Here is a 71,661-nt window from a genome sequence, read left to right as displayed (position 1 = left end):
CTTCATGCTGTATGGTCAGCAAGGAGAAGTAAAATTATACAATCACATTATTGGCTTTTTTTTGTCAAGTTAACACCCTGTGGTCCCAGTCAATGTCCTTTCCTTTTTTTTTTCTGTTGCAGCTGTATTAAGTGTGGTATCTGCTTTACGTGTGCACTCGTTGCACTCTAGGCACCAGCACTAAGCACTTACTGGCTGGGCACGGAGGTGAGACCTGGGTGAACAGCACTGGACCCGTGAGAGAAGGAGAGAACAAAGAGGGGAAAATCCCTGCTGATTCATGAGCCATCATCTGTGCTGCCTGAGCCTCCTGCTTGGGAAGGGCAACTCACGGCTCTCAGGTCTCCATACGCCGATGGATGCTCTGTCCTGCTGCAGAGGCTGGGCAACAGATGGCAAACAAAGTCAAGGAGGTGGTGATGGAAAAGGACGATATTCAAATCACTTTACCTCTTCCAGGTGCATTTAACCAGGACAATCTATAATATTCCCAATTTAGAAAATGGAAGATATATTTGCTGCAAGTTTTGTCCACTGACTTGTTCCCTATAGGTATGCCATAAAGTGGAAGTGACAAAGCAATGCTGCAGAAGGAGCAGACTTCTTGAAGGAGAATTTGAAAGAGCATTCGCAGGGTAAACATTTCTTATTGTCCTCATTCAGAGAGCTCTGGCTCAGTTAGGGATGTACAGTAACAATTTTTCTTTTGCTTCTAAGTCCTTCACAACTTGCTATAGTCTGGTGCTTTGCAAATGCCAGTGAAAAACTCCCCACAGAATCAAATCCCAGCCTTGCTAAATCAGAGATGTAAAATGAAAGTTGCACTATAAATCACAGCTTGCTTTCATAGCTCCATTCAGATGTGAAGAATATGTTGGAGCCCCTATATTAAGCAATAGAGCTATGCTGAACAGCTTCAATTCTGCATCAGCTGCCAAAAAAAAAAATTATCCTAAGTCTTTGCATATAGAAAAACTGATACTGATTCCCAGCTGGCTTTTCCCCTCACATCTATTACTTAGAGCAGAAAGGAATATTTTGAGCTGACAAGCCAGTTATCCGTCAATTAGCTGATGGATGTGCTCAATGCCATACATCATGCAGCCAAAGAAATGGTCACAGTCCTGGAAACGTGAGTTTACACTGTCCTGCCGTCATTATTCTAAGTGGGTGTGAGGAGTCACCCAGGGGTAGGAACAAATTTTGGTAAATAATGTCCGCCCAGGCTTCTCTCAGTTATTATTGTGTTGGTTTTGAGGTGTTGGTAGAAGATGTGCAACCCTGAAAGACAAGAGTATGACAGGAGAGGGAGAAGTCTTGGGTTTCATCCCAAATCTCCAGCAAGGCCAGGCGCATACCCCTGGGTCTGTGCCTCTCTTTTCTTTCCCTTTCTGCAGCAGTGGCAGTGCATCCTGACAGGGCACACAGGAGCTCAGGGGAATCTCCTGAGTTTCTCCCTCTGGTGGGTGCTTGAAAGCACTCCTTGAATCTAACCACAAGGTAGCAGAGAAACAGCTGCCTGGTGGCTTAATGGGGAGTGTTAATGAGGGCACTGCAGACAAGTGGAGGAGTCTTTGACAAAGTTCAAGTGGGATGTTGTTTTCTGCTGGAGTGGAGAGTAATTTTTATCTGAAGAGCAATGCAGGTAGGAGAGGATTTGAAGTATGAGCGTGCCTGATTTCCTGGGCTGAGCACAGTCCACTGTGGGCATTCGCTGTCCTGCAAGCATTTGTGCTCAGACCTCATTGCCACCTCAGTGTGACAGCTCTGAAATGCTTTTGGTCAGGAGGGTAGAGGACCCCCAGATCTGCTAAGACTGGCTTCATAGGGCTTCATGAAAGCAAAGCAGGTAGGAAATGTGCAACACCTGGAGGATGAAAGCAGGGACAAGAGGAGCTCCTGTACCTGCAGGATCTGCTCCTCCTCTTTCCACTGTGGTGTGATGTAAAGAAAATGTAACATAGGGTGCTGAGGATGAATAATTTAGGGGGAAACAAGGAGCATAAAACCAGTGAGCTGTGAATATGTAGCCAAGACAGTGACTTGAAGCTGTGTCTGTGCATCATTTTCAAGGCAATATTGCCTTGTAAACTCTTATCTCCAGATGTTAATGCTTAATGGGAGCAAAGCTGGAGCTTGGCTTCCTCAACAGTTTGTACAATAGCAGCCTCATGTTCCCATCACCCCTCCATTGTTTTTAGCACATAAAATGCAAAATTGCAATTTCCCCGCTTTATTCTTCTCCTGTGCCCTCTTCTCATTTAAAAGAGTTATCGCCCCCAAAAAACATTAGGCAATGCTTTTTTTGTTGTTCTTATTATGGGAATCTGCAGTTTTACTGCAATGGGCAACAGTTCTCAGAGACCTGAGCTAGCCTCTGACTCTATGCCAGTTCTTTATGGTTCCAAATTATCGATCCACTTTGACAACCAGAGGCCAGATCCATACATGGCAGAAGCTCTGCAACTGCTCAGCACACGCCGAGGCTGCTGTGGTGCTTGCTGGCTATCCTCAGGTCCATGCCTGCTGCCCTGCTGCTGCAGGAGCAACAGAGAACTGTCCTGCAAGAAGATTGCTGTTGTTACAGCTAATCTTGCATACAACCAGCTGCACAAAAGGAAAACCCCCTTTTTATTTCCGTGTTTCTATTTTCAATGAGGATTTTCAGGTTTCAATGAGAGATGAGCACTGGTGTGTAGAAATGCCTCCAATCTAGCCCTACCAGGAGGAGTGCCTGAAGTTCCCTCCCTCATTACTTTGTGTGCACCTGGGAGAAAATTACCTCTCCCTGCTGGTGGCAGCTGCTGAATTGGAGAGGAGGAGGATTAATAAAAAGAAGTACACGAGAAATTAGGAGGGGATGGACAGAGCTGTGTAGCATTCAGTGGAAATGATTCAGAATCGATCCACATCCCTCAGCTTTGGGAAGAGCAGAAGCAGGTAAGCAGTTAATGCACCTTTCCTCTGCGGGGCTGGAGGTGGCGGTGGCAGGAGAGCGGTGGCACGACGGGAGCTGGGTGGCTGGTGGCAGCATGTTGTGTTGCTCATTGCCTGCCAGGAGGGACATCTGCTGTGCCCTGAGCAGGGCAGGGAGCTCCAGCTCCCCTCCTTTGCATTCGGGTTTCCCTTAAGTGAGATCTGCCTTCCCCTGGCTCCTCTGGTGATGAGGACGCTGCTGGAGGCACAGAGCGAGGCACATCTGGAGCAGTGCTACAGGGGATGGTGGTGTCATGCCACGTGGCTCTGACCTTTTCAATATTCCCTATTTTCATGGACTGGCCATTTCTCCTCTTTTCCAGGCTGCAGACAAGGAAGCGGTGAAATAGGTGGCCAAAATACACACTGAGTTATGTAGGTGAAGGCAAATTTATATTGAATTTATGAGAGATAGAAGTTTGCTACCTCGTTCCACCCATAAAAATTATAAAGAGAACAGAAAGTGACATAAAATCAATCCATTTCCATGACAAAGCTCATTACGAGCAGAGAAAATATAGTCCTATATTAACTTGTTCTCATTACTGTTCTAAGATTTATCATGTCAGGTGTAATGTGCAAGGGAGGAAAGGAAAACATTCCCTGCCCTTACCTTAAAAAAGCAAACAGACGAATAAGCCAAATTACCCTCATGATGTTCAGCAAGCATGTATTTCCCGAGCCTCAGAAGGGGCAGGATTAGCTCAGAAGGTGTGACTTGGAGGAGATCATCCAGGCTGGATGCTCTGGGGCCAGAGCAGGTCGCTGTGCCCGTGCTGCTGCCACCAGCCCGGCTCTGCCCCAGGTGCCCAGGAGAAGCAGCACGCCGGGGGGCGACGCTACTCGAAGACTTGACAAGGTGTAGGAAACCACTCTGAGTCTATAACATCATATCTTGTCTAAAGGAAGTGTGTCACGGCTATTAAGATGCATGTTTTTTTTTAATACTTGTGAACAGGTAACATTAAAGCAGATCATGTGTTTCGGTTTATGCTCTATGGCATTTATCCTAAAAAGCTCATTGAACATGGCCGTTACCTGTTTCCTGGCAATTCATTGTAAATGTAGAAGTTAAGAAGCACAACTTGGAGTAGGGAACTTGGATGATGAAAAAACAAGAGCAGACCTGAGGGGTTCGGAGCCAGGCAAGGGAATTGCCGTGCTCAGGCCAGCCCAGTTCAGCTGTTTTGGCTGACCGTGGTATTTTAACTGCAGGTCTCGTTCTCAACTCAGCTTCACCAGAGCAACAAGTCCTAGGAGAGAGGATTTTGCAGACAGACTCATGGCTGCATTTTCAGGGCAAGCCCACAGCTCCGGCTGTGCAGGGCCACTCGGGACTCTGCTCTCATCCTCGCATGCATTGCTCCCCCCGCACTGCCGATCAGATGTGCTTCATTTTGGAGCTGACATCTGGTGCTGTCAGAGTACATAACTGGTGCTGATTTGCAATGCAAGCTGAGTACTCTGACCTTTTTGGTGCATTCATAAGAGATGATAGTCTGTGTGTGTTATATAGATAAACTAGTCAGCGTGTGGTGTGTGCATTTGTTTGCAAGGGTGACAAGGAAAGAGTAAATACACGGAGAGAAGCCTGTCAGATTTGGCCAATGCAAAACCTCTCCGGCCAGCTGAACAAGGGATGAGATGATGAATAGAAGGAGGGCATAATGCCCTGATCAACACAGGCATTTCCTCAAGTGAGGATTAAAAATGCTACTTCTCACTTCACTCAGCCCCTCCTGCCCATGCCAGCATTGTTCCCAGCCCTCTCCACCAGCCAGCACAGGAGAACCGTGATGCTTTGATAGGGTGGCTGCCTTCATCCTTCCAAAATCTGGGAGGGCATGGTGAAGTATCGCTGTGGCTGGGAGAGTGGGAACCATGCCTGGGATGTCTGTATTTCACAGCACAATTCAATGCCATGAATCCTAACCTAGCACCAACTTGAATATGAACTTGTGTATGGGGCACTGCAACACCCTACCGAAAGGGTAAATCCAGCCTGAAAGGAGTCTCCCAGGACAGGCTAGGCTTTCCCATACGTGGCTCTGGGATTTATACTGTCATACAGCTGGAATCGCCTGGGGACTTTGCTCAAGAATCCAGCTCAAAATCTTCCAGAGGCCTTTAGGAGAGAGGACAACAAGCTTGCACTTTTTCTGAAGGTGCCATGGGGACAGGCACGAGGTGACATCCTGGGTTCCCAAGCTAATTGTACCACTGGGTCTGCAGCTGCCCAATGGGTAAAACACCTCCTGTGCCTCAGGAACTAAAGCAAAGTTTTCCCCACCACTACCTCCCCAACTGTGTCCTCTGAAGATCTGGCTTTCAGTGAAGAGCAGCCTAACAAATCAGTACAATGGCCTTAAGATCAATGACAAACAGAAGCAGATTTCTTACAGGTCTGCACCCTGCAGTTTGATTTCCTGGTAGCCAGGAAGGAGCAGACTCCAGGGGACATGGGGCTGGGGTGCTGGTAACATCTCTGCCCACGTGGATTTTTCCATGGCTGATGGTGGGGTGAGGTCCGGATGCATCCCACCCACAGGGATGGCAGTGCCTTTTTTGTGACAGTCCCAGGAGCTCAGTCCCCTCCAAAGCTGCTCTTCCCTTTTGAAATCAGTGGAGAGAGCCGAATGGATTCAAAAATCACTGGGGGAGAACACGGAGACACACAGCGGTACACGGAGTATGAGTGTGTGAACCTCGCTTGCTTGAGAAATGGGCTAAAAATAATAAAATGCAGAAGCCTTGTTATTATCACAGCTGAACAGTCCCCTCTGACATATTCTATTAAGCCGACTCTGTTTCACTCAGTTTTTGCATTACCGGCTCTCCTTTCTGGGAATGACCTTTTCCACGCCAGGCTTTGTAAAGCTATTGCCATTCTTCATTTAGAAATTTGCTAAAGTGTGTTTGCAGAAACCATAGGGTTTTTTTTTTTTTTCTGATGAATCTTCCCTTTTTTGGGAGAAAGGAACAAAGAATTATGCTGCTGACCTTTCTTTGTATTTAACAGGATCTTTTTCCAAGTTGAAAATCACACTGTTGACTCTAAGTAGGAGTAGTTCTCCCTATTCTGTGTCAGTGTGTTTATTCAAGGGTTTCTTACGTACATCTGTAATGGTATTTATAGTAAAACATAGTTTGTGGGAGACTTCACTTTCTCATTCCACTTAAAAAATAATTGAGAAACTGAAAGAATATTATTAAAAAATAAATAAAGAGAAAGGGATAGGTTAATAGAGGGAGGTGCTGGGGGATTTGGCGTCCTATATTTTGATGAGACAAAACATCTCATTTGTTAAGCTGGATTTCAGTTATTTTGCAGCTTTTGGGGTATAACTCAGGCTGCCCATCTCTCATGCAGCTCTGCTGTCTCCCCAGGGAGCAGGCAGGGAGCAGGGCTCTGGTGTCCCGCGGCGGTGGCTTAATTCAGCGTCTTGCTGCTGTGCTGCACTTGTGCTCCGATGGGTGCTCACACCAGCACAGCTCTGCAAGAGACCAGGCGGTAAATAAGATTTAGTGTGACCTCCCCGCTGTATGAAAGGTTTGTTTGATGGCTGCATGTACACAAAATACTCGTTTCATGCAGTCTTACTGCCTGCTCTGGTGGTGTTACTTATTACTTAGGTCATAGGGGCTTTGTTGGCGTAAGATTTTATTTGCTGCATAAAAAAACTACCAAACTGTAACCTTTACCACTAAACAAGTTATTCCAGACACTCTGTCACTTGTCCAAGATGTTTTACCCTTGCAATGTAGTACCTAAGCCTTGGTAATAGATAATGTAGTACCTAAGCCTTGGTAATAAATAACCTGCACCTGGTGTGCTGAGCAGTGCCATTCATTAGTGCTTTGCAATCTCATCCAGCAGCCCCTGTCCACCCCAAGCATGTCCCTTTCCCGCACCTGCCAAGGCTCTACGAGAGCAAAGCTGTGGGCTGGTGACTTTGGTCCCCTCCGAGATGTCATGTTGTGGGTCTAGCAAGGAGCTTGTGCCCAATTGCAATTTGCTTTCTCCTTTACAACCCGGCTCCTGGGAGTCTCTCCAGTTACATCCTGCACCGTGACTGTGTCAGCCGTCGCAGGGATTCACTGCTCCTGATGGCTGCACGCAGGGTGGGGAAAGATCGCCGTAAATCACCGCTTCCCATCCCGCCTGGCTACGTCTGTGATGGGTTTTTGTTCGCTCAGCATCTGGCTCACATCTCGCAGCACCGAGCAGACCGAGGCATTGGGTTCAGCTCTTCAGTCCAGTATTCTGCATTACTTTGTGCTGCAGCCCTTTGCCATGTAATGATGCCTGCTGATTGCCGTGGCTCACCTGCAGAGCAGCTGTTGTGGTGCCAGAACTAACCGAGGGCTGTTTCATAGCCAAGAAGTGGCACTGATAAGTCCCCAAAACTTCAGCAGCATGCAGGTGCACAGGAGTACCAGCTCAGCCTGAGCAATCCCGGCTGGCTGGAGACAAATCTCTTTTGTTTGCCCCCCCTTTGTTTCATCCAGCAAATAAAAATGAATCCCCCAAGGACCGGAGCATTTAGACTTAGCATATTTTTGTTTGTTCAGAGCACATCAGTCTGTTGTTCTTCCTGGCTAATCAGATATAGCGGAAGCTAAAACAATCTCAGTTTGTTGTTCCATTTTATTCTATACATAATCACTGCTTCTCGTTTGCCTCTAAATAGCTGCATAAATACACATTAAATGCGGTGACATCCCCTTTGGGACTCACTCCAGGGTTTCTTGGTTATTTTCTCTCTTTGAAAGAGACTACGTTCTCAGATACTGCCATGTTTCCTGCAAAATCCTCCATGGATGTGTGCATGCAGCATTGGATATTATAATGCTGCGGCCATCCTTGTCCCCTGCAGCCACAAGGGTTTGGGGGACACTAAGTGAATGCATAATAATACCATGTGCCCACATGCCATGTGTGAAGGCAGAAAACAGCTCTCAGTCTGGGCAGCGATGAAAGGTATTTTGGACCAGTGCTTCTTGCACTGTTCCCTATTCTCTCAGCTTTCTTTCCTCCCAGAGATGAGCAGGAGGAGGAAAATTTTTAGCACCCGAAGAGAGAGGCTTTCAGATTCACCTGTTAGGATGCTTGCAGAGCATCATTTCCAGAGCAGTGCCATGCCAGAGTGACCACCACCACTTTGGGGGCTGCCACATCTGGTAGCTCAGAGCAGGAGAATGATGGGCCCACATCTGTCCTCAGAGTCCCACAGAGTCACACCTATTTGTTGATTTGCACTGGAGAACCCGGCTAGCAGCCTCATCACTCTAAGCCAACACATAGACAGGTCTTTGCAGGGTGGCAAAGAGAGAACTGCTATATATTTTTTTCCAGGAGAGATGGTAGTTAACTATAAATATTTATTGCAGATTAACTGTTTCACTTAATAGTGAGGCATGCACCCAAAACAGGCATATCGTGTGAGATACACTTGCTTATGTAAATATATGGACACTAAAGCATGCAAATTAAAGCTGGAGCTCTTCATTTCGGAAGACAATCCCAGTCATAAATAAAGCACTGGGACAAATCCTGGCGGTGAACATGGTTCTGCCTGGGACAGATTTATATCTGAGGTCCTGCGACACAGATGAAGTTGGAGCTCAGTTCCTGGCGCATCGCTCCCTTTTGTATTCCGCATGCTTCCCACAGCTCCGCAATAATTTGTCATGGCTGGTTATGTCAGCTCATCATGTCCAATATACTTCCGAGGTGCAAAATGAGAGGCGATTAGTGAAGTTCTGAAATATCCGAAACATGGAAACTATGAGCTAAACTGCAGCATTAAAACCTCAGCAAGAAACTAAGCAGGAGCTGAAACTGCTCTGCTCCAGGGGAAGCAGCTGCTGTGCTGCTCCTTTTGGAGGCCACCATGTGCCACTTTGGCAATGCAGCAGCACGGCATCACTGTCCCCTGGTGCCTCCAGTTAGCACACCAGTAACTGTGGTGGTGTGGGCACGAATGGAGGATGGATGCCCACCAGCCCTACCCCAAGAGTATGGGACAGCACTGGGCATAGCATTGCTGCCTCCCATCTCTGAGGGCAGGCTGGGGTTTGGGATGGGATTGCCCTTGCAGAAAAGCAGAATGTCCTTTTTCTTTGTCTGTTTCTTTCCCCTCGTCCCAGATTTGCACATAGCTAAGGAAAATTTGCTACTTAAGGTCATAGGGTGAGCACAGTGCTAGTGGGCATATTGAGGTCATAGCTGTGATATAACAGCAGGTAGGAGTATGGGGGGGAAAAATAAAGTCTAAAAGATTGTAATAGAGTATTAAAAATTAGCTAAACCAAAGCAAACAGTCTGGGGAAATGGCAGGAGTTTTGCACTTCTGCTGCAGCAAAACTCCCCGAATTTCTCTACAAGGAAATATATCCCCCGCGCTGCCGGCTAATTAATGGCAAAGAAGTAGAAAACGATGGGAGAAAGCGCAAGGGAACGTGAAAATGCACTGCAACGAGCACGCACGTTCAAAAGAAAAATAACTTGACAGAAAAACCAGCTGTGAAATGCCGGGGGTCGGGCGGCGAGGGAGCCAAGCACGGCGACGGCGCCGGGCGCTCCGCTGAAGAGCGGGGCAAGGCTGATCCCTAGCGGCTGCCGCCAGCGCTGCTCCTCCGGCCGGCTCAGAGCAGCACATCCCCGGTCCCTGGGAGAAAAAAAAAAAAAAAAAGAGTTTAAATGCTCCTGCTTCTGCTCTGGGAGGCGAGGGGTGTCCTGCAGGGGTGCCGCTCCCAGCACCGCAGCTCACAGCAAGGGGGAAATTTGCCCTGATTTTTTTTTTTTTTTCCTTTTACCTCTGCGTAACACACTGAAATGTATTTTATCTTCCTAAGAAGCCATTTGTGAGTTAACACTGCCACTAACGTGGGTTTCACTGAGCAGACCTCTTTCCTGAGTACTGGGCTTTTCAACAAAAATTGTATTAAAAAAATAAAAGCACTGATTTTAGATTTTTCTAGATTTTTTAAGATTTCATCGCAAGGGAAAAAAAAAAAAAAACACTAGTTCAACTCAACTGTTTCTGGTTTACTCTCTTCAATACTTGGTTTCTCTTTATTTTCACTGAGGTGTCAAATCTTCTTCCTCTTATAACTGTTGAAAGGAGAACACGTCGAGGAGAGGTCGAGCCAGATGTGAAGCATTTTCCATTTGTTCAAAGTAGGTCTCTTTCTAGTTCTAACAAAAGAAAGAAAAAGAGGTGGCCTTTCATGAATAATGTTTACCGGGCTGTTAAGACACAGAGATAAACACACCATTATTTCTTTGGCAGATAAAGAGTGGTTCTTCTCCAATAGGACAATTAAACTCATTGCTAAGCAAAGCAAGAGCTCCTGCCACCTCCAGAGAGCAAAGCCCTTCTTGCTCGGACGTGCACCAGTCTACAAGCACCTGCCTTACATTTTCTGGGCTCTGAGCTGGGGTTGTTTAAGGGGCAGTAGAGAAAATCAGCCTTCTTTTAGACACCGCTGCTAGGAAAGAAAGAGTCCAAAACACATTTCAAAAAGTAGATTATTTTGCCCTTTTACTTGAGTTTAGAGAGTTGTATATACAGACATGCATTTTATATGTATATTCGAAGATGCATGAATGGTTGAGTGGCATCCAGAAAATTGTACATAAATATTATTTATTTACATACAGAAATATACAAAATATTCCATATATCAAAATATAATAATCACTCTAATTTCTCAGTCATCATCTATTTTTGTCTACACTACCTTCACATTATGAAATTACATTCATCCTTATTATTTGAGTTGTGACTCTATTCTTCTGAGATTTTTATGACAATTTCTTAAATTGCAATAAATAATGTTTACTAAAACGCCTACATGAAAAAAAAAATAGTGCTGTATTTAAGTAGTCTTTAAAACTTACACAAATGTTTCAAGAGGACATTCAAGACACATTGAAACCAATGGAATAAAATAGTTACCTCACCAGGCTGGCATAATTCAGGAGATGTTAGGAAATCTTACAACCAATATAGATTAAAAATGGCCAATACTATGTACTTTGAAGGAATGTGTAATGGTGGAATTTACAGAAGTCCTTTTGCTCGGGGTTGTGATATACCACCTAAAGCCACTAATTTGTTCTCAAGCTGCCAGAGGAATTGTGAATATACGACTATGTTTTTCAGTCACTGTACACATTTGTGTTTTGCTCAATGCTGAGAAGTGACTGAACCAGAAACCACACTTTCGGAGAATCACTTGTGATTATGTATGCTCACATATACTTAATCTAAGGGCTTCCTTTTATTAGCTGATAAAACACGCAGTACTGCTGTATATTTCGTGTGTTCCATTAGCAATTGCTGCTTAACAACATCTGCTGATGAACATTGCATGCGTCTAGAGACAAAAGCCTACAAACTTCAGAAAATTATTTCATCCATCGCTGTCCTTTGGAACAGACAATGTTTTTTATTTTTATTTTTTCCAGATAAGATATTACCTTTCCTTAATTAAAGAAGATATGATTAAGACTACTTCAGACTGATCTAGCACAATTCATTCAGGAGAGCTTTGCGTATCACATCCTTCCCTACCTGGGTGTTTTTCATTCTGCCATACAGCAGCTAACATCCCATGATCTATTGCCCTGCTGGGTGTCTCAAAACAACAATTAAGAATATTATCACCAAATCCACAACCACTTAAGGAAAGGTAGAAACACCTCATCAGCACATAGCCATGATGTAATGTGAAGAAGCCAAGCTGAGGGGAATGAGAATCTGGGGAAAGTGTGGGCTTGTTCTTTTCCTTGTTGAGTCCAGCAGTGGTCTAATTGACTGGCTCCTGCTAAATGAGCCCCAACACATTTCTCCAAACAGTGCTTAGCTGCTTACATGGACACTGCGTTTGGATGTCTTTAACATATTTCCATCCCTACTTTTATGTGTTATGATCAATTTCATGAACTTTGCTAGGTAAGATGATTACCATCAGCGGGAAGAATGTAGTAAATTAATTATAGATGTATGTTAAATTACTTTCATTACCACCCTCAGTTCTAGGAGGGAATCATGAGAGCAGGATGACTGATGAAATAGTGTTTTTACATATTCCCCTGGTAATGGGTATTTTTACTTGAATGCCAGTGTTGTTTCTCTGTTCAGAGAAGCTGGAAATACACATATAAGAAAATAGAGGTTCAGCTTAAAATTAACCTCTAAATATTGCCAGACAACTGTGGCTAAGGCAGACTCCCTGGAAAACAAGCTGTCTATTCAGGGTCTTCTACGGACATCCCTCAGTGATGTACAGAGGAGAGCTGAGAGCTGAGGGAGGATTCATCTTCTCTACTGTAAGGCAGATCCAAATACAAGGCAGAAACAGCCACTTGCATTTGGGATGTTCTTCCTACACACCCAAGACATAACAGCCAAAACAAAAGTCAGTATGTGTGGAGAGTTATTTTCCATATTCACCTTATAACAACCTTGGTGCAGGGTATTTTCCAGGGATTAATGACCAGACCAGTTTAATGGCTCTCTGCTGAACTTCAGGCTATCAACTTTTCACAGCCTATCATTAATCCCTGGAAAATATCTAGGTTCATGATAGATACGGGTGAAAAATAATACACTGTGTGAAGGTAAGTATATTGCTAGTGTTTCATCATGTGTTGGCCCTAACTACTAACTTTAGATACACTTCAGAATATAAGTAAATTAACTACAACTTAGTTACACTGTAATTACAAAGCTGCTGCTCTGTAATTCTATTTATATAATGTGTAATTACTATCTCCTCCAGCTGAAAGCTGAAATGATATAATTATCCTTGGTGTTTTATACTGTAGTGTACACAATACTGTATTTTAAAGTATATCTTTAACAGGTAAGTCAGAGGACAAACATCTACTGTGTAAATTTGTTCAATATATTTCTAGGCATTGCACACAATCTTTTCTGTTTAAAAAAAAAAAAAAAAAAAAAAAAGCCCAAACGGTTGATCTGTTTTCCAAAATGCTGAGGTCAGTGAGAGAAGGACACCAGCCTTCTGGATGTCCGGGGTTTTCTAAGCTGTTCTACTGGCAGAAGTCTCCAAATGGAGGCTTTTCTCCTGAGAAGTGGTGTTTCCTCCTCATGGACCTCTGTGTAAGTACCATAACGCAGATGATGTTTGCACTCCGTGTAGGAGAAGCCCCATATGGCTGTAGCCCACCCTCCGAGCAGCAGGGAGGTTTTGCATCTGGTCTTAGTTAATCAGCACTGTCTTCTTTATTAACTTACTGGATGAGATATGAGGACTCATTCATCTTTCCCCCATCAACCCACTAGCACTTTTGTCAGACAGACTCCTGACAGACTTTCTGGAGAACAACACCTCATGCAGGAACATTTGTGCTCAGAATTCTTTCCACATAAGTACCTATATTGCATTCATAACTGAATTTTAGGAGGAATGTTAATAGAGCTTAAGAAAAAAAAAAAGTCCAAAGGGAAATATGAAACATGGCTTGGACCCACCCAGCACCACCACAGGGGCTTTGTGGATCCCTCTTGCCCCCAGATTTAAGTGATTTTCCTAGCATCACTGGGGAATGTAGCCCCCACGTGCAAGGCCTCATCTCGTGGATTTTTCCTCCGGACTGTTTGAGTGAGGCTGGGACGTGGGTGCACGCATCTACATGCAAGGTAGGGACTCTCTTGGAAGTCTGAAGCACATCAGAGATTCCCTTTCTCATGCTGCCTCTGCAGGAGCAGGCCAGGCCTGCTGTGGTTTCCATTAGACTTGTACAAATGCCAAAAAAATAAAAGAAAAAAAGAAAAAAACAGAACAAAACAAAAACAACTGTAGTCAGCTGGGAAGATAATTAGGCTTGGCAAGTTTGCTCAACAAGCACTTACTATATGTAGTAGTAATGGGTGATACAGTCTGTGGTTGTTTCACTTAATAATGCATGGATCCTCCTGGATATCCTCAGGATCTCTGTCTGGAGTTGTGTTTGTGATCAGATGGCATAACTAATGGCTGGGGCTGATTACGTGGTGATTAAAAATTACTTAAGGATCTCATCTGTCCATGAAGGGAATGTCAAGGTCTGCAGTACGAGCGAAGTGCTTGTTCCTATTTATTTAATTGCAGTTGTATTAGTGCCTCTGCTGCTAGCAGCAGGCACTGATTGACTCTGCTTTGCACATCAAAGGGAATTCAGGATGCATAAGGAAGCCGATGTGTCTGAGTTCAGTCAGAATTAGACCTGGAAGCTGACAGCTTTGGTGAATGAATATCTTCCCCTCCTCAGAAACGGATGGGTTTGACCAGGAAACATAGAAACACATTCTCTGTTGGTGTCTATCCAAAACAGCAGTGTTCCCACAGAAAGTGCGAATTTCTTCATGCAACGCATTTTGGTGGGACACCTTTGCAGTGAGCAGGCAGAAGTCTAAAACATTCTGGAGACCCTATGGACAGCCTGTGTTTCTCTGCATTTCTCTTCCCATGGACTTAGTCTGGTGTGAAAAATGACAAATTCATGGGCTGGAGAAGTTGCTGGTAAAAAATGGCCCATCCAGTGATGACCATGGTGTGAAGATGGGCAATACCAGCCAAGGTGTTCATATCAATAGGTCCAGCAGCTGGTTAGTTTTAAAGAGATACAGACTTTGGCCTCTGCACCATCTATGGCCAATTTGCACAACTGTCCTGCGTTGAGGGACACTCTCATCCTTTCTAGAGATGCTTCTTAGTTGCCTTTTGTAGCAGTAGCCTTATTTCTACCCCTCCTTAAATCTACCTGGCATGTGTTCCTTATTAAGTAAGAAGTAAAACAGAGCCACATTCACCAAAAGGCTTTAAATTATATCCCGGCCTGCTGGGGCCTCCCCTAACCTTTCCCACAGCATTGGCTGGGACACACTAATTCAGCTAAATGCGAGCTTCTGGTGTGATTTTAATAAGCCTTAAAGGACCCTTTGCTTCCAAAATACAGCAGAGCTGAGGCAGCTGGGACAGCCAGCTGCTACAGCCACTTATGGCCAAATATCTGTCACTTGTTTTAAGACAAGTCAAAGTGTAATGCATCTTTTGAACATGGGGAGGGATGGTTATATTTAGAGGGCACAGCCACAAGTGCCTCTGCTGGAGTCTCCATGAGTTGCCCCCTCCCTGAAGCAGGAGGTACAGTGCTGCCCCTCCAAAGCCTTCCCTGGCTGGCTTGTGCTGTAACAAGTGTCTCAGGCCATCCAGCAAAATTTTATCTTGATTTCTGACTAAACGATGATCTACAACTTTCAATTGACTTTGTAGAGTTTCAGAAATGTTGAAATAGGGGAAAACAAGCTTCTAAACAGTGCACCGTGACAGCCAAATTCAGCGTGAAGTTAGTGTGCCTGAACAAGGTAGTTTGTAACAGATAAAGGAGAGCACTTAGAGGAAGCATTTTCAGTCCAAATTCATTAGTAATGCTGAAGTTGAAGAGATGGAGAGTACGTTTCAGAAAGCAGTAACATATAAATAAGTAAATAAAATTTTTAAAGTTGATTTTTCATGTGTTTGTTTTGACTTCATTTTTGGAAAGAGGGGGTACATAATTTTCCTTTGCATAAATGTCCTCTCTAACAGCTTGATGGGCAGGCTAAAATCCATGTGTATGGCTGTAGCATTAAAGATATGTGGGTATCTGAAGCCATGCAGGATTGTGCTTGTCTAAACATCTAGACGTATACACTGTCAAACATGTGGAGATTCACCCTCTGAAGACAAACCAAGGTTGTGGACACAGATCTCATAGCAGGGTCAAACTTTGGTGGGTGCCTGGTGCTGCAGGACAATGGATTGTACATTTTTTTCAAAAGAAATTACATCATGCCATTACCTGTGAGAGCAGGTCCTTGACCTTGTTGATAAAGAAGATCCCACTTTCCTATAGGCGTTCATTTTTTGATGTCAGAATTTAAATGATCCTTTCCCCAAACACAAACAAAAGCACAGCGATACTTCAGTAAGTGCCAAAGCAGACAGCAGATTGACTCTTTGTTTCTGAGCTGTATTGCCGCTATGGGAAGCTCGGCTGACAGTTATGAATGTCAGTCATCAAAACACTCACACGGTTCTGATAAGTCTAAATAATACTGTTTTATAGTGAATGTCACTGTCACCGTGGAGGGCATGAAAGTTGTCTTTTAAATTCATTCCTCAGTGTAATCTGAATGCACCTGTATTTTCTACCAGGCATTTTCTGAACATAGCCAAATAAATTTGGTGTCAGCTGCCACGGGAACTGTCCTGAATAATCTCATGCTGTCTAACATGATTACACATTTCAAACACATATATATGGTAGCTGGTCTAGAGATCTGGGGGAGGGAAGGGGGGTGCTGAACTGACACTTCATTTTTTATCTTTCTTTGCTTGTTTGCTTGCTTGTTATTAACATCGTTACTATCAAGCTACCTCAACTCCACTGTGTTTCCAGATCTCTCTGGCCTCCTCATGTTTTTTGTACTTTCTGAGCATGGTTCACTCTTTTCATTCAATGGAGGCCACTTATATTTTGCTTTATCATTGCACATGTTGACAATGAACATTCTTCCCCTTCATGCCTGTGAGCTCTGCTGTGTGACGAACGTGAAGAACTGCCCAGAGTGGCACAAACACACACTGCTCGTGGTTACAAGACTGAAAACTGTGCCTTCCTGAGCTCACTTAACAAGAAAGCCTGGTTTTGTGCTCTGTTCCTTAAGCACTGGATATGCGTATCCTCTTGGATATCACTTAAATATGTATATATAATTATCCTCTTGGATATCACCCCACTGAAGAAGGTTTTCATTACTGATATAAAATAAAACTCTCAGGCGGTCTGCATTGCTCCTTTCCAAGAACACAGTGATGCTGTGTGTGGCAAAAAGGTCTGGCACAGCATGTAATGAAATGTCACCTCCTAGTAGCGTGGCACTCCCTCCACCATGACAGACAGTCACTGCTTTATTGTCCTGTTAAAAAGGGAGGTAGGAAGGAGAACATCTTCTGCCTCTGTAAATGTTGACATACTGATTTCCTCCTCCATGGCTTTAGGTTTGGAATGCCAAATATGGGGCGGGAAAAAGTGAAGGGAGCTATAAATTAGAAATGAGTATGTCACGTAAGTCTACACCCAAACTACGGCACTTGTCACACACCCCCATTAACACCACTCATGCTTCACCAGCAAGATGAGGCTGTGGTGGGCACTGTGTTTCTGCTTGGTCTGTTGGCTTCTTTTGTGGTTGTTGGGAGTGATGCTTCAGCATTAACACCAGGCTCTTGTAGAGTTCAAGCAACCCTGGGAACAATTTATAATCACTTCTAATAAGGTCACAAGTTAATGAAATGTAAAAGATGTCTAATAATTGCACTCCAATGAAACTGTTAGCAACTAGCCTTGCACAGATGATATCCCCACTTTGCCCCAGGTGCCAAGTACATATGTTCATGGTACAACACTCGCACCTCTTGACTTGCCTACACAGGTGCTTTCCAGTCTTAGCCATGCATGTAAGTATACAGCGTTGTGTCCAATTTACTACTCAAATCACTACATTGAATGCACAGACAGTGTCTACTCCTTCACAAGATCTTTCTCTAATGGATACTTTATATTGCAACAGTCATTTTTAATAACTGAAAATGTTCTTAGGAAAGTTTGAGATTTTTCCAAGCCTGGATTATAGCTTGAGCCTGCAAGGTATTGAATTCATGGGATTGGTTTAACAAAGCATTTCTGGAGCTACTTATATGCTTAAAAGTACACAGTTATTTGGCATCGTTGCACCGATCAGGGAGATGTGATCTGAAGTTTGACCCTACAGTGGGGGCAGGAGGCAGGGTGACAGGGAAAAGGCAGGCCACCCACCCTGAAAAACAGTCTTAATCTCCAAAATTGTATTAAAATAGTCTGGCTTTCTATGTGATAGAAATAGTACCGTAGCCTTAAAGGCAGTACATGTTTCTATGACAAACAGCTTGAGTGGGTTCCTGGTGATAGCCCTGGAATAAGAGGCTATGATCAAGAGTCATATTACCATGTACATGGAGGCAAGACTAGAAAACCTATAAGGATAAATTCCTTACCAAATAAAAGGCAGCATTACCCTACAGATCACAATGCACAAATGTCAATTCATTTTTTAGAAGAGTTTTATTAAGTGTAGTAAAGATTCCAGAAAGTGCATTAGAAAATGTTCAGGACCTCTTATCAATGCCTTTCTTACTGAGCAATCATAGATATATTTGACAGAAATAAGGAATATTAAAAACACAGCAACATAATGCTAAATATATTGTAAAGGTTTTGTTTTTTAGAAAAATACAAGATACAACATAAGGCTAAAATTTCAGTCCTACTGATGTCAATGGCTAAAAACCATTATTCTTTAGGAGAAAAAAAATACTTCACTGAAAAAGTTTTGTACAAGAAAATATAAGTGATTTACCTTTAAGAGTATAGTGTATGTGTGGAAGGATTTTTACAAGTCATTCTTCATAGCATGTATGTAAATTATAATTAAATACAGTTAGGTGACAAAGACATGAAAAAAAGACTTTATCATCTAATCACATATGGGTGCCACTGAAGAAAAGAAAGGGCATAAGTGGCCTATGGACAGCTATTAACTTCAGATTTGGTCGTCTGCCTCAAAAATCCTTGTTTTACCTCGTCATTTGGAGCTAAATCCACAAAAGGTGGATTATTCAACTACACGCCATGCTCAGCACCCATAGCTCTCGGGCAATGGCCGCTTATTTTATTATAAAATATATCAGTGCTTGCTGGCAGAGCCCAGATCTTCCCTGATCAACATTTAGCACAACTGGAGGAGAGGATCCCACATGGCCTGAGCTCCAGCTCTGTATTGTTGACCCGAGGAAAATCTATTTCATGCAGCAGGATGGCACAAGGCCACCAGGCACAGCAGTGCTAGCACTGGGCGGTGACTAGCTGGGCCCAAACGAGGAGGAGGCAGCTGTGTTTGGATTCCTCCCAGGACGGATGCAACAAAACTAGGAAAAAGAATCACACAAGGCTGCGGCACTAAGACCGTTTTAAATCACTAAGCCTGAGTAGTACAACACACCAAGTAGGCAGGTTGCACTGCAGTGAGGGCTGTGGTTTAATGCACACCTCTCCGTGGTGCGTGCTATTTTCTAGCAGTGGGATGCCTGTGCTCAGCTGGCAGGCTTTCAGCTCCCCTCTTCAGCTGCCGATATCTTTCTTCTCATAGGTGGCTCAGGCTCCCAGCTCAGGGCAGTGGATCCCATTGCAGCTGTAGAATGTCTTAGCTTTATTCACAGATGATGCAATGATGACCGTAGCTTCTCCGCGCTTCTCATTTCTTCATTCTTCTTCATTTGTACAATTAATTAGCAGCAACAACACTTACTGCCTCACCAGGGTGTTGTGAAGAAAAAGCATGCTAAAAACTGTAAGGCACTCAGATATTGGTTAATAAGGACTGTGTAACCTCCTAGGGAAAAAAAAAATAATAATAAAGAATTTGCACGGTTTGAATGTTGCTCAAAGTTTAAGCAGTTTAAGTTTCTGCCCTGCACATTGAAACGACCTGGAAGAAGGACTCCTGGAGCATGATGGCCTTGTGTTACCCTCCTGCATAATGCCACCTCTCTCAAGGCATTTTGCTAAGTGCAGAGGTCCCTGAGAAAGTCCATGGTCGAGTCATGAGGAGCCACCCCAAGTCAGCTCCTTCTTAGCACACTCCAGCCACAAGGACAGGCTGCCTTGCTGCCAACACAGGCATGTACTGCCCTCGTTATGCTCAGGTGGCTCTAGCTCACCTCTTTAAGATGAGCATAAGGCCTATTCTGCTTTTCCATGAGACAGAGGTGCCAATCACAACACAGCTGCCCATGGAAGGCAGCACCAAATCCCTGGGATAATTCTGATACTGCAGTCAAAGAGAGTCTAAGCATTTGGGTTGCGTGGTGAAAAGACCCAGCCACCACAATGCTCAGTGTAAAGCCTGTTCAAGCTGGTGGAAGGGCTCTGCGCTAACCCTGATGGCCATTGGTCTTTTCACTGTATAGAGCTGTAGTACTTGGAGTAAGGGTGGGGTGATGGTTACATTTTTATACAACGCCTCTGGGAAATGGAAACGTCTGAAGAAAAATGGTTCGGATCCTTTGGTATGTGAATGGATACTGCACTATGTCCCAGTTTCATTTCTAGTCTTCTCCTAAGACAAAGAAGAGTATGCACATGACAGAGCATAGGGCAAAAATTAAAAACCTAGTGTGATTTCACAGCTAGTGCCAACTTAAGCAACACAGAAGTAATTTCCTGTTCAGCCCACGAGAACAGATTTAAACTTCATTTGTGCCATTCACTTCCTTCTGTAGTCTTTCTTGTTCCTCTCTCAGAGGTTCCAGCTCAGGTCCATCCTGTACAGTATCTTTGTTCAAGTTATTTCTGCCTTCACTTTCTGTCCTTACAGATTTAGGGTCCTCTTCTTTTGCTTTTCTCTTCTCCTTGGCAAGCATGCGGTAATTATAGTAATTCATGATGAACAGGAATGTTCCTGCCAGGACCATCACAGCTCCACATTTAATGAACATATATTTATAGTCCCCAAAGGTATCGATAAGTGTTCCTGTAAAAGATACGTTAAAAAAAAAAAAAAGAAAGAAAGAAAGAAAGAGAGACGATGAAGGCAAGGATACTGTGTTTTGAGTTTTTGAGTTCCTAACTATAAAGGGACACCCTCGTGGCTGTAGGATAAAATAAAACATTCTCTGTTCTAATGATCTCTTCCACAAATGCTCTGATACTGCAAATACTTCACACATGCTCCACTTTACAGCCTGTGGGTAGTTCACACCGATGTAGGTAACACTACCTAAAATTTGTACAGTAAAATGGAAAGGGACAGAGAATCTACATTGTAAAGCGCAGGCTTTTCAGGCACATCTATTTTTTTTCCATGCAGAAACTAAGTCCTCTGATCATGGAGTCCACAGACAGTCTTTCAGTTGTCTTCAGTGATCCAGTACAAAAGGACATCCGTTCAACTCGGTAGTCCAGAGGCTGCCAACAAAAGGGGCAGCTTTCGGGAAGAGGTTTGTGAGATGGCACGCGGCCAGACTCCTGACAGAGGCCCACCAATTTATTCTACCACGGGTCATTCACCAGCATCAGAAGGGACCCAGCTTTTGGTCATGGCTGCCCTTTCTGCATTTATACCTGTGGTCTGAATATGAAAGGGTGCTGTGTGGAACTGGAAAACATTAGTACCCGGGAAAGCAAAGATGATGCTGTCAGTGTCAGATAATTTCAATGCCAAGACAAATGTGACAGGTTCCTCTCAAAGGTTAATGCCTCTGCTACGGAGTAACAGAGTAATTGAAGAGAGACAGCTTAATTGAAATGTCACTGTTCTCCATTATGTCAAAATGTAATGCAAATCTTGTTGGGATTATGATCCTGAGCATTAATTCCCATTTACTGGAGCATCACGGACCATTCTTAACATCCCAGATCCTAATTAAAGTAAGACCCACTCCTAACCTGGCCTTCATTGTACAGACAGTCCTCCTTGAAACTGGCCCATCATCCATTACCTCTCTGACTTTTTGGAATATGTTTTCCTCCTTAAAATGAGGGACCTTTAATTACTTCCTGACTGACCCTTAATGTTGAAAAGCTGATGATTAATTATCCTACTGTATTACACTAACAAGGGATTTTATGGCCACCAAACAGATTTCTTGATCACAGAAAAAATAACTTTTAACTGGTTTTGGTCACTGTTTCTTCCTGAATCATTCCTACATATCTTCGTACATCACTTTCGATGTACTGTTTTTCATGTTACTGGTGAAACATCAGCCAAATGCTAATTGCAATGTTTTTTTCCCTTTCTGCTAATCAGGATGACCTAGAGGTCTCCTACATAGGTTTCAATGAGAGTTTTAATGAGTAGAGTATTGGAAAATTCAACAGTAGGATAGTCTCGCCTCTTTTCCTTTGAGAATAAGATAAAGTCATAAAACACACTGGGAACAATTTACTTAGTTCATTAAAGCAGAACCCTGCAGTAGGTTATTAAAATGCCAAAGAACCAATAAATTTGCTGCTTATTAAAATAGTGGGGAAAACCCTACAAAATTAATATTACTGATTATTACATAGAACTCTCTTGGCCTCATTAGCAGTCTCTGGTCATTAAGTTAATCTTCCACATAGAAAATTATATAACTCAGAAAGCGGTCATTTTTAAATTGTATTCTCTTTTGTTTGTCATTAATTAAATAATGAATCTCTAAGAAGCGAGAGGATACAGCTGCTTCTGTCACACTGCATGAGCTACATGAAGAATTGAAAGGCTCTGCAAGATGTGTCATACAGAGCACTAGCCAGCTCTCACTTTCAAATCCAGGAAATAATAGGATTAAACTACTTTCTTTCTGTACCTTCTTCTAATTTATTATGATATTGTCATACTCAAAAGAATTAGCAGAACTTAACTTTATATATCCAAATGCATACAGAACACAGAACCTAATTAAATATTTTAGTTGTACTGCACTCTTAAGGGTGACCAGTTTCCAAGCCGGTTATTCTAGCTTGCATACAGGTGAAACACACATTTCAGGAGAGGGAACTTTACAGTATCTCTGACTGAGAGAATATCACCTATAAAGTTATTTAATTCACAGCCAAGTCAGATTTTAAAAAGACAAATATGGCATTTTCCAGATGTGGTGTGCCCCTTGTAGAAAAAGAATTGAGCACATAGGAAGTAGAGGAAGGAAAGACACTCACCCCCTATAGGTGGTCCCAGCAATATTGTGCAACACTCTGCAATGGTGACCAAGCCAACGGCGCTGGTGAACCGGGTAGCTCCCACAAGGTCCATGAGAGTTTCAAAAAGCATGGCACAAACCATGCCAAAAGCCAAGCCAAAAAAGACAGCGTAAACGACGAGCCCCTTGTAGCCAGAAGCCAGGGGGCACAGAAGGTGGCAGGCACCGTTGAAAGCAATGGAGAAGCTGAAAAAGTATTGGATTCGTGGCCTCACCCACTTGCTGTTTGCAATGATGCCAGTGGCCGGTCTGGCAATCATATCCACGATAGCAAGGATTGAAAGGAGGAAAGCAGCTGAATATTCATCAATGCCGATGTGCTTTGCATAGGGTGCCAGAAAAACAATGGGGGCAAAAAAGCCTAGAAACATGAGCACATTTCCAATCAGGTAAATCAAGAAACCTCTGTGCTTAAAGAGGGAAAAATCAAGGTACTTATTGATTTTTTCACAACAGTCCTTTGCTTCTTCTTCTGTTTTTGTCTCCACAGGGATGTTTGTGGAACTGTTCATTTCCATGGCATCCTTAGTGACCTCTTCTTTTAGGACCTCCTTTGCTTCCTCATTTGACTGGGTTTTGGGTGCCCCAATGGGCCTGAAGAGAGCTCCGGCCACACAGCAGTTTAATAAAATTGCCCCCAGAATTAAAAAGCTGCCCCTCCAGCCAAAATTGTCAAAAAGGAACTGGTTGAGAGGAGCCAGGGTGCAAAGCATCACGGGGCTCCCTGCCATAGCAAGGCCGTTTGCGATGGGTCTTCTCTTTAAAAAGTATTTCCCTATGATTATCACTGACGGCTGGAGGTTGAGAGCAAGGCCAAATCCTGGAACAGAGAAAAATAGCTGAAATACACAAAGAAAGATTTGAGACCAATTTTATCCCCAGCTCTTTGTTTTATGCAAATTAATGGAGAATTCACTGATGGCTCTTCAGTATGATAGTCTGGGTGCAAACTTTGCTCAAGGTACCACTAAATTTCCATCTGAAGAATCTGGGCAACCAGGCCCCAGAAGGATACCTTTGGTCACAGAACCTTCTGCGCTGTAAACCTCTGTTTTGTGCTGTAAACCTCTTGAGGGGCAAACATTACTGCAAAGAGTTTGCTTTGGAATAAATTGAAACTATACTCTCAACAAATGCTGGCTGGTTTTGGTCAGACAGAGCAGCCTCATCAAAGGAGAGGATGGATTTAAAAAAATGACAGCTCCTAGTTTGAGGAAGGTTGTTCTGCCTCAAGTCCTTCCCATGCCCAACTGCAGCTGGCACGTCCTCCCATGGGTTGTGGGCACCCAGCACTGCTGCCAGGCAGACAGACCTGCACCAAAAGGCAACATCAACCTTCCCAGTTTGGTGCTGTGAGCAGTTCAGGTCTGATGCAAAAGACTAAGAGGTCTGCAAGTATGCAGCAAAACAGCTACTAGGATGCTAATTAAACAGGACCCTAGAGTGTTTCTTTTAATTAAAATTTATTTTTATTACATTTATATATATAAATGGTATTATAAATCTGCACTGCTAATTCAGCTAACCAGCTTCTTTTGCACAGGTAAAATCTGAAAGAAGAGACACCAAATGCAGTGATGGCATCAGCTTTCTATGGTTCTGTTTAAGAGCACTAGCATATAATAATCTCTTCAAACATTTCTATGATTTCTAGTATTTCCTTAAAAAGTTAAATTTGCAGAACTCCATCAAAATTACATTTAAAAATCATGCCACATATCTTTCACCCTATCATCTAGGAAAGAATGAGCCACATTAGAACAAAGCAGAAATGTAATCCTTGAAGTGATTATACCAGAGAACACGAATCCTGAAAATAGGGTCACGCAGATTTTTTCTTGTTCATTAGTCTATATAATTAGTTTGTTTAACTGTGCAGTACATAATTAGGCATATTGCTTTACAGAAGAGAATTTAGAAAGGTCAGGGTCCTCAAAATTAATTAAGGAACACTATCATTAGTTGCTGATAGAGTAGAATTGAACTGATGCAGCAGAATTCATCTGATGTTGGATAGCTTAAGTTTGAATGGTTTTACAAAGTTATGATTTTTGCCAAGTCTCAGATTCTCCTTCTTCTTTTTTAATTAGCTGGAAGTTTAAAACATTAAAAAGAAATCAAAATGACAACATTAAAACTAGTCTTCATTGGAAACACATTCTCAGCATGAATTGTTGTTTCTGGAGAGTCCATACATTTGGTAGGGCCTGTCTTTGGGAAGTACAGCCTGTTCATAATTCACAGGGGGACAGATTCATGCCTGTAAGGAGGGCCAGCCTGAGAACTATGTAGGGAAAACACAGTGTTGTTAGAGAACACCCCTGACTGCACTTAGAAATGGGAACTATTTTCACCCAAGAAGATGCAGCGCAGTGAATTAGTTTAAATGCGGAGTCTGCTTTAACTCCGCATTTCCCAGGCTGGTAGCTATGTGCAGGAATTGAACCATCATTTTCACAGAATCCTTTTTTGGATCTATCCCATGTCGTGAGAAGGAAAATCAGACTGGATGCCAGCTACCTACTTAACCAATAATCAACTCAAATCTTTATTATGTGAACATTAATTTGCCAGTCAGACAAATTTAATTTAATATTACCTCATGTTCTTCCCATTAATTAAATTTGGAGAGTTTCAAATTGACTGACTGGAATTTCAATTTACTTCAAGCTTTTGGATGGCTTTAGTTGGAAATATTTATATCAATTTTATTCCTGTTTTCTGAACCTATTAGTAGCTTTTCTGTGACTGAAATTGTTACACAAATAATCACATTTCTTACCAAGGATATGACAGAGAGGCCTATCGGTGGTGTTGCATGAACAGAAGCAAGCCTGTGCTGGACAGGGCATCCTTCCCTAGACTAAATTCATCTCCCTCATATTAGAAGGAAATAAGTGGTGTTACAGGAGTCAGAAGAGTAGCTCTTGATCTTGTTTTCCCTTTGTTAGCAAGGGAAGACCCTACCAGGTATTTCAATGCTCAACTCTAAGAGCTGAGGCAAAGACTCCAGTCTCATTAGTCAATGTGCTTCACCCTAGATCCTATTTTATTTAATTGTGGCCTAATTGGTGGAGATCGAACTGAACTCTGACTGGTCATTATTGGCTTGCATCTAGCTTTGAAATCTGCTGTTTTCTTCCTCAGACGTGAAGAAGATGTTGTGTGCCTGAACATCTACCCTTTAAAGTATCCAGGCTGGCATCCATCCAGGTAGACAGCTTGCACACCCCATTTCTTTTTCTAAGAGCTACAGGGAAACAAATGATGAGCAAGGAAGAGAACCTGGGTTTTATAGCACATGCAGGGAAGTGCCTCATGCAGCCCACAGCTCAGTGACATCAAGGACAGAGCTGCTTCAGAGCTGCCTCTGACAGCGGAGCTCAGCCCCTGCTCTGCATACAAATGGGAAGAGACATAATCAAGAAAGCAAGCGAGATTGCCGTGTCTAATCCCTCTGCTGTAAACAGATACTTCTTGCTCTGCTCCTCTGAAGAGGTTTCTATTAATATGCCACAGGCACACGACTATGGTGGGTACCTCCTCGTACCAACTGCCTTGTTTTTACCCCCATCCCTAGGCGTTACATGAACACGGTCTTTGACATCAGTCTAGGAAGGAGGCTGGAAAACTTGTGATGTTTACAGTCTGCTTTTTAGCAGCAAGAAGCCTCTGCAGAAGGCTCTCTCCTCTCGCGGCACTGCTGTCTCAGCCACATGACAAGCAGACAGCTTCACAATTGCCCTTGAATGCTTCCATGTTAGGCCTGACTAGCAGCAGCACTTCAAGCATAATTAAAGGCATCAAGCATGTTAGCAGGATTACAAGCATCTCCCTCTCTCTGTCAAATTAATGTTTCTTCCCCAGCACAGACACCATGCCTGGAAATGATGGGTTATTAGCTAAGACCTCATCCATACAGCCACTCTCGTGCAGCATGCAGGAGGGGAAGGCCTTCTCCAACAAGAAATGTGCTCTGCTCTGAGGAAACGTTGCAGCATTAAAGACGAGGGGACACGAGGAAAATTTTGTCCCTGTACCATTGCTGCCATGAGGGTTACATGTGCTCCATACACAATGCATACTAGCGACTCACTGGAGTGGACAGCTGGGCCAGGTTTGCAAAGACAGTCAGGGACCAAAAAGAGCAGGACCTTCACAAATCCTATTGGGTTTTGGTGCAAAATTCCCTCCAGGAACGTTTTTGGACAACAAAGTATTTTAGAAAATAGAAGTCAGTGCCTTCCCTCTGCATTGTTCCTTGCCTGAGCCCTTCTGCTCACAAAAAAAAAATGTATGTTTATAGCAAAGGATTTATGGTTTCTGTGTACTAATCCAGCATTAGCCAACCTGCTAGATGTTTGCTTAGCAGGGAATGATGCAAGCCCGTGCATCGATAAATTTGAATTGGTTTCCATTGGTTATTTTTATTTCTCATCACTTCATGTCTGGAATCTCTTTCAAGGAATCTGCAAAATTTATGCATCCAGATGCAACACAGTTTTATCTAGCTACAGTGGCTCTCCTTTGAAAGAGTAAGGTTTAAGACAGGGAATCCTACTTGGGGATTTATTCACTACTGTGCAGATTTGATAAAGCAATATTGGTGTAGGAGAGCAGGGAGACAAACTTTCTGTCCCAATTTACCTTGATAGTGGCTGGCGTTATTGATTTTAAATGTTAGGTTCACACTTTTCTTGCCCAGAAAGTAGCAATACCTAATGTAGCCGCACTGAGACAGGGAACATTCATTAAAACATACACCTTGCAACCTCAAAAGCCAATTTTGAACTCATTGTGTCATGCTTTCAGGCAGATGTCCGAGCTGCACTGGAAGAAACATTGGCTGTACCTTAGCCAAAATAATCAAAGAAAAATGCTTGCAATTAAGCATTTATACTCACACAGATGGAGAACTCCAATCTACCTTTAAAAGCAATAACCCAGCACCTGCAGACTTTAAAGATGCTGGACTGAGCCCATGTCTTCTCCTGATAGAGTTTCCAACATGGAGTTTCATTTTTCACTACAGAAAATTCAAATGATTACTTCAATAAGGAAATATATATATATATATATATATATATATATATTTTCTCCATAGGGAGAATATTGCATATTTTCAACCGACCCTAAGTGGTTATTATTTTCAATTAAAGGACCTCCTTACCTCACAAGCAGGCAAATGGCAAGTAAACCAAAGCAACCCTCCAAAATTTCATTTCATATATCTCACAGAGGGAAGGTAACACGTTACATAGGAACCCAGGTGTTTTCTTCACAGTCGCACTGGCACCTCGAAGGGCTTGCCCTGCCCACGGCAGAGCGCAGTCAGCCTGTGTTTGCTTCAGCAGGAGCCGAGGGCAGGGCTGGCCATCCTCACCATCGCCTCTGGCTGACAGCGCTCATCTGCGAGGAGCACGTCCACTGCTGAGCCCCTGCACGCGATGTTCAGCCAGGGACACGGAGCCTAGCAGGGAACAGGCTCTTTGCTAAAACTCAGCTGGAGCAGTTAACCAGTTACAGCCCCTGTCCCGACAGCTTTTTATCCCACCAGGTTCCAACTGCCTTTGGCTGAGGATGCCCAACCCATCAGAAGGGAACTTCAGGTGCGAGTCTAAGGGAGATACTTTCTTCTTACCTGTAATAAAGCCCACGCAGATGTAGAGCTGCAGGATGCTGGTGCAGAAGGCAGCTGAGACCATCCCAATGCCACACAGCAGGCCTCCAAATATCACCACGGGTCGGCTGCCATAGCGGTTTACTAAAATACTGCTGATAGGACCTGGGAAAAGAGTTAGAAAGGGTCCTTGAGGTGGGTATCATCTCACAGAAGGGCATGAGTGACAGAAGGTAGGGAAAACTCAGCAATATTAGTACCCTTGAGATGCTGCTGACAGCTTCTAGAGAGACTTCAGGAAGAAAATGGAAAAAAAAGAGAAAGATGATCTGCACTGTGTGGGGATGGCAGCACGTCCTGTGCCACACGGCGGCTGTGTAACTGGTGACAGTCCCTGCCCCCAGGACTTTAGTGTTTCATCAGAGATGGCAAACAGCAACAGCAGATCAGGTGAACCTGTGATCCCAACGCAGGAGCTTCATGGTTTATTAGGATGCTAAACCACATACACACAAAGCACTGGCTCATATTCTGAGGCTGATATCGTGAATACTGTTGCATTTTTAATGCCTCTACTTAATGCAATTCCGATACTGCTGACCAAGACTGAAACTTGAGCAGAACAACTGTTAATTAATTCTTAATAGCAGCCTATGTGGGTAGAAACAGTTTGGGATGATGGATGAACTGGTTCAAAAGAACCGGTCTGGTCTTGCATTTATGTAAAGAGGTGGTTCAGGAAAGCGCAAAATTATGAAAGAGGGAAATGGCTTAACAAAGACTGTAGGTACAAAAGGGAAGCATTTAAATCTAAGGAAGTGAAACAAGACAGCAGCTTCGGGCAGAAGAGGAAAGAAAGAAGTTTTGGTGTATGGTAGTCCCAGTTAGCTGGAGGACCAGTAAAAATCAGAATCATGGAGTAACGGATATTGGAAGCACTTTGGAGGTTCCAGGTCCCACCTCCTGCTCAGAGCAGAGCCAATTTTGCAGTTAGATCAGGTTGAGAAGTTAGAAGTTAGCAGAGGAAGCAAACTGAACAGGAAAGACTGGTCTGAAAGTCAAGCCATGGGATGTAAGAAAAGGTTCTGTATTACCCCAAGACCCCAACCCAAAACTGAGACGGGGATACAAGCAGCATTTAGTGTCTTTCTGTACCAGACTATTTCTGCTGCTACTCCCTACTCAGCAGTGGAAATTCGGAGCCTAGCATGCCTGTTTGCCTTCATCCCTGCCATTATGAATAGCCCACGCTGTCCACACACAGGTTACTGGACATGGTTAGTTGAAGCTTAATGGATCCTCTGAGTAGTTTGGCTGTGGGATCTGCCTCACCACAGAGCCAGTTGGTAGGATATTTACTTTTGATTAAAGAAACTTAGCCTGAAATAATGTCAGAGCTCTTTCCAGACCCTGCAAATGATGGCACACTGGAGCACAGGACCCAAAAAGCCAATATCCCCTCAGTGTGGCTGACAGCATCCAAACAAGATTTCAGCTGTTAGGTTGTGCAAGAACGCAATACAGCAGGTATGACTGTTTTAATCTGGGGAACGAAGCCCAACACTACTTCTGTAACACACAAAATACTTTCCACTAGCTGTCTAAGGTCAAAACACTCAGAAATGAAAAGCCCACAAGCACAGTCTTAACAACACCCCTGAAACTGGGATATGTGAGCTGGTCCCAGTGAACGCACCATTCGATTAAAATTTCTGTGAGTATGCAACTATGCGGTGAGCTTTTTCTCCTAATCCTGTAACTGGATTCACATGCATGCATCCTTCCACTGCATGGAGTGCCACAGAATTCAATGAGAAGTTCTGAGGAGAGATAGATGTCAGATCAGCACAGCAGGAGAGGGACCTCCTTCTCACTGAGCTTCCCCCAGACAGGACCTGGACTTGCAGCATGCTGGAGATGGTCTCAGTGTGCCCTGTAATCCAAGAGATGCAGCCGGCGTTCCTCAGGAAAGGCACCACCACACTCGTCTGCAGCCTAAGGGCACACGACTTGTTTTTCAATTTTCCACATGCCCGCATTGCTCCAGAATCAATCTAATTACTCAGCTATGAAAAAGTGGTTTCAATTACCTTCTCCTGCTGGAAGGGGGCTTTCATGATAGCCCTAAAACTATGGGATGCCGTACCACGGAGCAGAGCACTCAAGCCCGTAAGACTCCTGATAAAGCCTGTCTCCTGCTCAGACTGGGGGCAGCTCCTGGGGAGAGAAGTGCCAGCTGTGACAACCAAAGCAGAATGCTCCCACACATCCTACTCATGCAGCATCCACCTCAAGAAAAGAAATACAGATCCATGTCCCTCTCACTCCTTGAGCTGTCATGTTGGCTTCACCCATCGGTAATGATGGGTTTGGAGCATGACAGCAGATGATGAGCTGGAAGGTGCTGAAGTTGGGACACACGCTGCTCTGCTTCCTGGCTATGGGGCCATCCCAGAGGAGAGGCTGGAGATGAAAGCAAACACCCATATCTCAACCAATGTCTTTGCTAATGAGAGCACGAGGCTGTGCCCCCGCGGCAGCCTCAATGAACACAGTGTCCTCAACGACATCTCAGCTTTCCAGCCATCACTCACTAAGCCATGAATCTGCAATTGCTCCCTGGTCTTGTCTTTCCTGGCCACAGCAACAGTCAATGGGATCTCTCAGCAACGCTTTGCAGCAGGTCTGTGTGACCTTCCACAAGCAGCCTTCACCTGCTGTCGGATGTGCTATCAGTTTTACAGGGGGATAATCAGTCCCGTCTGTTTGCCTGTCTGGGTGAGGAGCTGTGGTCTCAGAGGTGCCAGCAGCCTGCGCTGGGCCGTGCTCACAGGGAATGGAGAATAACTTCAGAAGCAATCTAAACCTTTCTCTTTCACACCCGAAACCTTCTAACTTGAAGGCACCATGAGCTTTCTTTGCTAAAGCAGCACAGCATTTGGGATCACAGCACACGTGTGTGACAGCATTTGGGCTCCCTGACCAGCCTCACCCACACAGGACTGAGGGCTGGAGACCTCGAAGATACCGAGTGCAGCCAGTTAGAAGAGAAGGCCGGGAGCAGAGCATCTTCACTGACCTTTCCATACAGTGGAGCACCCACAGCAAAGGCCACGACAACCTGCAGGGAAAGCACCGGGTGGGAAACCACACCTCCCTGAGCTGCTGCTCACAGGGCAAAGCTTTTGTAACAGTCCTGAGCAGACCCCTGAAAGGCACCGAAGCAAATCACATCCCCCAAATTACTTCCACTTAAGTCATTTAGACCTACAGAAACGTAGAGGCGATTGTCCATGGGCTTTAAGAGCAGCCTTTCAGAAGCTGTCCCATCTCTCAGGAGAAAGTGGAGCACGCGATATGTCACATAGCTGTGCGCTCTGCGGCACGCAAACCCTGCCAATTGGGGCACGAATCACAGACACGTACACCTTCACCCTGCTCTGATGTCTTCAGTGATCATTGTCACCCCCGACAGATCCCAGGCACCTCTCCTGCCCTGCCTTGCCACATGCCACCCACAGCGCTTGTCCCGCGGGGAGCCCATCAGCCATCAAACGCCAGATTAAGCCTCAGCGTTCTGGGAAGCTTTAGAGAACATGAAATAGCTCGAGTCAAGGAGAGGAATTAAGAACAACAAAGCCAGCACCACAGTCGTGGGAAATAGGAAACATGATTACTGCTTTGCTTGCAGCTATTGCAAAAATTAAAAGTGTGACAGCCCCTGGAAACACAGAGGAATTGAAAAAGCAGGACCTGTCATTTACTGGTTATGCAGCATGCATGAGAAGAATAAAGATGCAGTGCATTACCACACCGAAAACAATTACAGCAACAGCGCGTGCAGCTTAGATCCCAAGGCACCTTGACTTGCTCGCACCTGCCTGGTCAAACACGCAGGAACCACAGGCTCCCTGGCCTCGAATTCAAACGAAACCACCCCGCCTGCCTGCGAGCTGACGGCAGCAGGAGCAGGAGGCAAGGTGATTTTTGTCTCTTAATTAACAGAGGCAGGCAAGGACGGGGCAGGAGATGTAGCTGGCCAAGTGCTCAGGAAGCTGCCGTTTACCTGGCCTGACCTTGCAGAGGTTTTGATGAATGCTTTCAGAGTTCCTCAAAAGTCATGGTGAGGAGCTAAAGTCACTTCAGCTGTGGAGCGTGTCCCCAGTTTGTGTCCTCTTGGGGACCAGCACAGTGTCACTGAGCCAGCATCATCCCCACAACCTCCCCACCATGGCAGAGATCGCATGGAACTTCTAACGGGGAAGCTAGAACTAAAATTCAGCCGTTCCCTTGCACCTTGCTGCATTACAAAGACAAGGCTGCTGATGTGGGGTTGCCAGCAGCTGGTGCTTCTCTATGGGAAGGGATGGCACTTCCCACCCATCCAGCCTTAGGAAACAAGGCAGCCCCTTCCACACCCCAGGAAGTGGCTTCCTGATGAACTTCCAGCCTCAGAGATCACTTATCATCCATTGCAAGGGGGATGGCACCAGACAGAGACAGGCACAGGAGGAAGCTGAGCCTGCTCCTGCTGCTGGCTTCGCTCAGAGCTGTGCCTGCAGCTCTGCTCCTTGCACTGCTGAGGGACACACATGATCTTCAGGGGAGCTACCATCATCCACTGGGGAAGAAGAAGGAAAGCCAGGTCAGAAACACCTTATTTTGCACCCCAGACACTTGTGGAGCAGAAAACGGGTGTGCTGCCTGTCATAAAACTCTGCAGCCTGCGGAGCAACAGTTCGCACCAAATATCCCCTAAAGATGCTGCTGGGCTCACGGCACTCCTGGAAGACTGATGTAATTGAAAGCACTATCCTCAGCCCACATAAATCATACTGGTTTAGTGCCTGTCCTGTATAAAGCCTCTCTTTTCTCACACCTGTGGCAGCTTTCCATTAGTTGTTAGCTGATACACGGAAGGCCATGTCAAAGCAGCTGATCCTGGTGGCAGGCAGAACACAGCAACTTGCCGGTGGGAAAGCAAGCAAGCCCTGGCTCATTTGTTAGCTTGTCCAATTACTTTTCACCTTGAGTTTTGTGTCTGTAGAAGTGAAAAGGACCCTGAAGAGGAGATTGCAAGACCATAAAGAAAATGCAAAACACCCTGGGCTCTCCCGTCCACTCCCCCCTGAAGCCAGACCATCTTGTCATTTATTCTTTTTGAGCCACTGAACTATGATCTGGGCAGGATGGTAACACAGACGTGGCATTTAACAAGAAATATCAATCCAGACTGCCTTAAACTCCTGCAAGTATGACAGTGCTCAAAAAATAGACACCTGAATTGCTTTTCTGTTTTTCTCAGTAAGGCTTATGAATTTTTTATGAGGTGCAAAACTTCCAGTGTTGGTGCAAAACACCAAGGTGTTTTTAACAAGGGCTCTATTTAAAGCATTTTTCTCTCCCATACCTCTGACCACATCTATATACCTTATTTGTCTGGTTTGTGATTTTTTTTAACTTAACCTAATACTAACAGAAATGAATTTCCCCCTAGTCAGCAGAACCTGGCCTGGCTGAATTTCCGTTGAAATATTTCAGCGCAGGGCTCAGGCAGCCCCGCACCCCAGAGGCCTCTGTGCAACGTGCGGCTTATTCCAGATTTCACAAGGCTGACCTTCTGACCGTGTAAAGTGGCACAGAGCCACTGCAAACACCGTGTTTCTGCTGCTAAGAGCAGTCGATGGCCGTGCAGATGATAAAACAGCAACTCTTTAAAGCAGCCCACGGTGTTGAGCCCCAGTGGTGGCAGGTTTGGGATCACCGCTGTCCCCAGTGCTGGGCTGCAGGCACTGCTCAGCTTCTCCCAGATTCCTGTGGTGACAGGAGCTATCGTTGTGCAGAGACGCCAGAAGAAGTGCCCAGATAGTTCTTAGTCTCCAAACTGCTGTGAAAACACAGATAAAGCTCCAGAGCTCGGCCGGACAGGACTGGAGCTGACTACGTGGAGTCGCTGGGGACGTGAGGAGGAGCTGGGAGGAAAAGGGGAAAATCATTTATCCTAATAAAACAAGGTCTGTTATTACGCTAGTAGTAAAACAACAACAGGAGCAGGCCTGTGATTTCCTCAGTAATAATCTCATTCCCTCAGTGGAATAACAACACTGCCATTGGCCTCGTAATTCACCCAGCAGGGCACCACCCCTTGTGGCGGAGCAGCCTCCTCGTTACGCAGGCAATGAAATAAGTGCCCCCGCGTTATTAACGTGCTGCCAGCACACACCAGCATCCAGGCCTGGGGGTCAGCATTAGCAATCAGCACCCACTAATGATGCACAGCCCAAGAAAGCACAGGGCACTGTTGCAAAGCAGGGGGAAAGGGATGGGAAGGGTAAAACTTGCAGCTTTTCGGGTCTTGTGCCTTGCTAGAGAAGTCTGAGGTCCAGGACACCTGGAGGGCTCGTGCTCTTACGTGTTTATCACCAGGGCCTGCTCCAGACTTCTCGAGAAGACTTGCTGGCACCTGGTAATAACACAGTCCATTACTAGTCTTGGCTTTTGGGTTCAGCTGCTTTGTTTTGGACTGGCAGTGGTGGAGGAGCACCCCCTCGCTTCCCCAGGCAGTGCAGCTGCAGACAGGACAACCACACGCACTGGGGCTGGAGGACAAACCACAGGAAACAAGTGCCCCAGGTGACAGTCCTGGTGTCACATAGCCCTCAGCCATTCCCCAAAGGGCAGTTTCCAAACACCTGTCTGCCCCTAAAATGCCCTGATGCCTTCTGTTACTATTGCTTTGCATTGCAAGTCAGCAGTTTTGAGTGAAGTTTAAGTCCAACATATGCCATAGCAGCTCCCATAGCTAACGAGTTGCTAGAAGCTGCCTCTTGCCTCCTTGTGGGCGAGGAAAACGCTCCGTACATTAAAGGGGGTGATGGCATTGCTAGTAGAGCTGGGGCAAATGCTGCAGAGCGGGGCCGTTGTAGCATGACCACTGTGAGATGAAAGAGCCAGGCATGGGCGAGCCTGGCTGGACATGTTCTCCTCGGTCATCAGGCTGGTCCGTCCCTGCCCTGCGGTGCTGGGTCTCCCAGGCATGGGCACCACAGCCAGCTGAAAAACCTGTGGGGATAATAACCTGGGGCGCAAACCGAGCTGCAGCAGCCTCCCCTGCTAGACATGCCCTTGGAAAGTCAGGGAACCTGACCTCCCATCACACATACATGCATTTGCTACAGAAGCATCCTGATGTTAAGAAAAAAACAATAGGAAAACAAAGCAGGCAAGACCCAAGTTTCAGAGAGACAAAGCGTCCTCGTCCTTATCCAGCAATCTTATCTGATCAGTGCCTCGGCATTTCAATTTCCAGACTGCACAACTGAAGCGTACGGAGGAGCCACAGGCCAAAAGCTCCAAAACCGGGGCAGGAGCCAAGGTCCCTCATGTCACTTCATATTTAGGCAATTAAATAACTGCTCCTGCGAGGGGACAGTGTGGCAGGTGCCGAGCACACGGCTGCTTGCGCTCAGCGCCTTCCCCAGGCTGCTGGCTTGGATCTTAGCGGCCCACAGCTGCTCACCTGCAGCAGGTCCCGACTTCACGTTTTTTGAATTTTTTTCCTGATAACTTTTTTAGCTTTTGCTTTGGCAGGACCACAGTCTTTTATCCCTTCCATCTTGAAGCCCAGCTACAGATCTGTTCCCTCCAAAGCTGAAACACCTATTCCTTGAGATCAGCAGCCCTTGGTTAGCGTCCTTTACACCCTGCTCTACAGGCAAACAGCCCCTACTGGGCATGTCCTCCAGGGGCTTTGTCCACCTCCTAGAAACCCTATGCAATTTGACCAAGAGAGCATTTATACTGGAGAGCCACCCACGGGCAGAATAACTGCAGTGCTACAGGACAGGTTGGCATGAACGTCCTCACACCCCTTCCTGCAGCAGCACACACACACATACTCTCCTCACCGGGGCAAGAATCCTTCGCGTGCGTGTATTTTACCTTTTGGAGGGGATTGTAACTTACTCCTGGGCTTAATACCTGCATGTGAAGCATTAACAACTCCCCATCCAAAATCCTTTGCTTTCTTCTTCCTCATTCTTATTAATCTCTGTTTTTATTAAGTCTATCACATCTCTATTACTCCTGCCTGGTGACCTTGCTAGCTCCAATGAAGGGCAAAATGATAAAGCTTTGTGACCAAGTCCACGAATACAGAAATATTTCACCCGAACCTATAGCTATTATCGTTCTTAACTAGAACAGGGCTATTTAAAAAAATAAAAAATATAAGCACATACGTGGTGACCTTGCAGGGCTTGAGTGCTCTCTGAGAGCCAGGAGAAGTATATGAATCTGCAGTGCCATCTATTACAGAAATCAAATCATTCTTCACCCGGTTTCCTTAACAAAACCCATGCCGATAATGGTGCTGCTACACCAGGGAGTGCCTCGGTGTGGGAAGACTCCTTGTTTCAATGACACGGGGAGGCTCACTGACTTGGTGGGACTCCAAGAGGTGGCCACAGTAAGCAAAGGAGGCATCCAGCACCACGCTGCTGAGCTGTGCTTCTGCCTGTCCACCGCAGGTAATGCTGCAGCAGGATGCCAGATAGCCATTGTGGAGTCCTTCTTCCAGCCTACAAAGAAACCCAGGCTGACATGTGCGTGTCCGGGCAAATCCTAGTGAAAGCCCCATTTGAATTTTTTTGTGGAACCACCACTGTAAGCACATAACTAGGGAGCACCGATGTATAATACTTTACTGTCAATGCTGTCAATGGCACCGAGCTTTGGGCAGGACACACAGAAAACCACCTGGCTCCACCAGTCAGGGCACCTCCTGCCCATCAGGACCCTGTCTGCACCAAAACCAGCTCGCAGAGAGCTTGCACATCCCGCAGGCTGGCCTCAGCTGTCACCATTTGCTGCTTCTCCTTGGAAAAACACCTCCTTTCCTTGCCTCAGTTTCCCCTGTTAGTGCTGTGGTTAGCTTCAGAGCTATTTGCAAGTGCTTGGGATGGGTGGAGAGAGCTGGGTGAGGTCTTCTGGAGGCAGAGTGGGTTTCAGTGGGGTTCGGTCCAGACCATAAGAGAGCGTACACAGTTTTGATTAAGTTAAGAACTGCAGAATCAAACTCATTATTAATATAGCTTTATGCCACTGCATGTTGTAAGGTCCTTTCTAAACCTGTCACTGCAATTTATCATGCCAGCAATGTAATAAAATACGGCTATAAAATTTTGGATTAAATGTTCAAGGTCAGTGGTTGACTTTCAACTTCCCAATCTTTTCCGTGCTGCTTTAGCTGATGCTCTATTAAGCAGTTACAAGCTCTGGGAGAAAGTTTCTTTGGAGAAAAGACTCAGTTACTGGGCATCTCCAGAATTAAAACTTCAGACATTTCATCCAGTTTCAAAACAATAAATAATAAATAACAAGATATATAATACCTTGTTATATATAAATGATATATAAATAAATATAAATGAAATATAAATAAATATATAAATGGTATATAAATAAATAACACTGGCTGGCTTTGGGATAAGGTTTTTACTTCAGAAACACTCTCGGTTTTGTTGTATTTGCTAAAGGTGGCTCTCTGTCTCTTTGTAAAATAGGCAGAAGGCAATTCCCTAATTTAAATAGAAATTTGGATACGTAAGAACATCAACGTGGAGATCTGGAAGGCATCACAGCAGCATATGGCGAGACCAAGGCAAAGACTCCACGGCACTCCATGCAGAACAAGAACAGGGTACAGTCCTCATGCATGTTTTTGGTTTTGTTTTTGTGTATTAAGGGACAAAACAAGTAGCACAGATTTACATCTACAAAATCTATACAAACACAGACACAAGACTCAGCTGCACAGCAATAGCATAAATAAATAAATAAATAAGGTTCTTCAAAATGAGAATAAAATGTCAGATGTCTCCCATGCTAGCCCCAGCTACCCAAGCTTACCAGCTGAAATGACTGTTTTGGCCACAAAGAGTTATCATTAAAAAATAAAAAATAAAATTGAAAATGCAAATATTGTCCCAGGTATTAAATTATTCCCTCTGTTCTGGCCCGTGTGCCGGAAAGCAGCCTCAGTGCTCTACCAGCTGGCCATAACAAAAGGCATTTCTCCTGCCTGCTCTCCTCACCGCCTTAGAGGAGCCCGTAGCAGCTATGAGAACATCGCTGCTGTTACATTAGTAGTGTCGGTGTTTCTTATTTTTAACATGTCTGGATGCTTCCCCCGGTGCTGGATAGGGTGACTAAATCTCCACCAAATTAGTGTTGCTTATCTTTCCTTTCCTGGGGGCTCCTCTGCCCGCTGCTTTCCCATGGCAGTGGTTATCTCCAGGGACCCATTGGTGGCCTGGGCTGAAATGTGTCACCCCAAAGATGGGAAGGGGCAGCTCTGCGTGGCCCAGTAAGCCTTCCCTCTGCACCAGGCACTGGCTCTGCTCTGCCACCCCTCCACATGGGGCGAGCCTTCACCCCGTGCAAGAAAAGAGCGGAGACATTGCAAAACGGAAATCCTTCTTTATCAGACCGACCGAGTTTCGCCCTGGGGGATTTGGGCAGAGAACAGCAATGTTCCCTCATGCTCCTCGCCCAGAGGTTTGCTCTCCACAGACAGAAACGTGCTGCAGCTCAACACGAGCACTGGGGAGAGGCACAAGTGCCATGCCATAAAGTCCAGGCTGTCTGCTTTACTGCACACTAATCTGTTTTACTGCCTGTGTTAGAGGGCCAGGATTGCTTTCTGCAACCTCGTTCGGATTAAGAAACTGGGGGATAAGACACATTAAAACTTCTGCAATATATATTGCCAGAGCTGCGGCTGGTGTAAAACACGTTCCGTGGGGAACGGAACCAAAAGTGAAGGGCAGAAATGGTCTCGGCTCCTGATTTTCGGTCTCAGGCTGAAAAATTTGTGTTGTTCTGGTGCTAGAAGCCACAGCCTCAGGTGGTCACTGTGAATCTGTGTCCATGCTGTCCCAGTCAGCCGAGCTGCTCCACTGCGGATCTGGGTGAGTTCACACGAGCGTTTTCCGAAAACGAGCTCCATTTGCACTGTTTATGAAATGCAAGCACACGCTCTGTTTACAGTAAGCAGCACCACCTAAAAACAAGTCCCCACACCAAAAAGCATGCCAAGGAAGTGAGGGACTGCTTCCTGAGGATGTTTGCAAACAAAAGCTGTTATCAGGCAGGGCATCAGACCCTCCAAAGGCACGCTGCCAAGGCGCCGGCGGCATGGGGCAGAGGAGCCGAGCGAGCTGGCGGTGCCAGCAGAGCTGGCAGACTGCTCTGGCACACGGTGGTCTGCAGAGAGGATATTATTTGGGGATGCTCCATCAGGGTCTCCCCCCGCCCCGCAGCAGAGCAGGGCTTCCCACAGCATCACTCCGGGTGATGGTATCCACACCGATGGGTGGCTGCTGCAAGCTGGTTGAAATCCCGAGATCATCACCAAGGTGCCTTCAGCCCCAGGTAACACCTACCCGAGACTTTGTGCAATTTCAGTACCAGCCACAAAATTTACAGCAGCCTCCCCACATTCACATACTTTTTGTACCAGAAATTACTCATCTCTCTTTGACTTCTAAACCATGCAGCTTCCTAGACCCTCCCCTGTAGGCAGCTGAACACACCACAGGCATGGGCTGGCTGCTGCTCCTTTTTCCCCTCCCTGACTGCCTCAGAAGCGTTCCACATCACAGGAAACCCAAACTGAAACCAGCTAATCAGGCTGAAATGTACCCCAGCCCTGTAAAGCAGAGCTTAAGTAATACATAAATGAGAAGCACTCTTTTTGCCTGCCTCCCACAGCAGTGTTTCTCTCTGGCCCCCGTTCCCCAGTAATTCACTTGCCATCAGCTCCTGCTCAGCCCATACAGAGCCTGACTGCTTGCTTTTTACTGCTGGCTGCTTATTTATATTGTGAGGGCTGAAGCAAAAATGTTTTTCTCTGCCTCAGCACAACCCAGGGCTTGGGCTCAGCATCCTGTCGAGGTGGCCTGGGACAGCGGCACCGACTCAAGCAGAGGATTTGCCTTCCTGAACTGCTGCTGCATTTGTAGGTTCTTGGTTGGGAACTCAAACCAGATACTGTCACAGGGACCAAGTCTTCACACTGTGATCCACCATCACAGTAGGGTCTGATCCAAGAATCGCTTCCACTTCGCAAAACCTTTACAGTACAAAGCATCGTTACTTTCATTACCGACTCTCTCTAAAAAAAACTACGGTGCATTACTGAGGAAATCAAAATTCCCTTTTTAGAAACAAAGAATATTTTCAGAATTTATTTAAGAGCCAGGACAAATATTGATGAAGTTTCCTGCAATTACAGAGCACGGTTCCTGTCTACCTGCACTTGCAGATTTAATCAAAGGCAGACCGAGCTTTTCATTGAGTCATTAGTGTGCTATCAAAATGATTTTAAAAAAGAACAAAGTTATATGCACTGCTTTACAAGTGATAAGAATGATTGACCCTGGTGATTTCATCGCTGTAATTACAACCTGCCACAACAAACCAGCAGCTGCTTCAGCTACTGTTCTACTCTGTGCTCACCCTCGGCTGTGCCCCAGACCCAGCTGTTTGACACCAGCCTGCTCTCTGGGCTGTTTTAGTGATGCCCACAGAAAGCTTCGGAGGTTATCTGACTTCTGGACAGCAAACACCCCCCCAGCCATGCTTTGCTCATGGTGCTGGAGGCAGGAGAGCGGCCAGGAGGCTGCTGAGATGGTGCCCAGGAGGCAGAAGCCCCCGAGGCAGCCCAGGGCTGGGGACGGGGCACAGCACTGGGGCATGCCATGAATTTCAGCCTCTGCTGCTGAGGATGCGGCACGCCTTTATAGAGGCTTGCGCATGGCTCCGTGCCCATAGCATTGAAGTGGATCCCATTTTGAAAAGCGACAAAGGTGCTGCAAACCCAGCTGGAAATGTCGGGGATGTCAGCACCGAGCTGGTCACAGACAACATTTCTGAAGGTATTTGGAGTCCCCCACATGCCCAAAAGGCACAGAAAATGAAACTTTTGATAAGAACCAGGCTGGTTTGAAAATCCCAGCTGGCACCAGTTTAATCCCAAAAAACACCCCTTAGTTCATCTGCACTCTGCATATGGACACATTTCCCTGAACGAAGTTGGAAATAGGATCAGAAGATAAACCTGCTGATAAAGCAGCTCAGAAGGACACCATCGCCTTCCCTGTACGCTGCCCCGGAGAGGAGAATTCTGACTAATTTCTGCTGTGCAGCAAACCCACCCCGGCAGCCGGGGCAGGCTTACTCACCTGCGCCGTACGTGGTGGCCAGCATGATGGAGGAGACCCACGCGATCTCGCTATAGGACGTGTCAAAGAAACCCTGGATCTCTTTGAAGAAGATGGCTATGCCTTTGGGGAAGGCGTAGGCAAAGCCGATAGAAATGAAAGCACCAAAGACCACGACCCAGCCCCAGCCACCGTCCGGGGGGCCGGGGGCTGGCCCTGCATTAGCAGGGGACGGCATGGCTGGGGGACGTGAGCGGGCACCCAGCGCTCCTCAGGAAGCCCTGCAAAATAAAAGCGCAAACGGGCAGCGTCAGTGCCGGCAGCGCTGCCCCAGGCTGCGACCACAGCATTGCCCCCACGCAGCTTCGGGCTGTTGATTAATTTTTAGTGTCCCCTCTGCAGCGTCGCCGTTATCGCGAAGAACATCGGTAGTGCCACTGGGGCGGAAAGCGCTGGAAACACCCCGTGGACGTGGCTATGATTAAAAATGCCGGCTCCAACCTGGTGCAGCCCCCACCCCTGGACAACCCCCCAGGACAGCCCCAGCCACGTGTGGGTCCCCGCACCCCCACGCAGCAGCACCCACCTGTGGGATCGCGGCACTGAGCCCCTCGGGGAGGGCGATTCTGCACCGCCCCACGCGGGACAGCCCCACATGGGACCCGCCCCGCACAGCCAGCAGACCGAGCCCCCTCTGGGTTTACCTGCTTTTCCCTTTTTCTTTTTTTTTTCTCACCACCCAACAATGCCGAGCACCGGCACCCAACCAGCCCACTGGGGCTAATTAAAATATCCGCAGTCATTTAAACGGAAATTATGATTTTTTTCCTGTTTCTACCAGCCCTCTTCCCTCCCCATTACACAGCTGTGCCCTGCTGTCCCGTACCCATACCACTATGTCGCAGCAGATTTGGGCAGATGTACAGTCACCGTCTACTCTCCCTTATTCACTGTATTTTCCACTTTTTCCACTGAAGTCTTTTTGGGGAAACACTAGTACTGTTTCCTCTTGCTAGAAAGTTGCAGCCTTGCTGCCAGACTTGTGTCTTGCTCCACCTTGTCTCCTCCTGCCTCAAGTAACTGCGGGTCTCGGAGGAATTCACCCACAAGCCTCCTCGGCCCCAGTTCTGTGCAAATTCGGATGGTTATGGCAGGCGAGCACCACACCCTGCCACCTTCGGCTCTGCCTTCAGCCTCGGAGAGGGAGACCTCCGTCCCCCGGTGTGTAACCACGAGGGCTGGGGTACGATTTGGGCTGATTTTGTGTGCCCGCCTTGGCTTCCCCCAAGGACAAGGGGAGATGGAGCTCACTGATCCCATGTGGTGCTCCTTCTCACTTCAGCACCACAAATTGCTAAATCCGAAATAACAAGATTTTAATAGTTATCCCTTTCAGTTCAGGTGTAAACATGCCAATCTGTAATGAAACAAGAAGGGTCTCCCCTCCTCCCTATTTCCATCCTCCCTCCAACGCTCCCCAAACAGCCCCTGGTACCAGAAATCCCATTTTTCTCGAAAGGCAATTAGGCAATAACAGAGAGGGGGAAGGAATCGGTGCCTTGCTCAGTAATTTGCCCGGTGCAGTTAATCTACAGCTTTAAAGATCTCCTTACAACACGTCTGTAAGATGTTTTATTACTACTATTTCTTTCTTCCTATAAAACTGAGTAAACTTAAAAAGAGCAGGAGACCTTGACTCACGGGTGCAGGGCCACAGCACGATGAGCTGGCGAATTTTGTCCTGTGCAGCCCGGAGCCACTTTATGAGCTGCAGGCACCCTTACAGCAAGCTTTTACAATGCAGCCCTGCAAACAGAAATTCTGCCATTGCAGGGCGCGATGGAAGTCTCCCCAGTATGAAAATCCCTGTCTGCAGCTGAACAAGGCGACGGCGAAGGGGCTGGGATGGTTTTCTCCCATTTTCCTACAGAGGGCTTGGGATTCCTGGAGTTTTTCTAATCAAGTTTTAGTGGTTGGTTTCTGTCTTCTGCCAAAAATGAAGAAATGTGAGCACATATAAACAACCACACCCAAGAGCGAAGAAAGGCACATCCTTAGCACTGTGCAGGGGGTGCAGTGCTGGTGGGAACCCCCTGGAGCAGAGGGATGCAGAAGCAGGTACAATGCTGCAAATAGGAGAGTTTCCTTCTGCAGAACTGTTAAATTTGGTGTAATTTAAAGAATTTCCTCTGCAGCAAACACTGGCTTGGCACCCTCTGGGTAAACATTAACACAAACTGGTTGCAAACAAAATGGGAGGAGAAAAGCAGTTGCAGCAGGAGCTATTGGGGGGACAAATGATTTCTAAAGACACCTGAAAACCATCTGCACAGGTGTTGCCGCTCTGACGAGATGCTCACAAGCAGAACACGACCATCTGAGGGCAGAGGGAGGGTTTCTTCCACGAAAAAGCCTGACAGCAGAAATTCTGGGCTCACTAGGTCAAAAAGGACTTGCTAGCAATGTGGGGAGATGTGGGGCAGCTGCCTATGTGCATGCCCCCCCTGCGGGTAGGAGCACAGCCCCCGGGGCCAGGCTCCACTCACCCATCCATGGCAACCAGATGCTTCCTGGAGGGCAGGATTTTTAACTTGTTGGCAAGCAGCAAGAAAATTCATTAAAATTGCACAATACCTTTTCAACAAACTCATTTCCCTATCACAACCCTCCATGTAAATAAGTGACTGTGATTGTATCCCCAGCACTTAGCTCCGGAGCTTCTTCAAGAAGAGGGGCAAAGGGGGAAAGGGGCTGGGGATGGGTCAGAGGCTGAACCTGCTCTTTTTTCCCCTCAAAAGTGTCCATCTTCCACTCTTTGCAAAGCTTTCCATGGCAGTCCCCATAGATACTTTACGTCTGGATTTTTATAAGCAAACATCCTTCATTTATTGAAGCCTACGGCTTGATAAATAAGAATCTTTAAGACGTAAGGACACAAAAATAAAAGGACAAAAATAGAAGTGACTAGTCTTGACAGTCTGAGTGATTTCCTTTCACCAAAAATAAATAATAATAAAAAAGGGAAAAAAAAAAAAAACCCGGCCTCCCCTGAGAATGGAAAGCATTTATTTTTATCCTCAGTGGGCCACTTTGGTATTAGGAAAGAATTTTATCTGAAGCCTTCTACACACAGCAGTTTTATTGCAGCTGAAGGTAGGAGCTACAGCTCTGTAACCCCAACAGTGTTTTTCCTTCACTGAGCCTTTGAAAGTCAATTAAAGGCTTTACAAATTGCTTCCACATTAAGAAAAAGAAAAAATAAAAATAAAAATAAAAATCTGTCCCTAGCTCTGCTGCTTCACAACAGCATTGGGTAAAGTGAGCAGCTAAAGATGTAATGGCACTTCTTTCAAATGTCTGTAGTACTCATTGCCACAGCGTGGCTGTGTTTCTCAAAACATTTTCTCATTTTCTATTTTCTCATAAAATGTGTCAGCAGCAAAGTCCAATCCACGGCTGAGGCTGAAATTACTTCTCAATTTATGAATGAGATTATATGCAGTTTTGTCCACAAAACCTAAGGGCCACGCTCAGTGACCCAGGATGCAATACCGGTACTTTTGCAATCTGTCTTAGGAAAGAGATAGCCCAGCCCTCTGAAAATAGGCACGTGCATTTATTTTCATAATAATCTTTTTCTGAGGGATCAGTCCATACTAATATAGATTACTATTTGGGAAAAGGTTTGAATTCAGCAAAATTCTCTGCTCTGGGCCCCAGCCAAATGCAGTGACAAAATTCAAGCCTGGGGACTGACGAATGCTTCCCTCCCAGGTAAGCAGAGACTGACTGGCCTCTGCTCACCACTGAGCGCAGCTGGGCTGACACAACACATTCCTCAGAGTTCAGCCACCAGACCTCCAGCATTCAGGGATTTACTGCTAATATTGTCATGCTCAAGGTATTAATTAAAGGGAACCTCACTCTGCCCAGCGGTTCCCAGGTAAGGATGCAGCAGCACCGCGGCCAGTCCCCATCCCTTGACAAAGGCTATTTTGAGGACACTTTTGATTCCCAGGCAGCCTCTCTGCGCTGGTGTAAGATCTTTGGCTGGCTGTGGGCACAGTCCCCAGCCCCACACGTCCCTGCACCCAGCAGTGGGGTGACACCATGTGGGGATGAGGGATTTCTGTGCTGCTGGAGGCTGTCGAGGTGGCTGGCTTAGCCTCGCGCCTCTGATTTGCACCCAGTGGTGTTTTACAAGGGGGCCAAGGAAGGTCAAAACGGAAAGTTATGAAACATCAAACTTGTTTTTTTTTTGCTAAGCTGTGGTATTAATAGCACTGCAGAGGCCAGGCGGGCAGAGGAATTCAAACACCAGTGAAACCCTTGAATGGCTCCAGCTCTGCATCGCGCCATCCAGCCGGCCAGGTACGTGAAGCACCGCTGCGGAAAGCACGGGTTTCCCTGAGACCAAAACACAAAGCCAGCAGCGGCGCCACTTCTTCTGCTTTTCCCCTGTTGCAGGGGTTTAATCAGTAGCCCAAACAGGAACAGTTGTGTTGGTAAGAAGATGGCTACAATTAATTTAAATCTAATAATTGGAATGTTTTCACTCGGGAATTAAAGCAAATTATTCCTTTGCTATTGCATCTTCATCTCATTTACATCTTAATCCCAGTAGGGCTTTGCTTTGTTATATTTGGAAAATGACTGCATAGGAAGGGAAAAACAACAGAGCTGAAAGACCCAAAGACACACAGAGAGTTCAGCTATTAACTTGAATGGCAGATGTCTGGCTACACCAAGCCCTGACTGGCCAAAAATTAGCACAGATACCGTGTTTTTCTCAAACATCACTAAAAGCCAAGCGAGTGGCATTTCAAATTGTGCACACAGACACAGGCAAACAAACAGCTGGGGTGGAAGGTCGTGTTGGAGGTACAATTACACTTTACCCGGAGCAGCACGTCACTCTCATTTGTACCGAAAGCAGGAGATTCACCGAAGGACACGGTGTGGGATCCTCTGTGCTCCCACCCGCAGCTCTCCAGTCCTGGGCTCAAGCTTTGTCTTCCTCTCTGAAAGGTTTCATCACAGGCTAACGAGTTCATACCTCTTTGCTCAAGTTAAACATGTAGTGAAAAAAGGCCTTTTGGTGTTGGCAAAGTAAAATTAGTACTATATCCCGTCTTACTCCAGTTTGCCTTACCCACTTTGCCTACTTGGTCTTATTTTGAAGTGAAAGCACACAAAGCATCCTGGAGCTTCTGATGGAAATATTCTTGTGAGAGTTTCCTTATTCATTTCAATGAAAAAGAACCAGGTGGAGAAGACCTGCAGCAGTTCAGACTGTCAAAACCCCAGTGCACTGTGGCTGCAGGGTTCAAAGATTTCCAGCCCCTCCACAAGCAGCTTCTCCAAGGCATGGCCCTAAGTATCTGTGGCACAGCAGGGGCCAGAAGACCACCGCTGCTTCCAGCCCACCTCCAAGGCTGTCTTGTCACAAATAAACACTCGGGTCTTTAGCAATAGGACAGAAGGGCAAGTAACACTTCAACAAGGTGGAGAGCTTTAGATCCCATTAAACTCTCCTGATGTTTGGGAGATGAGAGATTTTACAGGGGCACCAAGAAAAGCAATTCCCTCTTGGAAACAGCAGAAAGCTGGCACTGTGTGGTGCTGTCTGAATCTGAATTGAGGGCCAGGACCTCCTCAGCCAGAGCACAGGGGGACATCACACCGGTCTGCAGGTAGTCTCTGGGACACCATTGTTTGAAGGTCATAGTACTCTGAGCCATTACATAACAAAGGTATTTTCCCCCCAGAGTTAACCCTCCCTCACCCAAGTATTCAAGGCCTTAGAGTCAGTTAAACCTGCAGAAAAACTGTCCCAAAGAGGCAGCTGGAACTTTTTGTTTTGTTTTGTTTTGTTCCAGCAAAGAAAATTGTCGTGATGAGTGACTGCAACTGCTTGAGGGTTCCTGCTCTTCCATTGATCCCCCCAGAAGCCTCCCTCTGGGACTTCAGCGCCCTGAGAGCAGCAACCCCTTGGCTACACAGAAGTAGGGCACTTTTGACTTGCTTCAAGGACAAGGACGCAGCCAGCAGAAGCCAGGCTCGCTGTGACCACACAGCTCTCATCACCTCTGAGGCTGATAAACTCTGAGAGGGAGCAGGGGGAAGCAGGACTGCAGGGTAACTCCTGCGGCCACGCTGCACATAACCAGCTCCTCTGCACGGGACGGAGAACACCCAGCCTGCTCCTGCTACAATTCAGTCGAATACTTTGGTATGGAAACATGAAACAGAATCAAGGGAAAGGATTATTCATGCACCAGGTAGTGTGGGCAGCTGTGTACAATGTCTCTGTAACGCGGATCAGTCCTCTGTGCCCTTAGCACAGGGTGATGCAACACGCAGTATTTCTGTAGGTAAACTCAGCCGCACTCCTGAGCCTGCATTTCCCCTGTTTCTTTGCCCTTCTGGCTGACCGTTGTCCAGCAGATCAAGCACGATGCTTTAGTATTAACTTTCAAGGTCTTACACAGATTGTTCTCTAGGAGCTTGTTGAACTTTTGACACTGTACGTCCATTCTGCCCTATGAGATCAAAGAGAGGAGATTTTTGGTCCAAGCACAGTGTTTGCTCAAGCTTGCTGTAATCCCGGCTTTGCAGACCGACCTTCCCAAGAGCCCCCCAGTTGCCACAGGCACGACCCCTCGTGAGGCAGGCTTCAGAGATGCACTCATTACTTGGGTCATGTTTATAGGACACTCCATCACTTAACAGTCCCAGAGACCTTTGGGAAACCAAGTGTTTACAGACACACAATTCATTTCTAAAATTTCATTCACTTCTCAGCCTCCTTTCCTAAATATCATGCTTGGGGCTGAAATTTTCCAGGCTTCTAGCATTATGGATTAGCAGATCAAAATTTGCAGCTGAAAGGTGAAATCCTGGCTCCACTAAAGGTGATGGCAAAGTGCCTGTGGACTTCAGTGCAGCCAAAATTTCACCCAGAAGCAATATCCAACATTTTTGAAGCTTTTGTTTTGTTTTGTTTAATTTCTCTAGTGCTAAGAAACTTACACTCCCCTACAGTAGTACTTTGTATATAGTTGGCTGTGGCATTTCTGAACATTGTAAAACTAAAGTTGGGGTTTGAAGGCATAATTCCCCCTGAAGGCATCCCCTGGGTACCCTCAACCTCCCTGGCAAGTCTTGCTGGTGCTTTCCTCCTCCCTCAAACAAGGCACGCAGCTTTGCCGGTTGCTGCAGGATCACTCTATATTTATGCTGGTGTGTGAAAGGAAGATCAAATTGAGTATTCAATTACTTATTCATTCAAAGATATTTATTTTCTGAGATGAAACTACTAAATCTGTTATTATTACCATTCCCTCCTCTATGATAATTAAGCATGATGCTGCTGTCAGATCTATGGAGATGTCAGCACCACTTACAGGAAACAACTTCTGAAAGATGAGAACATGATGAGAAAATGCTTAGAATTATTAATCATTTGCAAGAACAGAGTAGATAATTGATCTTCCTTAATTCTAGAAAAGTCTATAATCTTTATACAGACATTCGTCATGAGACTTTCTTTTTTTTTTTCCCAAAGATACATTATTTTGGTAGTTCATTTTTAAAACCCAGATGCTACAGTGATTTTAAAACTGAGAGAAGCTCAGAGCAACAGCTACTGCACCACGGGACAGAGCCCCAGCAAGAAAAGGTGCCCTTATGGCAGTTAGCATGGGTACAGTGCCTGCGAAAAGGCCAGGAGAGGTAGTGTAGGAAACCAGTCCTACCAGTAGTGAGTTCTTAACCTAAAGGCTGTGTGATGGTAAAGGTAATGCTGAAAAGGAGAAGTCATCTTGATTCTGCCAGCCAGGACAGCATCTTGTATTTCCTCGCTAATGCTGACATCCCCCTGTTCTTACATCTGACACCTGGAAACATCAGGCACTTGCACATGTGGCTGCAGCTTATAGTGATAGCTCTGCAGCAACAGGGTGTCAAAAGTGTCAGTATTTGAAGACCAATGACGAAAACCTCAAGTTTTACGCTGTAGTGGCTGCTTCCCCCATCAAGATCACTCACACCAGTCTCCATGCTCAATTCTCCCCTCCATCTTCATCAGGTTGTTGAAGATAGCTCAGAGAATGTGGGAAGGTGGGGGGAGAGGGGGAGGCGGGGGGTAAGCCAGAAATGTCAGTTGGTCTGAGACATCCCTAAAGGTGCTCAGTTTCAGACATCTAGATCTCAGAGGGCACCGAGCAGCCATCCCAAGGAAATCAGGCCTGTAGCAGCCACGCACAGCCTGAATCCCCAACATGAACCTTTCCAGCCTTTTGCTCAGCCTTTCATTTTGCTCTCCTGACATGAAACCACAACAGCCACAGTGGTTACAGAATATACACTCATTGTTTCAAAGGGAAATACGTGCTCGTTAGACCTGCTGATTTAATAGCCCTAGAAGTGAACTTCCATCCTTCTGAGACTGTAGGCCCAAGGCCCCAGTGAAGCCTTCTCACTGCCTCTGAGGCCATTTCACACAGCAGCTTTTTTATCACCATGAAGAGCTCTTTCCTGAGGTACTGAGGTGCTGGGTGTGAGCTGGTGTGGCTCTTGGTGTTAATCCTTTTACATTTCACCCTTGCAACACAAGCTAAGAACCAAGGCTCTGCTAATGGCCAAGCAGTAACTCCTGACAGCTGCACCTCACAAAGCGCCAGCAACCTAAAACCAAGACAGTAATCTACTAATCATTAATTGCAAGATACACACCAGCTGCTTAGATCAAAGTGGCAGGATAATACCTGGCATCAGTATCTGAGGCAAGCATCCCTCTGAGCGCATCCACTCAGTGATTTCATTACAAGGACAAGCAATACCTTCCTGGGAGCTCTGCACAACAGCGATGTTTGCAGCCAAGGGACAAGCACTCAGTGAACATTTTAACCTGAAGTGACCAGGGGACACATTTGTCCTTTCAGAGAGATTCTCCTTACAGAAATCTAAAACTTCATCCCTTAAAAATTTACAGCAAAAATTTGGCAACAGAATTAGGTAATATTTAAAGACACGTTTACATACTAACTCAACATCTACATGCATGTATGCTGTGCCTGTTCACCAGCTGAGTTTTAGGTTTCAAGCTTCCAATATCATCCCTACAATCATGAGTGCCAGAAACATATTTTTTATTTCAAAAAGAAAGCCAAGAAGAGGAGCAGGACAAAAGCTGTAATACTGAATATGCTGAAATAACTGTCCAGGTTTAAAATAATTCCCCTGTGGCCAAGCTCCAAGCCAAACACAGCAAGATTCCTGATGAAATAACAAGAACTGATGACATCGTATATGTTATCAATAAAATATCCAGCAGTGCTGGTTTTCTGTGTTTTGCCAATGCACAACATAAGAAAACAGAAAGCCAATTTTGGGGTTTTGGGATCTTTCCAAGAACTTTCTCAAAGAAATATGTTCACCCCCTCCCCCCCCTTTTGGTGTAGAGCTCTGACCTCCTCTGATACAAAGAAAGATGAGGTCTTGCTTCACTTACCTCCTCCGTAGGTGGTAGCACACATGATGGAAGTTATCCAGGCAATCTGGCTGTAGGAGATGCTGTAAACAGCCTGAAGCTCTTTAAAGTAGATTGTGAAAGCTTTAGGAAAGGTGTATGCAAACCCAACCGAGATGGAGGCCCCAAACACCACTGCCCAGCCCCATCCACCATCGGGGGGGATGTAGCCCAGGTCCGAAGGGACTGGAGGAGACATCGTCAATCCAGACCTCAGAGCACAAACCACTTCCCAGTGTCCTGCAGAGCAAAATACGTGTGTGTTTTACAGAACGTGCATATCGTACATCCAGGCATCATTTTATTTAATAGTACAATTATTTAGAAGTAGAGAGAAACACTCACTCTTGAAGCCTTTATATCTTGCTGGCTATTACAAGTTTTACTGTGCAAATCAAACACAAGAAAAATCACCCTTCCCTCTTCAATAACCCTGCCCAGCTCTTCCACCTGTATTTTAAATACATGTCCTTAAAAGACTCCCACAGCTTCTGTGCTGAGGGACAGGCCCATTTCGAAGCGAAGCGAATGCCTGCCCCCCGCCTGGACAGCAGCTTGGTGTCTCACCTCAGGGCTGGCTCCTGGAGGTTGGTCCTCACTCCGTCGCTCAACCTGTCCCTTGGAGAGAGGGAGATGCCACACTCATGCCGTTTTCAGGGTAAACACTCCATTGCTTGTTTTTCAGATGTGGGTGGAAAACTTCGATTTCAGCTTACCCCTGCTTAAAAGAATAAATCCCATAATGTGAGCAGCAGGCAATTGGCCCCACAGTGCAGCCAGCTCCCCTGTCCTGTACCGGGATGGGGCTCTCTCGGCCGCTTGCTTTCCCCAAGCCAACAAGCAAACTGCGAGCGACTGCTTGCAAAGCGGTTGAAGTTCCTTCCTACGTAGGGGCAGCAATTCCACTCGTGCCTAGCTCCTGCCAGGTTAGCAGATTACGCTCAGGAGCAACACGGATCAAAGACGGCTTTCACTCATTTGCATTCTTCCCATATTCCCTAGCCGCTAAAAACAATAATTTTAAAAAAAAAAGTGTTTTGTTTTTTGTTTTTTAAAAAAAAAACTATATGCATCTCAGGAGTTAATCCACAAATCTCTTGTCAAGGCCCAAGACATCAAACCAGAGGGGAGAGGAGCAGCTCCCATAGCAAAGGGTGCCGGGGGGCGCAGCTGCGTCTTTGTGGACAAAAAGGTGGATTTTTGTCCTCAGAGGAAAGGCCTTTATCTACTGCAAACTCAGAAGCAGGAGAAGCTGGTAGGAAAGGGCATCATCAGAGCTAATGGGAAGAGTGGACACAGGTATCAGCTGGACACATTCTGCTGAACCTCAGAGGTAGCAGTCAGCTCACTGGGAAGACAGGCACATTTGTTTATCTTGGAAAAAAAAATACTCAGGGAAGGTCCCATGTAATTTTCATCTATCTGAGAGTCCTTCGCTTCTTGAGACGTTTGGATTCAAACTGTAAGTAGGAGCACCCAATTGGAACAGTAAGGAAAAAGACTATTATTTTAAGCTGATGATATGTCTACAGACAAACTCCTGAATTCATGCCTTCTTTCCTTTGCTTTTACAGCTGTCAGGCCATAACACTACTATGGGGGCTTCATGCTGCAGGCTTCGTGCTCCCCCTATGCCTGGACAACCAGTGCACACACAATAGGCAGACACGTTTCTCCTCGTCTGCCTCAGTTGTATGCTGGGGAACCCCCAGATCGTGACTTGAACACACAGCATTAACAGAAGCAGCTGAAAGCCAGTTCAACCATGATGTATAAATACAATGAAATCTGGTTCGTAAACTCTCAGCTTGCCCTAAATGTTTATTTTCTACTCCTCTCATAAAAAATATTGTCCCAGAGCCTCCCTCTTGTCCTTGTTACTAACTCACTAACCCAGGTTTATCCACCCTACACTGCTGGTCATTCCTGTTGCAACTAAAGGTCATGGAAAGAAAAGCTGCCCTGGACAAGGAGAATACCTCATTGCTTTTGGATGAGATTTCCAGATATTACAGGAAATACAGGGATATGTTTAGGAAACCCTTTGCAAAACATTCTTCATGGAACATCCACTGAAAATTTTCATTCACCTCAAAGATAACTGTTGTGGTTTTTTTTTTCCATCATAACCTTTCTTTACTGTTTTTTTGATCAGGCTGAGACTGTTCAGTACCACTTACATTTGATCTTAGAGCATTTATTAAGGTCAGACTAGATGATCTTAGAGGTCTTTTCCAATCTGAATGATTCTATGATTATTATTTATTTAAGTCCACGCTCAGTATTGCAAAAGCATCACTGCTGAGAGGTTACGCTGGAGAGTGATGACCACACGTCAGTCCTGTCCTCACCCTCACTACCAGGTGCTGTGGGCGAGAAGTACGTGTGGTCAGATCCAGTCTAACAGCACAGAGGGATTGCACTGCGCTTCACTGAGACCCACAGGAGGACTATCATTTACAGCCCAGAATCCTCACTGGAAGATGAAAGGCCGGTGTGGTAGGAATCATCTTGCCTAATTCCCCTTCATATTAAATCCAATTTATTTCCTTGCATGCCTGGGATTATCACAGGTGCCCAGACCAACACTAGTCCTGCTTGTGCTTTGTGTTGGCCACACACCTGCGAGTCTGGGGCAGGAGCTGTGCAGCCACAGGAGAGCTGTGCTGTGCCCCAGCTCCACAGATCTTGAAAATATGCGACAAATTGTTCTGATGCAGAACCTGTTATTTCCCATCATCTATTTTTTTTCTATATGAAAAATATTGTGCATTGTCTTTTCAAATTATTTTAACATTATTCTTGGGTAGGATTTTAGAAGCAAACTCAAGTTAAAGAGTAATAGTGGTGCGGTTGGAATGACTGTCCATTGACAAGACATTTAAGAGATTTTATTACTTAAGAGATATGCATTTCATCATGCCATTTCTTTCACTTATGGCTATTCTACCCAATTTAAGCCATTCAAACATTGTTGAGAATACCAAGATCCCAAAAATATTGACATATACTAGAGGCTCTGAAATTAGGCAAAATAGAATTGATTAAGGGGCGAGCACAGCAAGGACATGTTCCTAATTTAATATCATATCCGTTATTCACAGTCTACCAAAGTTCAGGATATGCAAAAATTCTCAGGCTCCTCAAATTCAAATCTTTTTTGGCAGTCATTTAAAAAGGTTGAGCCTGGGCTTTAAATATATTCTCAGGGATTAACAAGAAAGGTTATTTTTTATTACAACCAATTCATTCTGCTTGTAAAACTCTGACTAATTGTACACCACCTTTAGAAGTCTAACATTTTGAATATATTTGTTCATTTAATTTCATTTTCTGTTTAACGGGAGATTTATTGAGAGGACATTTGCATAAAAACAGATTATGGTATCAAATTCATTGTCCAGCTTTTCTACATCAAGGCTAGCTCTTACAGAAAACCAAAGGGAGAAACTGAAATTAAATCTGGCTATTATTATTTACTCATTCTTTCTTCAGGAATTGTTTCTGCAGACTCTGCTCCTGCTCTCCTCCAGAGCACTTTGCATACAGTGCAACATATCACTGCCAGTCTGGCCATGGCAATTTTAACCTTCTGGCTGAAGTTCTCTTGCATGACCCCCAGGTCACCTAAAATCCTGCGTCAGACTTATTTTGGTCACTAAGGAACAAAGGAAGGGATTCATAGGCCACACTGACACTTAACAAAGGGTAAATTTCACCCTGGAGTGAGAGGAGGGGATACAGAAAATTCCTGAATTTGTTACCAGTAAATCAAGCAGTGGAACTGGGCTACTGAAAGAGCAATGTCCACAACATGGCCACACACTTTGTGGAGGTTTATGTAACCCAGTTTCAGTAGGAATGTTTCCGTAAGACTTACATTGCAAATCCCCATTTGGGGGATTTAAAACATTCCCCTGCCACGTTTATAATCCAAACACCGCAGAACACTACTTAGGTACAAGAAAAAACAGGAAAAAGCTGACCATAGGCAGGCCTGTGCAATGTTCTCATTCAATCTGAGGAGAAAACCCAGCAGAAAGGTAAACAAAGACAACGAGAAAAATGATTCATCCAAGCTGACTTTGCAAGTCAGCATCTGCTGGAGCCTGTATTTCCTGCCTCGTAGCCACATGCAGTCATGCATATTATTTTGCATTGGCCCAACAAAAGTATCTTCCCTACAAGGGCACAACAAAGGCCTAAAACCATGCAGTAGCTCCTGGTTTACATTAATAAGAAAGGCTTCTCCAGCGCAGTCACAGCCAGCTCAGCTGTTCCTCTCACAAACATGGGACGCATGCCTCCCATTTAGAAGGATTTTCTACCACCTAACAGTAAGAGCACACTGAAGAGTCACCGAGGGTCAAAAGGCAGCAAGACATTCTTGGGAGATGTTCACTGAGGGCTATTAAACAACGATAACACCTCTGGCATTGCTGGTTGCAAATTACTGGAGACTGGGAACATCAACAGCTTGCTCTGTTCTCGTTTCCCTGGGTAGCCACGAGTAACTCCCTGCCAGGCACAGAACTCCAGTTGGACAGAAGTTGGTATGATCTAGCTCCTCCTGCCTCACTGGTCACGGCTTATACCAGATGTTAATTTCTGCTGCATTTCTAAGACTTTTACAACTTTCTACACCAGAAATGTGACAAGTAGATTTGGTGTTTTTCTGTCTTCTAAATGGAATAAATCCCTAAACACTGTTACAGGTGCTATGAGAGTTCCTTACAGATTGTTCCAGGTGTACACGGCCCTCTGTCCTGCAGGAGGTCATCAGAAGCTGCCTGCTGAAGAGATGGCAATCACACCAGACCTAGAGTTCACAGGAGTCATTTCTTTCAACACTACAGCATTGCAAAGGGTGGGACTCAGTTCTAAAAGTCCAAATAAGCTTCTGTGCTGCTAGACTTTTTCTTCCAAAAATGTGCTGTCTTTTTCTTGCAGATACCAGCTCGATAGCTCCCTTAGTTCTTCCCCATTCTAGAATGGTGAACTACTTTGGGGAATTTATTATCCTAAGTGTCCATTGTAATCAGAACAAACTAAATAATTTCTAACAACTCGTTCAACAAACACCACCCGCTCTTGCTCACAGGATACTTAAGTAAACAGGCTCCCAACCTGGACATTCTTTTTTAAAAAATAGGAATTGCCCCAATTGTGAAGATTTTCTGCTGATAGTTATTGAGCTGTGACTGTTTGCATGCATTTCAGACATAATAGCAAACCATTCAAACTACTTTTCAAAATCAATTTGGAAAGCCTTGGTCAGTTCCATCAGCAGTTGAGATGGACAAGAGAAACAGAAACTCTACTGTTTCATTAGCCTATAAAAATTTGAAATTTCAGTAATTAATCAGATGGTTCCTTTGTCTTAGCACTTGCTCTCCACACGTTAGTTTTTGATGTAAGACATGGCACATCTTTAATTTGTGTTGTTTTAAAAAAAAAAAAAAAGCAAATTTGCAGAGCAAACACAATTTAAGTGTTTCACTTCATTTATTGGGTTGTTAGAGGAAGTTAATTTGATGTTCACCAAATGCTCCTGCCTATGAACTTATTTCTCAGTGTTTGAAGAAATCTGTTACTGAAGGAATATGACCAGAATCAAACCAGAAGAATATGAAATAATACAAAATTTACTTGCAAATATTTTTCTACAGCCGATATATTACCCACCATCTTGATTTCAAATTAATCAAATTTAGAATAGAACACCGATAATCATATACAATATATGTAACGTACACACATGAGCAAAAAATCAAAAGTTGGCACAAACCAAGCATACAATTTGTACTTTCTTACATTAAAACTGCCCGTTGCCACCTTTCCGCGACAGTAACCGATCCACAGACAGATCATGTGCAGGTCTAAGGAGACGCGGGGACACAAGGCGTTCCTTTAAATGGATATATTTGGTACTATTTTGGTTGATGTTTTACAGATATGTTTTCATTGCTGGTACTTGGTGACACTTCAAGATCTAAATAAGAACATACTGTCTTTTAACAGGTCAGACTCCACACCTTAGGGCCAGTAAGTGAAGCTGTCAGGGCACGCAGCCTCCTCTTCATGACCTGTTGCGGGGCCATGCTGTGTAGGACGGGGGCGGCCTGCAGCCCATCCGTATAGACTTGCTTGCAGCATTGCTCCTTCTTCTCTGGGAAGACCTCACTTTTGCTCAGGTGATATAAAGAGCAGGAGAGATCATGCGTGATCTAATCCACTTCCTTCGCTCCTCTTCGGGGAGATCGATACCTTCTCTGCTCAAAGCTCATGGCATGCGGGAAGCTGTGCAGTCCTTCAAAACAAAATAAATACAAAAAAAATAATAATTTAAAAAAAAATCATCAAAACCAGTCTGGCCAAGCGTTCTCCAAATGTAAATTTTTAGCGTTATTTCATGAGGGAATGTACATGGGGTTTTATACCTGTGCTTGATCAAGCCCAGGGTCTACTACTACACACACATCTCATCTTCTGAGGTAGAACCTGTTTTAGGTTGTATTCGGAGGGCCAAACCTTTTAAAGATGTAAGGGGTCTGCACAGGCTGTGCATGAAATTAGGTTCTTAAAGAGGAATGAGATCCTACTGCTACCATTGGAAAGGGAAAGCTTTCAACAACACAACCCTATGTTTCAGAAAGTCCACTACGAAGAGAGATGTTGTAAACGGTTTGTTAGCTTTCCTTCTCCTGAAGTAACTTGTTTAACTGTAGCTTGATCACCCCAAGTTAGCTAAAGTTAATAGATACCTGCCTCTTACAGTGGATATTTGCATTATCATTTGCACAGAAACATGCAGATCAGCAGCAAGGCACGCAGGACCTTACCCAGATGTTAAAAGGGGAGGGATTCAAGCTCTGCTGGCCTCACTCTGCCCCCTTGTAGAGGCAGCGAGCAGACTACATGCTGCCAGGAGATAAGGAGAAGGCAACGCCTGGGTGTTTATTCCTTCATCTACTGCCTGCACGGGTGCCATACTGCAAGATACGCCCCCGAGAAACATGCATGAATGTGCTTCTAGAGGCTGATCAGAAGGCTTTGGGGCAATGAAGAACCAGTGTGGATTCATAGAAGTGGATTACCGTGGAGCAAACCTGATGGATTATTTACGTAATGTCATTTTGTTTTGGGGCGTGAACATGTTTCATTCCTCCAGCAGATACTTTCAAAATAACATGCTTTGGTTCCCAAAGAATGCCTGAAAGGAAAATCAGCACAGCTAAAAACAATCTGCCCCCTCCCACCCACTATAACACGTACATTTGCATTACAACACATGGCAAGTGATAAGAGGATTTTGCACACTAGGACAGCTGGGACACTTGAGGCAAATTCATTTATCCTTAAGCACGATAGCAGAAGAAAAGTTTGGGACTCAAAGACTATAGCTGAACTACTCCTATCCCAGTTTTGGCTCTGGTCCCTCTCCCTGGACATTATAAACCAAGAGTATCTTCCAGATATGACTTTTATGACTTGGCTGAAAATTTGCAGACATCTTCATGAACATGTTTTATAAGCCAGATAACGGCTACTACTTAACTCGCAAATACCCTGATGTCTTTTCAAAGGAGCCATGAGCAGTGCAGCTAAGCAGCAGAACCATTCAGATACATCTGAAGAGCAAGGCATTCCCTGAGGCTTCTGCTACAAGTGCTCAGTTCGGTTTATTTTCCCCTCTGCTTGAAACCAAACAAAGTTATAAGGAGGTAATTCTAATTAGTTTCTGCAGCTTTAGCTTTGTCCAAACTGTGGACCCTGAGTTAATTCAGTTTATCCTCAGGCAGTCGATGCAATTTGGCTTTTTCTTGCAGTCTCGTTATTTTACTTTGACACAACATTTTCCCTTGGGGATCACAGACAGAGGTCTTTTTTTTTACCCCCTCTTGCCAGCTTCAGCTCTTTCTTAACTTCTTTAAGTCCCAACAGTTGATTACATACTGGCGTGTTGCTAAGCTCTAATACAGCACTGGGGAATCTTTCCTTACAAGTCCTTTGAGTTTTGGACAGAACAAAGGTGCTCCAACCCAAGGAAACAGGAGACAGGAGAACTGAGTTTAGGATGCTTTTATCATCTAAACGATGATGTCTCTTCCAATCTTAATGATTGGCTGTACTTTCATGCTGTCTCTGGAGTTTGCTAATAAAATAGTAACTGAGAGTCCAAATTGTCTCCAGGTTGGAGTTCATAGTTGTAGTTACCCAATACTTGAACGGTAAAAGCATCCTAGAAAATAAAGTGACATCACAGGGTTAATTTTCAGAAAATTACTAAAAATTATGCAATGGATTTATCACAATAGAGTGCAACCGGTTCTGTATTTCAACAATAGGTTTATTTTAAGAAACATAACATGACATTAAGTAAAAATGCAAAATTGTGCAATTATGGCAAAATGTTTAAAAATCCACACATTTGCCCTCATAGGACTACAGTACTTCTTACTAACATACCTGAGCACTGAATGTTGGATGCCATTTCTAAACAGCCTTACGAACAGGGAGCTCTTCAGTTTCTTGTAGAACATACAAACACTGCATGTTTGGTGCACCAAAATTGCTTTTAGTTAGCCTAAGTTTTACTGATAGAATCAAGTGGAAATTACAAAATGCGTCCTTCTAAAGTAATTAATAATTCTGAAAGAGATTCACGCTTATTTAAATCCTTACAATGCTAGAAATTAATTTAATAAAAGGGCAGTAAATGAACGCAGAAAAATACTAAGTGGGGAAAACGTATAGGTTACTGTTTAAATATTATCAGTACCTTTGGTGCAATTATTTTTTTTTTTCTGTGCTGTGCAAGTTTACTTAAGCTTGACTCTAAAGCAAAAACTTTACCAGGAATCTGACTTTCAGCAAAATGTAGAAGCATTTAAGAATTGGCAAAATCTCACAGCTACGTTACTGTCTCAACGAACTCCTCATGCAAAAGATTCAGTATATTCTACTCCCACAGCAAGTTCCAGGATTTAGCTTTTTAAAAAAACACATTACTGACTTGGATCACTCCCTCAGTTTGAATGGTTAAACAGAATGGAGATCTTCGTACTTTAGTGCAGATAAACAAAATTAACAAACCTACTGCAGAATTAACCACAGCATATTGTACTTCTACACATCACATGACCAGTCAATTGCTAACTCAATTCTATTTCATAGTTTCAAGTAATATATTGAAATTTGTTCTACTAAATAAATATAGAAGATTGTCAAAAAGCAGCAAGAAGTCTTGTAAATATTCAACCAAGCTTAAAAAAAAAAAGTTACATAACACTTTGCAAAAGAATGGTTTTACACACAAATGCAACACTGTTAGGGAGGGTGCTTCAGAAAGCTTGCAGCTAGAGTCCTACAACAGCGCAAAGAGCTAGCCAAGGACTAAGGATAACTTGAAAAATGAAATTAGTTGAACTTAAAAAAAAGCTCTTATTCTTGGCTATGGATATATATAAAACAGTATCCAGAAGAAAACTAAACAAAGAAACAACACACCTCTACGCTGGTGTATAATGCAGCCTTAGCAAGTATTGTCGACTTCAACTTTATTTCAGAAAAAAAAAAATCAGGCGCTCGCATTTGAAAGAAGCGGTTTGGTAAATCTCTGGAAGATGAGGTATGTAATGCAAAGAGGCATTTTTTTTTATCCTTTTCATTTCACAGTTTTGTTGTTGTTTTGTTTTTGCCTTTCTAACATTTTGTGCAAGAATTAAGAAACAGAACCAGGCGAGTATTTCTGTAAATCAAAGGTTCCATTCGTGAACAGACAAACCACATGGCAAATGAACATTATCCAAATCCTCAGCCATGCCAGGGGGATAAACATTAAGGAGCTAAATATTTGGCTTACTCAAATATCAGCTGCTAAGCCAGATAATAGTAAGAACTTACAGCCAGCAGTGGACACTGCCATTTCAAGTTAACTGGTTTACTGCGGTCAATTTGAGAAAATAGGAAAGAGTAAGATAACGCACACCTCTAGCTCTGGAAAAAGTTAGACCAGTAGCAAATCAAACCTGGAAAATTATAGCCGATAAGTTTTAGGATTCCTCTTTTCCCTTTTCCATCCAGTTTTCAACTACTGAAGTAGAGGCCGAACTTGGAAATTTTTTACTTCTGCAAAAGTAAGCTAAATGTTTAATACATAGAGAAAAATGTTGCAATATATTGAATCCCTATACTAAATTAGCATCTAAGATTAAGCCATGGACACTTACTGTCAATTTTTCTTTAATACACTGGGTAACGAAGACAGCTCAGTAGTGCAAGTTTTCACATTATAGATCAGAATGAATTAGAAGGTATCTGAGGGCTTGATCACAGGAAGAAAAAGATGATGTGTAAAGTTAAGCCACACATTTTAAAGTTACTGGAGCACATGCTAACACTGCACATAGCACTGCACTTTAGTGGAGACAAAATGAACACTCCACAAAAAAACTTCGATATTATTAAGGCCATATCCTGTCACCAATCTGTGCAAGAATACCACTACAGTAAAAATGTTATGTTAAAAAAGACAATATGATGACAGAACAAGGCCTGAAAACAGACACACACTCCATGAAAAATAACAGGCTGTCTTAAACAGTAGCATAAGGTTAGCCCATTTCAGACAAACAAGTATTAAAAATGTACTAGCACCATCAACTTTTGGGTTAAAGCCCTTTATGGGATGAAAAAAGATTTTAAGCAGTGTTAAAAATGTTTTTTTTTTTTTTTCTTGCAGCACTACACCTAAGTGGCAGAAAAAGAGGTGTTGGGATTTGTTTTCGATATCTTTAAGCTCAATTTCAACAAAAATCCACAGACGGAAGTGGTACAGCAAACTGAACAGGCCTCCTTCCAGGGCAAAGGTACTCCATGTTCCAACTCTGGCTTGAGTTTTTCTCCCAAACTGTAGTGCACAAACATTACAAACATTTTAGAAGACTTCAAAAGCAGTACAAAAAAAAAAGATCATTATGAATCAGGATCTAACATTCCTCTATGTAATTTCAATCTAAAATTAAAAAAAAAAAAACACAACTTAGTGATATTGCCTCAAATTTTACCCGTATTTAAAAAAAAGAGAAAAAAGAAAAGTCACTTCAAAACAGCTTGGACATCCTTAGCTACTAATGCTAGATTTTCTTTCACTGTAGTGCATAGTTATCCTGGCTCTTCCACTTAATTTGCTCTTACCACAAAAACACCCCTCAAGTATGACATGATTAAGTGTTTACCAGAAAAAAATGCTAATAATTGCACTTTGTAACCTCCTTCTCATTTCCCAGGAAAATATCAGTAAATATGAAACTGAACCAGTAATTCCCTCCCCAGACTGCAACCTTTAAAGAGCACCCATCCCCACATACAAAAAAAAAACAACCTGTTTCAGCTTACAATAAATACTGAATTTCTTTGTTTTCTTTTAAGACATGTTTTCTCTAGCATCAGATTACCACTGAAAGCACTAAGGCCTGTTACTGAAAAAAAAATTAAATAACTTTCTGAAGACACTGCGGATACAACTTAGCAACAACACATTCAAAATGCCGGCCTAAATCCCAGAGCCTATCTGGAGTCTCATATACTTTCTGCCATTGGTCGGTAGCCTCATCATACTGATAGAGCGAATTCTTCCTGCTGGTTCTGAAAACGTGTTCTTCAACAGTGACTTGAGTAGCTCTGACAAACAGGTGGAGTTTATTTTTGAGGAGTACGAGTTTTATGTATGGATTAATGGATTGATCACACGGGAAGTCTTTTTTTCGAGTCCACTTATTTTGTTCAATGTCATAGGCCTCTACGGTAAACATACGTTGATGGTTTCCACAGGTTCCAGCTATGTAGTAGATGGAGTCATTGTACACAGTTGCCAAGCCTTGGATTCTAGGCACAGTCATTGGGGTCAAAAACCCCCAGTAATCCTTCTGAGGATCATAGCAGAGAAAAAATTCTCCTGCAAAGAGAGAGGAAAAATAAAACATAAAACTGATGCTTCATTTCCGTAACAGCAATTCCACCGCTACTAAGCTTTCAGCTACGGTCTTCCACACACAGAAACAGTCTACCAATTTTTAAAAGCCCTGATCTTATGACAAAAATCTATCATCATCTGCTTTCTTCAACATACAAAAAATAAGTAAAAGCTACTTTGAGTTTCTAACCCAGCTGGGGGGGAATTTGAAGCACACCACAAATACAGTGTTTTACATGTTTCCCAGCTCTCCTTTACTACCTCTAAGGCACGCTTAAGAGTTTGACTCAAAACCTTTCAAGATTCCAGTCTTCAAACATCCGAAGTATTTGTTTTGTTCTTTAGTATCTTCACAAAATAAGCAGCATCTACAGACTGTGGAAAATCTTGGAATTCTGTGCTTGAAAGTTGTCAAATCTGAGCAAATAGTGTATCTTCTACTACTCAGACTTTGAAGCCGTTTGTATCACGTCCCTGGTTACACACTTCAGTTGATTTGTTTAAAAGGATTTTAAACAACAGGTTGATTTGAAATTAAAAGGTTGATTTGCTTAAAAGGATGCCAGGTGAAGACTCGCTTGAAGCTACTGACTCATCACTACTTTCGTGATCAGATAAGACACCTCTTCTGTTGGGCGCACAGAGTAGTGCATGCAGACTGTAGACAGCAAAGTTCAGATGCAAACTTGATAAAAAGAACACGGATAGAGCCCACCTTGCCTTTTATGAAGCCCGGGGGAAAGAAAGGGCTAACATTTGCCAAATATTAACATAATTCAACTTTATATATAAATTTCACATTGATATTTTTAAGAATTTAAACTATTTTGCAGTGTAAGAAAGCACCTCAAGTTTAACAACGAATACAGAAATAATAGTTAAAAGGTGGAATATAACTTAAGACATTAAGTCTTACAGATAATGCATTTTTTGATTATTCATTTTTGTTCCACAGTATAATCTCCTAGGACTGATGCTTGCATTCCAGTTTGCGTTCTACAGCTCCCATCAATCCTTATGGACTACTTCAAACTTGTGAGCTTTCCCTGTGAAAATTACTGAAAATTAACTTTTTTATACACTAGTAGAGTGCAGCCCAATCAAGGTTTTTATCTTCCACACTCAAATAGAGAATTCGATTATCTTCTGTGGCAAACTATTTAATTTGCCGGTTAACTCAATGTTTACTTAAATAAGCTACTTCATTGGGATGTCATTAAAACCACTGAAACATAGAGTAGTGCAGCTATGATTTGTAAAAAAAAAAAAAAAAATGCATTCTTACTCTGTAGGTTATAATACCTCTGTAAATGTTATCCACTTTTTAGCAGTTCTAAGAAACACTTGAAAAATGAACAAATATTCTGTTAAGTTAAAGACTCCTCAGTGCTCCTTTTTAAACGGTCTAAAGCAGACAGTTAATCCAACAGGAGAGAAAGATTGAGAAAACTTATTTTAACACAATTTAATTTAGAGCCACAACCAGTCAGATGTAATATGGAAAGAAGAAAATGAAAGAAGAAAAACACCTGCAGGTCTTGTGGAAACCCTCCGACCTTACTGAGTGGCAGGGACACAACATCAAGAAATCAGGTTGACTTCTGGTCAGTAACAAGCAGTTCACAGTATTCCCCAACATGTTTCTTTCCTGTGGTCCAGCTTTGCATGGAGATGGACCCAAAAAGAGGGGGGTTGGTAGAGATTCAAGACCCCAAATTCTGCAAGTGTTTACACAGAAATGGGCCTAACAAAAACAAAACTAAAATACTCCCTGTCCCAATCTTTCTTTCTGCTTCTTGGGACTCTTACCACAGCCTCATACACCAGCCTCGGCGCTCTTAAGCGTGGACTGCTATGGAGCTTGGGCACACAGAAATATGTATTTTATACAATCTCCACAAATCAAATAATTTATTCTTCCCTTTTTTATTTTATCCATTCCCATAACGATCCTTTTTAGAGTCCTAGAATATATAATTCCCAGTCTAAAATAACCACAAGCATCTTTTTCATCACACCGCTTTCAATTGCACGTACATCTTGGTAATAAATCATTGTCAACATACTTATTTTAATCTTTATGGGTTATTCTGATATAAATCTCAAATATGGAACTATCGCTGCTGGTGCTACAACTGTGCCTAAGTCGTTAATTTAAGAATCAAGATGCAATAAACCAGTAAGTCTGATTATTTATTGGAAGATAGGATGGAAAGACAGTGCGAGCTAATTAGAAAAAGATAAATCATCTTCCTTAGTTACCTAGCTGACTTCAAAAAGCAGAGTTGGGCAGAGAGGGAAGGCCTACCGTGGCTAATCAATTTTTACAAGTCACCAAAAAAAGACGAGACACCAGTTTTCACAGGTTCAGCTAAGTAAAATGCTAAGTGCTTTTTCATGACGACAGCTGTTCTTCAACATTAGTGCATTCCGCTCAGATAAAGAATACAGCATTTTCATTGTAAGATTTAATGCTAAATTGTTGACTTAGAACACCACCAAAACTGCCATTTGTGCAAGAACTCAGTACAACTTGATGACGCATTCCCAAGGCGTGAGAACTGCAGCAGCAACCTCACTGCCCTCCCTAGCTTTTCTCCCACTCCGTTGTCCCAGGGCACTCTTCAGATGTTCATAAAATTTGTGTTTTCTACGGTGCTTCTAAGAAGAGACAGTTGGCTCAAACAACCCCCACTTCCAATCAAACACCACACAGTCAGTCAAGGCACCTTACCCTGTAAAACATAGATGTTATCCTTATATTCCACAGCACTATGAAACTCCATTGCTACCGGCATTGGACAGACAGCTGTCCAACAGTTCTCCCGGCTGTCATAACACTCCACAGACTTGAGAGAGTTTCGCCCATCTCCTTCATAAACACGACCACCTATTGCATACAGTTTACCACAGCAATGAACCAATTTGCAGCCTATTCTGGCTCGCAACAAAGGAGCTTTCGGGATCCACCTATTGCCAGAGTGATCATACATCCAGAAATCACTCTCTGCTCTGTGGTCAATGGAGACCTCGCTGCTGCTTGGTCTGTAACCACCCGCAATATAAATATCGTTATCAGGAGATACAAGAATTCCAACCTCCCTCAAGTCATTTGGTGGCTTGCATAGTTTAAACACTCTCCCTGTGACCGAATCTAAACAAGGCACTGTTTGCTTCTTTCCTGAGTGTTTGTGGGCAGCATCAAAGCATATGATCATTTCAGAAGCAGTCATTCCAAGCCGTTGTGTATAGCCATTGGCACTATGTTGTCCCTTTTGTACACAGCTTTTGGCCATAGCCTGTGCAAACACGGGAGGGATTTTCTCTAAAAATGTCTCTTCCAACAGAGGCATACGGATGCATTTGGCAAATATTTCTGGAAGGTGCACTTCTCTCTTATTTTGTTCATGCTCAAACCACCTTATAATGCTGTCATAAACATGTTCTTCTTTGTCTACATTTAAATCATCACTGTCGAGTATACTTATGAGTTGGTCTTTTCTCAACTGAAGAAACTCTTGCTCTTTGGTGACACTCAGAAACTTTTTACGAATGTAGTCTTGTGATCTGTCTTTGAGTTCCTGATGACCATAGTGATCAGCAAAGATAAACACCCCAATGGAGTTCTGTGGGTCCAAATGACTGATCATATATTTAGCACACTGGTCTTGTATGGAAGGGATCTGGAAGATACTAGCTGCAGTGAACAAAGCTTGAACGTTGGCCTCTGTCAGCATTACTCTGGAGGTATATGCATAGTTCAATACTAAATGCATTGACTCTGCTTCAACACCAACTATACGAACTTCTTTCTGGGTACTCTCTGTAAGGCCGCTAGTGAACATAGATCTACAAAAGAAAAATATTTAGCAGTTTATTTGTAATTACCTTCTAGCTACAGGTCTAAGAAATCATATTGCACAGCTAATCCCAACGCGCCTGCCCTTGTATCCGCACATCACTGATGTTATGCTGTTCTGCTTGAGAACCTACATTTTAAATCAGTTTCAGACTTACTGAAACAAATACGGCAAGCTGGAATTCCTTGCTTAATTATCTCACTAAGCCCGTTTTAAAATTCATTTTACAAGCAAAGCTCTTGACATATCCAAGACTTTGCATTCAACTTTCAACGTGTTATTTCATCTGCATATTCTAGCATGACAGAATATACAATTTTTAAAGGGAAACAAGTAGTTTAACTATACTGTTACTGTATGAAGATACTTTTAACACGGGAGGGTTTTACTTTTAAAATTGTATGATTTTGTCCAATGAAACTCTCCTTTGATAAACGGACACTGATAATTCCTTGACATTAAGGGAATAAAAATATTTGTTTACTAGTTGCGCTATATCATCAATTGTTACACGGAATATTGGTATAGGTGTGGGGTTTTTCAATTATCATTTAATGAAAATAATTTATAATTCCACTTTTAGTCACCCCAAGAACAACAGACTATTGTACCTGAAATAAGGACTGATTGCAGCAAGAACATTCCTATGACAGGAGAATGTTTTCCCATGATCCACTTCCACCACAATATCTGTCAGTTGTCCTTCGTCATACATCGTTTTAAGCTGTTGAAGAATACTGCAGGCATGGAAGGGGTCCATTCCACTGCTGACTGTGTTTGAAGAAGGAATTCCATTCAGTGTTTGTGAAAACTTACTTGGTTCTACAAAACAAAATTGAAACCAATTAAAGAAAAAAAAAAGAGAGAAAGCACACCTGAACAAATGAGAGTTAGCACAAATTAATATTCCGTACCTCCTCAGTGCTGTCATCCATCAACAGCAAATCTAACATTCCCATGAGCAAGTAAAAATATACGGGTATCTAAGGTTGTTTCCCTCTCGCCCCCCCTTCCCCAGTCTACTGCGTAGGTTAACCTATAAAATCTTACCCACCAGTTTTAGGAAAAATACTAAATATTTGTGTGAATGTTTTATTAGATATCACTCGGGGGGAAGGTATCACGATGCTTACTGACTTGTAGAATGAGAAGAACAAAGAATGCAGAAGAGAAAACCAAGCCCACAACCTAAGTCACCATTTCACAAGTCTGTACACATGTGTTTAACTTTACACCGAAAAAGGAACTGGCTCCTAACTTCCACAAATGATGACTAATGAAGCAGACTCATGAAGACAGAGTAAATATGTCGAGCAACAAAGCTATTAGATAAACTCACATAAATAAATGTATGGCTACATGTTCTTCTTTACGACTAAAATACAATTATCATTTAGAATTACTCAGGTGTGAAGGTACTCGCATATAATTGTGAAAACATACAAAGTTGAGCATAAGTTTCTAAGTAACACGTGATATGTTTAATGAAGTAAATCCCAAAGTGAAAATTGAGCAATATCTCAAGCACAAAAATCTGTTTCGTAATAGCAACAAGATTTTTACGCAACAACAACAAAGGAGAACTCAAAAGAAAAACATTAGGTGGTAAGAGCTGCAAGTCAGGTAATGTTGCTGACTGCAACACTGAATACCTTAATTTAGGGCGACAGAAAGGGCAAAAAACAAGCAATGAGCAACAACGACTACAAACGGGAGATTTAAGTTCTAACACACGGTGATGTAGAGCAGTTAGAGCTTCCCTTACTCTGCACTCAGACACAGCTTTCAGCACAGTCACAATTAGGTCAGTAGGGATCTGCTGTGGGGCACATTTTTCATGGCGGGCTTGGGGCCAAATATTGTCAGAGTCTCTTCAAATAACTGTTAGGAAAAGCCTTCAAAAAAAAAAAAAACGCCTTTTTTTCAACGTAACGCAGGGTAAAATTTACAACAGGGGGGTCGATCACGGTAACTCAGCTCCAGCATTCAAAACTCACCGATCATAGGGGAAGGGGAGAATTTGTACTCGTATTTTTTTTCAGAAACAAATGTTAGTCGCTAGTGAGGAGGTTCCAAGGAAATAAAATACTTTGCTACACAGATGCCAAGGTTTCCTACCTAGCTGAGCCTTGATGTACAGTAAAAGTGTGATGTAGCTATCGTTGCAGAAGGGTTTTGTTTACTTTCTAACACTGAAAGGGTTCAAAATAGTTTTTCTCTGGCCCTGCCAGGCACTCGGGTATGTGCACACGCAACCAAGCCACCTTCCCGCACTGCCGGCGCCCACCAGGCCCCGATGCTCACCCCCAAGCCCCAGCCTTTCCGCTCACCCCTCAACACCTAGACGTCCCCCTGGGGAACCCTGCTGCTCCCTTTCACCACCCCCCTTCCCAATGAAAGGTCATCCCTCCCAACGCCTTATCACCCCTCAATGCCTTACCTCCGTCCTCCCCACCACCCCCCTAACTCTCCACGTCCATTTATTTCCATGACACCCCCAAACCCCAAATACCCCCCCCAGCCCCCCTGGAGGGGCCCTACAGAACCTCCCCCTTCCCCCCAACCTCCTACCCTTCCCCCCCGCCCTCCCTCGGCCTTCCCCTCACCCCATTCCCCCACACACCCCCAGGACCCCCCATTTCCCCCCCTTTACCCCATTTCCTCCCCCTTTACCCCCACATCTCCCCCCTCACCCCCCCCCCCCCGGCCCCTTCCCGCCCCTCAGCCCGACCGCGGCTCCCCCCCAGCCCCTCTCCCCGCGCAGCCCCCACCTCCTAGCGCTGCCATCCTCGGGGCCCCAGCTCCGGCAGCGGGAGGGGGGCGGCCCGCGAGGAAATGTCACCTGCGCCGCTTCCTCCGCGCCGCTTCCTCCCCGCCGCCCTGCCCGCCGCGGAAGCCAACCCCGCGCCGCCGCACACCCCAACCTGGGGCGCGCCGATTGGCCGGCGCCCCCGATGCACGCTGGGAAATGTAGTGCAAGGGGACTCGAAGGGAACCTCTCTGCTTCCTGGAGCGCGGGGCGCGCTGGGAGATGTAGTTCCGCCCTGGCGCGCTTGCACGGGAGTTGTAGTTTTCGGGATGGGGAGGGAGGGAGGGGGTCTGGGCTCGGCTCGTCGCTTAGCAACGGGGAGGCGGGAAGTGCGGGGCGGAGCCGCCATTTTGGGGCCCTCAGGCACCGTGCTGAGCGTGGGCTTCGGGGCTCTGCGACGGGAACCTCGCAGAAATGGCCCCTCCGTGTAAATAAATCCCTCACAATCGCTGCTTTGTGCTACCTCTGTCCCGTCTGCGCCGTCCTGCCGCTCTTGGAACAACTCCCTGAGTCCCCAAGGGAGAGAAAAGCTGCCCCCCAGCAGGCTGGGGACATTGGCCACCATGGCCACCGCTGGAAAAGCAAGGAAAGGAGAAACCTGATCTTCCACCTTACTGCTGCCACAAGGGCAGGGCAGTATCAAGAGCACAAGCCCCAGAGCTTTTTAGGGCTTTAATCAAGAACATAATCAGTCTGCAAGCTTGTCATGACAGCAGTCTTTTTTTATCATCATTTATTTTCCCTGTATTTGTGCCCTCAGCACATTAGAGCCAGGCAGATCAACTGTACTAATCCTGCGGAGAGAGCAGCTGGATGACTCCAGCAGACAAGCAACCATTTTGTTGGCAATGACCTTTAATACCACAAAGCACGTTTCTCTCTCCATCCCAGCAGCAAAGTGGCCGCTAGTCACCAGCTGGTTTCGGCTTTCTGCCGTGACTAGCCACTAGTTTCAGTTTTGATAACTGAAGCGTTATCAGAAGTCTGCTGTGGAAGAAATAGTTTTTTCCTTTATGAAATGCACTTAACAAGAGAAGAATTGCTATGTACTGGAAGCATTCAGAAGGAGAGCGTATTTTTTATATTTTAAATCAAAACAGATTCAATACAACTTTGCTGTTCAGCTGCGAAGCTTGTTTACTTAAGAAAAAAAAATGCAAACGCACCAAAAACAATTTAGATAAGAGTGTTTAAAATACATTTCCCTTTACCTCTCAGCAACAACATACAATGGGTATGTTACCAGTGCTCTGAAGCAGATGAATTTAAAGGCAAGAATAGTACTGCTCAGTGTCATCCGACTGCTTCATATGTGGTTTTGCTTTCACTTGCAAGGAATAGGTTTTCCCTAGTTTAGCAATTATCAGTGGTGTCCAGGTGCTGTCGATAATAATGCTACACAACACAGGAATGATAGAGGCTCTGATGAAGGAGGTGTAAAAGAAAATAGAACCGCACGTCTGCAAATCGATTCTGCAGTTTTCCAATTTCCCCATTCAGCAATGGCATGGCCTGTGAAATTGTCCCCAGAAATATAAAACGAAGGGAAGGGAGAATACCACCACTCTTACCTTCCAGCAAATGATATTGCCTGATGCAGTTCATTTCCTGTGGTGTGGACACTTAGGCTGGCCTGGATTAGTGTTCAAAATGCAGAAGCGAAAGGGAGAATGTTTTTTAATATAGGTACTGCATTGAACTGGTACTTTGGAGTAAAAGTATTTCTTGAAATGGCTTATCTTTGTAAGGTTTCTGCTGAAGGAAATAAATTGCCATACAAATACGCTTAAATAATCTTTAAGAGGCATTGATATCAGCATTA

General features: G+C 44.4%; 2 protein-coding genes across 6 annotated transcripts; both read right to left on the bottom strand.

Annotated features, from left to right (window-relative positions):
* Positions 1-18,136: 18,136 nt before the first annotated feature.
* Positions 18,137-51,392, bottom strand: LOC121075643 (monocarboxylate transporter 2-like). Its single transcript, XM_040569134.1, has 5 exons — positions 51,176-51,392; positions 41,683-41,784; positions 28,460-28,603; positions 22,778-23,638; positions 18,137-20,606 (listed from the first exon to the last, which is right to left on the bottom strand). Exons 1-5 carry the CDS (start codon positions 51,390-51,392, stop codon positions 20,320-20,322), a joined length of 1,611 nt encoding a protein of 536 aa, XP_040425068.1. The 3' UTR covers positions 18,137-20,319.
* Positions 51,393-59,536: 8,144 nt separating this feature from the next.
* Positions 59,537-69,944, bottom strand: KBTBD8 (kelch repeat and BTB domain containing 8). Of its 5 annotated transcripts, none has more exons than XM_040568707.1 (4): positions 69,802-69,944; positions 67,642-67,852; positions 65,905-67,019; positions 59,537-63,152 (listed from the first exon to the last, which is right to left on the bottom strand). In XM_040568707.1, the coding sequence occupies exons 1-4, from the start codon at positions 69,815-69,817 to the stop codon at positions 62,689-62,691; spliced, it is 1,806 nt and encodes a 601-aa protein (XP_040424641.1). In that variant the 5' UTR covers positions 69,818-69,944; the 3' UTR covers positions 59,537-62,688. The 5 variants fall into 5 exon arrangements, with proteins under 5 accessions (XP_040424641.1, XP_040424642.1, XP_040424643.1 ...); XM_040568708.1 differs by having other exon boundaries at positions 67,642-67,801; positions 69,802-69,932; XM_040568709.1 differs by having other exon boundaries at positions 67,642-67,801; positions 69,873-69,896.
* Between the last annotated feature and the right edge of the window lie 1,717 nt (positions 69,945-71,661).

The sequence above is a fragment of the Cygnus olor genome, chromosome 10, assembly GCF_009769625.2.
Source record: "Cygnus olor isolate bCygOlo1 chromosome 10, bCygOlo1.pri.v2, whole genome shotgun sequence".
NCBI classification, from domain to species: domain Eukaryota; kingdom Metazoa; phylum Chordata; class Aves; order Anseriformes; family Anatidae; genus Cygnus; species Cygnus olor.
This window is presented reverse-complemented; position numbering and strand designations above follow the sequence as displayed.

What these genes read in the sequence shown, in the direction of transcription:
- LOC121075643 (XM_040569134.1), bottom strand. Translation starts at nt 51,392, where the DNA reads ATGTCTCCTCCAGTCCCTTCGGACCTGGGCTACATCCCCCCCGATGGT. An exon ending in TGCTACCACCTACGGAGGAG is followed by an intron (nt 41,785 to 51,175) that starts GTAAGTGAAGCA and finishes CCTTCCCCAAAG; the next exon opens with GCATAGCCATCTTCTTCAAA. An exon ending in GCTGGGACCACCTATAGGGG is followed by an intron (nt 20,607 to 22,777) that starts GTGAGTGTCTTT and finishes TATCTTTTACAG; the next exon opens with GAACACTTATCGATACCTTT.
- KBTBD8 (XM_040568707.1), bottom strand. An exon ending in GCAATCAGTCCTTATTTCAG is followed by an intron (nt 67,020 to 67,641) that starts GTACAATAGTCT and finishes TTTCTTTTGTAG; the next exon opens with ATCTATGTTCACTAGCGGCC. An exon ending in TAACATCTATGTTTTACAGG is followed by an intron (nt 63,153 to 65,904) that starts GTAAGGTGCCTT and finishes CTCTCTTTGCAG; the next exon opens with GAGAATTTTTTCTCTGCTAT.